The 72,089-nt window shown below is 36.9% G+C and overlaps 1 pseudogene; it reads left to right on the top strand.

The window, feature by feature from the left end:
• Positions 1-25,172: 25,172 nt before the first annotated feature.
• On the top strand, positions 25,173-32,755 carry LOC129032949 (neugrin-like; annotated as a pseudogene).
• The last annotated feature ends 39,334 nt before the right edge of the window (positions 32,756-72,089 follow it).

The following is a 72,089-nucleotide window of genomic DNA, read 5'->3' as shown; positions in this document are numbered from 1 at the left end:
ATGGATCTGGAAGAAATTTTTATTATATATTTTAAGAATTTTGTTCAATGAAAATTATACAGAATGCTTTGCCAGCTATTTTGGAAAAGGATATGTATTTATTTGTAGGGAAATTATATCTCAATAAATGATTATCTCAATAAAATTTTATTTTCTTTTTTCTTTTTATTTTTTTTTTTGAGATGCAGTCTCACTCTGTCTTCCAGGCTGGAATGTGGTGGCATCATCTTGGCTCATGCAATCTCCGCCTCCCAGGTTTAAGCGATTCTTGTGCCTAGGCCTCATGCCCGGCTAATTTTCTGTTGTTGTTGTTTTCAGTAGAGATGAGGTTTCACCATGTTGGCCAGGCTGGTCTCAAACTCCTGGCCTCAAGTGATCTACCTGCCTCAGCCTCCCAAAGTTCTGGGATTACAGTCATGAGCCACCGTGCCTTACCAAAACTTTCTGAAACTGAGTAAATGTTTTTAAATATATTTATATAATCTCTGCGTACTATTAGAAAACCAATGTATTCAGAAACCATTGATTTCTTTTTCAGAATTTAATTTAAAATTCTGTGGTTTCACAATTTTATAATTCTAATTCATGTTTAGCTGCTGTACCATGCATTTAGAAATATATTTAATGAATAAATCACTAACATCTAACATATGCTAAGAACTTGTTATGAATTTGTCATTGATTAGGGCAATTAGATTTGCATAGCTAATTTCTTTCTCATAGTCATCCTTAAAGCTATGCATCATTATTCAGATTTATTGATGTGGAAACTGACACTTGCATTGATTAAGTAAGTAACCTATAGCAAGTAATCTAGTTCCAAATAAGTTCATTGAAATCCAAGCCATCTTATCTTATGCAGGGGGAGAGGAAGTAACAAGACCTGTCCTGCAGATTTTCATAAACATGTGGTCCCTGTCTAAGTCATCTTGTGCCTAGGACAAAAGAATTATTTAATCCAATTTTAATTATTGGTTTTTGGTATATATTTAAATTCTGTCAATTCTTATTTTCCCTCCTAACTTTTTTCCATTGGCTAAGAGGAACCTTATGAAGAACACAAGCAAGCAAGACCAGCCATATGACACTGCTGTGGGCAATAAGCCTCATCAACTCAATGATTTATGACAGAAATGTCCTACCTTTTTAGCTGAGCAAGCTCTGAGTTCGTGGCTTTTTCACTCCTTCATTATAAACTAATGCAGCTATTTGAGTTCATTTTCTCTCAGCTGATTTTTTTCTGTGGATTGGATAATTTCTAATTCAAACTTTTGTCTTAATATTGCTGATCCCATCTGTGCACCTCTCTAGAATCTTATATTGGCTTGCTCTCCCTACACCCCACTCCATTCCATACTATCCAGTGCACATTTTTGCAGCATTCCCAAAAGTCTACTTCCCCAGGTTAAACTACAATCACTCTTGGTTCCATACAGTACTGATGTGAGTCACAAGGCAGTCTGCTCATTCGTCTCCTTTATAGTACTGTTTTAGGACACAAGATTTTTTTTTAAGCAAATAGGAAAGGCGAACATGTTTAATATAGAACATAGTAAATGTCTTAATTAAAAAGTGGCACTATTTCCACATCTCATTCAGGGGCACAAATATCAACTCTTACCCATTTAAAGCCTAATTCTACAGAGACTTGAATGGGGTTAATTTAGGACACACACATGTCTGGATGTGTGTATTTCTCAGAATATTTAAGCCAAGTACTTAGCAGCACAAACCACCTAGATTCACACATGGTACCCTCAAATAGGAAAGCTATTGCCCTTATCTGCCTCCCCCCATCTCCAGGGGGATTAATTTTAAATTAAGAATTATAATCTACTGCTCAGCTTTTATAATTCCCAAACTCTAAAGCATATGTACATATGACCAAATGCTTTTGATCATGACCTTTCTGGAAGCAAAGCTCGTATTTAATTATAGAGTGGGTTTAAAAGCCTCTGGGTTAACTTGTACTATTTCCTTTTGCGCTGGATTACAGATGATCTGATTTTGGGGTACATTTACTTAGAAGTTGTTTAGAGTTTTTTTTTTTTTCTCTCTCTCTTTTTTACTTGATTTATTGATTAACTTACATTCCAATTTTCTGAAAGTATTGAAGAACCCTAGGTAAAACAGTTAATAAAGTAAATAATCTAATTCAATGTTGAGTAGTTAAAACCTCAAGTCCACATTCAGAGTCTTTGAAAATTGAAAAATACCAGTAAAACCATATTATGTTAGCTTAACCATACATAAACTATTGTTGATTTTGTTATCTAAAATTTATGAAAAAGTTACGATATTTCCCAAACTTTTCACAAATATCAAATTATACAAAACAAGACTTTCAATCTAAAAAATCTTCTTTCTTACACTTTTCACTTTTCTACCAGATTTATTAAAATTTTATTTTTGAAAACTCTAAATTAGATTATTCTATTGCTTCAAATCCAGTTTTGCCATTGGTATAACATACAGACGTTGTAGCATGACATGCAATGTCTTTATATACTGATGTTTCTTAATTTTCTTACTTTTTTTATCATTTGCTACAAACAATCCGTGTCTTATTTTTCCTTTTCATAAATGTCCCTGCTAGTCTCCAAATCAATAATATTGTCCCATCCCTCCATGCCTTTTTTTTTAATACTATCTTCTTTTCATGAAAAGGACTATACTTTTTCTATAGTCAAAAGATTTTACTTTGTTAAATATTCAACTAAAAAGTCACCCCTTTGAAGCTTTCTCTATTTCTTGTCTCTAAGATTATTTATCTTCCTCTCTAGCCTCTTTATATAGATAACATTTGTTTATATAGATAACATTTGTAAATAAATCTGTATATTTATTTACAGCATTTTCTGAAAAGCATAACACTATAGCACCAGCATTAGAATCATATGATTATGGGAAAATTAATAATTTGGGGACCCTCCTCAGAAACTACCCAATCAAAAAGTGGTGACATATAGTAACTGAATTGTAAATAAGCACTCCAGGTCATTCTTATGTGAATTCAGAATTGAGAACTACTGCCCTTGATGATGAGCTTCTTAAGAACAGAGTATTTACTGGTCTTTTATTTTACTTCTAGAGATAATAGGCTAGAGAAAATAGTACTTAGGTATATAACTCTCAATATATCTTCATTAAAAGAATGGAATTACAATACCAAAATAACAATGCCACTAAACCCTTTTAGTGCTCTGCTAACAAAAATACATTCAGCAAAAAAGGTGGAATTTGTTCTTACTTATTAATTATACTATTCATCCATGATTTCCAAATCTATTTTTGGTTGTGAAAGACCTTTAAATTAAACAGTAGTACAGAGACTTGCCACTTGGCTAGAACTCTCTTCTTATTACTCCACCATTGAACCGGCAGAGCAGAACATCTTTGAACCCAGATTGAAAACATTATATAGATACAAATATTAATTTAGGACTCTTGAACGTTAGAAATTTTAATGAATCACCGAGTTTATATTTAGTTTACTGACACATTATATCTAATACAAATGTGTAAAAATAGTCGTATATTCTTAGGCCATGCATTTGAATATTTTAAAAATATATTTTAAAATTTTGTATTGAATAGGTTGGAGTGATTGTACAACTGCAAACAACTATTCTCAGCTACTTCTTTCATCCTCCTAGTCCCAGTAATTAATCCACATCATTGCAGCCAGACAACTTCCTAATGCCTGTAGAGGGAAGAATTTCTGCTAACACTATCTAAGCACAATTTGACAAAGAAGATGAACAGAGAAATAAGGAAGGACATGACCAGTTGATGGCTTCTACTGAAGTTCACTCCTTCCTACACATAATTTTTTACTTTGCAATGATTCTTCTTTTAATGTATTGTTCTAATTACTAATTAGATCTTAGCTCTAAGACAGAAATATACATTATCTTCAACATATTGAGTTTTTGAAAGTTGTAGCAGTGCTTTTGTAACTTGGCTAATAGGTATAAAAATATAGTTAGATATAAAGATTAAGTTCTAGTATTTGATAGTATAATAGGAAAATTATAGTTAACAATAATTTGAGTTGTTGGAAATCCCAATTACCCTTATTTGATCATTACACATTGCATACAGTATTAAAATATCACTTGTACCCCTAAAATATGTACGACTTTTATAAACCTATAAAAAATGGAAAAAGGTATCTCTAGTTTTGTTAATTAGAATGTAAACAAGTGTTAAAAGTTTTACCTGAAACTGCCTCCTTACATATTTTAAGTTCTGCCTAAAGATTTTTTTTCCATATACAGTGAACAACAACATAACTGAATGTATAAACAGACTGTAACCTACTCTTGTGCCAATCACTGAGTTTTGGCCAGAGGTGGCCAACTGTTCAAACTGTGTTCAAGTAAGGCAAACACTAAGCTACTGAGCTGTAACCAATTCAACTGTCTGTACCTCTTTATTTATTTTATTTTTTTTTTGAGATGGAGTCTCATGCTTGTTACCCAGGCTAAAGTGCAATGGCGCGATCTCCATCTCGGCTCACTGCAACCTCTGTCTCCCGGGTTCAAGTGATTCTCCTGCCTCAGCCTCCCAAATAGCTGGTATCACAGGCGCCCACCAGCAGGCCCAGCTAATTTCTTTGTTTTTAATTTTTAGTAAAGATGAGGTTTCACCATGTTGGCTTGGCTGTTTTCGAACTCCTGACTTCAGGTGATTCCCCTGCCTAGGCCTCCCAAATTGCTGGGATTATAGGCTGAGCCACCACACCTAGCCCTCACTACTGTTTTCTATACTTCCCTTTCCTTTTCCTGTCCATAAATCTTCAACCCAGTGGTAGCACTGTAGTCTCTATGAGTCTGCTGTGATTCTGGGGTGTGCCTGATTCAGGAATTGTTATTTACTCAGTTAATCTCTGTTAAATTTGTGTAAAGTTTTTCTTTTAAAACAAGGTAGATTTTTAAACAATTCCTTAACGTGGATCCTAAGCTCTTGCTCTTTCAGTTTCATGGACCATAGAAAATTAAGTCTAAATTTGGAAAGTATGTTAGAGTTTTAAGTTAGATTTTCAGGGAGTTGAATATTAAGTTAATAATTTCTAGCTAATATGTGTATCTTTTTTCTGCAAAAACACTTAAATACTTTATTCTACACATTAGTTTATTTTAAATATATAATTTTGCTGATCATGAGGAAACTCACATCAATTGTCACGGAACACCTCTTTCTGGCCTCATAGTTTTAGTTCCCTGATTTCCAATTTCTGATGCTTGGAATACAAGTTTGAAATTAGGGAAATGTTTTTGAAATTTTTATTGGTCTTAATGGATGCCTAAAGTGACTAAAACTGGAAAAATAATGGGGTGGATAAGGGATATTCCAAGCAAAAGGCACACTGTTGGGGAAGAATCTTTGATGGTAAAGAGTAATATCAAATGGAAGAGCGCAGATCTATCTTGTTAATCAACACAGGGCTTATGTTGAAAATTAGTGAAACATAATGTAAGAGATATGCACAAAGCAAGATCAGGTAGATTTTAAAATAGAACTTTAGATATGGTATGGAAGAAAAAAATACAGAAGCTCTGAAGCAGGTAGAATTCATTTGATGTAGGGCTGAAATTGAAAGCTCAAACTGCAAACGTTAAGTACTTGTCTAAGGTTCTGTGGTTATTTCTACCTACTCTTGTGGGGCACATCATACCCCATTGGGAAGACTAGGGGTGGAGAAAAGGTATATAGACTGTATTAGACACGTAAATGTTTGACCATTTCTTTCAACTGTAGGTGCTGAAAGTTGTGATACTTTTCCATACCCATCGTAAGTCTCACAACTGATGCTGTCATAACAACAACGACAAAAAGGTTAACAAGAGAAAAGCGTAACAATTTTATCAAATCAAATTTTTACATGATTTTGGGAGCCTTCAGAAATAAAGACCCAAAGACCCAGGGAAAATTATCCATTTTTATGCTTAGATTTGATGAAAAATTGACAGCTGAGTGGAGATGTGATTGGACAAAAGGGTATGATCTAATGGTAATGGACTGAGAAGGAGATCTAGCCAGACTTGTTTGTTCAGATTCTTGTTGGCTTCTCTACATGGTATTCCTTCCTCCTAGTGTGGGGCAGAACCCCTCTGAAACGATAGAACAAAGAAAGGAGAGAGAGACACCTTTCTAAACTTTTAAGAAAACTTCTTTTTCTATCTATAAGACAGGAGGTAAGTACAAATTAAATGTTGGTCTTCATTACTACCAGTAAAGTTCCTCAAACTGCTGCTAGCGAATGATTTAACATGCCACAAAGCTTTGTACTGTAAAGAAAGATTAAACAATGAATATTGCTAAAAGACAATCTAAATGCCAAAATAATATTCAGCACAATATATCTTATGACAATGTTTCTCAAATTGTTATCCCTATACTACCTGAATCAGGATCACCTACAGTGCTTGATAAAATATAGATATCTGGTCCTGCCACAAATTACTTGATGACACTTTTGAGGGGAGGGGAAAAATTACCATTTTTTAAGTGAAAATATCACAGGTGATTGTTATGTTTGCAATGCTTCAGAATAGAACAGTTGTTTTCAATGGTTAAGAACAGACCAATTAGGACATGCCTATGTAGCTAATTATGAAGAGCTGTTAATGAAAATTTGAATATTCAAACCTCTCACCAATTATTCCACAGAAGCATGGAAATGATATGAATTGATGAAAAAGGAAGATACTGGAGCTCCTTTAAAGAATGCTGTCACGCCATAAGTGGAAGTACTGTGGTAGAAGAGAGACTATAAAATATTGATGGACTATTGACCTGAGGTAGCAAAGGAAGATCAAAGCAAATTATCTGAGTGCACAAAGAAGCCGCCTGTCTCCATAGTGTGGAAAAGAACTTAAATATTGACAACAATAATGAGTTATCATTGTCTGAAATACATTTTTCTTGTTACCATATCAGAATTGTATTCATTTCAGTTTCAGAGAAAAAAACATATTTTTTTAAATTTCATAATTATGTTTTCTGTAGCGTAAGAACAGTTCACGTGGAGAGGTGGTTCGAAATATACATCTTATTATCATTAAAAGGCTAGCCATTGTGGCTATCTTCATAAGACAGTCTAACAGCTGAGCTGTTTGGGAGTTTATTTGTTTGGTGTCTTAATTAAGTTATTAAAAAGTTGTACCTGCCCAAATGTTGTTCATGCCTGAAAATAATGTTTATTGAACTTAAATTTTCCCATTCTAGGCTCCTGCACTTGGCAGCTTTGTGTTGCTAGAAAAAATCATATTGCCAAGAAAATTGGAGGCATTGCATATTTATGGTTTCCAACTTAAAGTAGAATCCTAGAGTGCTCAGCATTCCTTTTCATGGCATTGTACCTCAAACAATAAAAAAGAAAAAAAGAAAGAAAAAAATAAGCTTATCAGAAAGCAAACAAAAAATGTGCATTTGTATTCACATTAATTCTCTTCATGGAAACCCTTTCTCTACTTCCCTAATCCACAAAAAGATTTCTTTTTAAAATTAAGCTCTAATATTATGTGTTCAGTGAAATTTATCTTGACTCTACCATTCTTCTCTCTTCCTTGAAATCATAATTAGTTGAAGTTGTGTGTGGGTGTGTTTATAGCATATTTTATACGTTTCTATTTAAACTTTAACTTGAAATATTTGGGAGCATATAAATCTTTCTCACTGGTCTTTGTGATGTAAAAACCAGAAACATTGTATGAATCATGTTTCTGTCTTCATGGCCTTGTGGGAGCTCAGAAACCAATACACAAAACTATGACACTTTGATGTGCTAAACTGAAGAATCCTCAACATCCCTCTGATCTGAGCCTACTCTTCCTGTCTCTCAATCCTGCCTCTTTCAAAGAACAGGATGAAGTTGTTCTTGGAAGTTACCTTATCTGCCTAAAGTCTGGACATAACAAAAAAGAAAACAAGTATCTCAGGTCCCTTCTCTTGTGTTTTACTAACTGAATTCATATTGCAGGAAGACTGAAGTCTATCAACACACCTGAAGAGACTTCAGTGACAAACCAGTGTTCTGCCAACCCAGCAGACTTTGTCCCAGGTGACTGTATGTTCTTCAAGCCCATTGACTCCCCCTAAAAATTATTTACTATCCCCTAAAGTCATCCACACTTTATATTTCCCTTTCCCTAAGAGAAGGGTATATAGCCATCTGTTCCCTATCGTGTGGTGGGGTAATCACTCTGTGGTTGTCTTGTACACATCAATAAATTTGTATCCCTTTATTATACAAATCTACCTTTTGTCAGTTACTTTTCAGTGAAACTTCAGAGGGTGAAGGATAAAGTTTTCCCTTGGCCCCTATAGTCTTTTATTATCAAACCTAAGAGGTTCAGTGACTGACAACACCATAATGAAACAGAGATTCAGTAGATGCTGATTTAAAAAGTACATTAAATAATTGATGTAAATAGGCCAAGGCAAGTTTTAATAATGTTAGAATTATAAAGAAAATTAAATTACATGAGATTAAATAATTATAAAGACAGCCTAGATAGCTAATTATATTTATATCTTGTTCTCCCATCTACAGTTTTTTTAAACATTCTGATTTAAATAAAGGAGTGCTATATTTTACTTTTTAATCCAAATTTCTGATATGTGTCTCAATTTAGTAATAGAAAACTATACTGTTTTGTAAATAATTATATCTTAAAATTTATATATAGTTCAAGGTGCATCCCTGGTACATACACAAGTGTTTATAATTTTTATTTTGCAAGAGAATTTGAAATAAAATTTATAAAGTAAGTTGATCTTTACAATTGACAACTTGAATCATGTTTTGCATGTGCCTAGTTAGGGGTTAATTATGAAAATGATAAAATTAAAATAATGTATTAAAATGTCATTACTAGATAATATAAACCAACAAATTTATTTCAGGATACTCAGTGTTTAAAGAATCAAAGTTTGTAATTTGTATCATAAGCCAAATATCTAAGAACATATATTTATTTCAAAAAAGCAAATTTTCATTCTAGAATATTTGACAAATTTTTTTGACAAAAAAATGAAGTGACTGGGCATATTGTATCTAACTCCCTTTATATCAAATTAAATATATTAAAGACATGTTTTCTTAATGTGATATTTATACAATATATTCTTTAAAATGTTTGTGTTGATAAATATATAAACACACACAGGTACACACAGACTGACTTTACCACATTTAATACTACATTTTATTATTTTTTGTCATATCAACTTCCTGGTTTTTCAAAAAATGATTTTTTTCTTCAGTTACAAACTTATAAACACTTTCGTTAAGTTCCAAAAACATGTTGATTACATTTAATCTCATCTTTCATTATTTTAGAACAAAAATGCTACACTCTTATCAGTTTAAATAATTTTATTTAGCTTCATCTCGATTTGTTTCAAAATATAGTTAGTTCTTCAATGTTATGCCTTTTTTTGATACCTAAAATTAGGGCATTTTGGCTACTGAGAAAAATGAAGAGGCAAAAAGTTCACTCTGACCTTCTTCCACCTTTCTTCTAGTCTAAAGCATGGCTATAAAATAATTATTTTGCCTCCCTCACCTGAAAGTAGGTCATAAGACCCTCATTCCAAAAAGTACTGCCCTATGCCTGGAGGCAAAGAAGAATCTGAACAAAGAAGCCTTGTTAATTTCCTCCCATTTCATTCCTATTAGGTTATACTTTTTATGTCCAATTGTGTTTCTCTCCACAACTACTCACTTCTTTCTTCAGACTTAGCATAAAGACCCAGTTTTCCCTGGCCTTTGAGTTTTTGCTTTAAAAATCTATGTCATGTAAATCTTTGTTTAAATAAATTTGCTATGTTTTTCTTTTGCTGTTCTTTCTTTTGTTATAGGAGTGCCAACAACCACCCTTGCAATGAGTGAGGAAAAGGTATTACTTTTTCTCTCCTACATCTAAGAAAGATAATTATTTTTTCTGGCACTTGAGTCAGTCTCAGTTTTAGTACTATATATTTAGTTGCATTACTTATTTTCTAATGTTACAAAGTAAATGAATAATATTTTAGAAGGAAAAGTAGAAATATTAGGGAAAAGATATTTATGAATAAAATCAAATTCAGAGTAGAGTCATAATTGTCACTGGACATGAGGAAGAATTATTTTGATTTTATTGATGAATAAATGAAAGCCAGATGAGAGTGACATAATCACAATATTTAGCAAGGAATAATTTGGGAACTCTCTTCCAGATGAAAAATATGAAGAGGGACCAGGGAAGGGGATTTGCATTCTTAAGAAATAAATTGAACTAGGTGTGGATTACTTTGTGTTAGGGTCCCTCCAACTGGACTGTTTCCCCCTCCCATAGACCTAAGCCCCAAAGGCCAAAAAGTAAAACCTCCTACCCCAAACCTGCCTGTAACTGTTTGACCGGAGGCCAGCTGTCCTAGGATGCAGTTAAGACGTCTACCTTGTACCACAGAACTGGCAAGTAAAGCATCTCCAGGAAGCAGTCAGACACCTGGCACAAAGGACCCCCCCCCGTGCCCCCTTTTCTTTTTCCTTCACCCTGACCCAGTTCTACACCGGATAAAACCTTACTATAGCCTGTAAGCGGGGCTGCCTCCTCTGCTTTCGACAAGACGTAGCCTGGCAGGACTGACAATAAATCAGCTTGCCTGAACTATTGGCCTCAGTCTTTTCTCGGCTGTCCTTCCAATTATCCCTTACATCTTGGTGCCAAAACCCAGGAAAGTGGTAGAGTTCGACCTCCCTTTCTCCCTCTCTCCTTCCCTCCCCACCTCTCCCGGCTGAACTCCCCCTTCCAGAACCTTCAGGAGACCCAGAGGATTTCCTACTCCTTTCCATTGCTGGCAGACACATCCAACACCAGGGCCACCTCAGGGGTGAGTAAAGGAGACTTCTGCCTTCTGTCTGGAACGCTTGTCCGCTGTTTCCCTCCCGAAAGACCCAGCGCTGGGCCAAGGGTTTCCTCCTCCCGGCCTCCAGACCCTCGGTATCTCCCTTGTAGGGATGCCTGAAGGGGGAATTATTGCACCTCTCCGACTTGAGCTGTGGGACAGGGGACGCCTTCTCCCATCGTTCTAGTCTCCGGCCAAGTCTCCCATCACCATCTCTCCCTCACTCATTCTACCACGGGAGCCTCTGAGTCCACTCCCTCAAAGACGTCCCCCCTCGATGTCTCCTCCATAACCTTAATGCCCTTGGCCTCTGTTCCAAAATTCGGCCAAAAAGGCTCATATTTTATTGTAACACAGCCTGGCCTCAGTATAAATCGGACAACGGCGCCCAACGGCATTCGATTTTAACATCCTCAGGGATCTAGACAATTTTTGCCATCGCAATGGAAAGTGGTCTGAAATCGCTTTTGTTCAGTCCTTTTTTGTCCTCTGTAGTCGCCCCTCCCTTTGTCAGTCCTGTTGTGCTTTCCAGATCCTCTTCGCCCTCTCCAAGCCTGACTCATCCTTCCTTCTGACGATTCTTTCTGTCAGAAGAAGCTCCCCTTCCTTCTGACGATTCTTTCGCTTTTGAAACACTGCTGGCTTCCCTCTGCCCGGTCAACATAATAATCCTCCGCCTGATCATCATGACCCTCTGCCCCACGCTCCTGCTCCTGCCCTCCCTCTTTCCCCCCTCTCTCCAACCACCCAGCTTCTGACTCTGATTCATCCCCATCTCCACCTTGTACCCGCTCTCGAACTCAGCATCCCCAACAACCAGCCCCCATACTTCCCCTCTGAGAGGTGGCCAGAGACAAAGGCATCATTTGCGTCCACATTCCCTTCTCCCTCTCTGACCTCTCCCAAACTGAAAAACGTCTCGGGTCCTTTTCCTCTGATCCCGACAGTTGGAATTTGAATACCAACTTGGTGTTTAAATATCAAAGAATTTAAATACCTTACCCAATCTTAGGAACTCACTTGTCATGATTTCTACATTATTCTGTCTTCTACCCTCCTTCCAGAAGAGAAGGAAAGAGTGTGGCTCGCAGCACAGGCACATGCCGACGATCTTCATCCGCAAGACCCTACTAAGCCTGTAGGGGATGCTGCAGTTCCCCCGGAGGAACCCCCCTGCGATTACCAACCCACTGACCCTGGCCGGGCATCTCATAACCATATGATCACTTGCCTCATCGCAGGCCTTAACAAAGCAGCCCATAAGGCCATACATTTTGAAAAGCTCAAATAAATCTCCCAAAGATCCGATGAAAACCCCGCCAAATTTCTTTCCCACCTTACAGAGGCCCTCCAAAAATATACCCACGTTGACCCCACCTGCTGGGAAGGAGTTATTGTTCTTAATACCCATTTCATCTCTCAGTCTGCTCCTAACATACGGTGCAAACTTAAAAAGGCCAAAGATGTCCCTCAAACCCCACAAGACCTCCTTAACCTGGCTTTCAAAGTCTTCAATAACAGGGATGAGCAGATTAAATTAGACAAGGCCCAAAGAGATCATGCTAAATACCGGCTTCTGGCAGCAGTTATCTGTCAGCCAAGCTATAGTACCCAAGGGCACAAACAACCCAATTGCAGTAACCCCCTGGCCTTGTTTTAAGTGTGGCAAAGAAGGTCACTGGGCGCAGGCATGTCCTAACCCAAGGACACCAAAAGTTCCTTGCCCAGCCTGCCAACAGACCAGCCACTGGAAGTCTGATTGTCCTCTTAACAACCAGGCTAACAGACCAACTCCTCAAAGCCCTGGCAAGGCAGAGAGTGTAAGATTGCTCACCCTCCTGCAGCTCCTTGGCCTGGCCGCTGAAGGCTGACATTGCCCAGGGCCCCCGGCCCCATCGGCCATCACTGCATCAGAGCCCAGGGTAACTCTGCTAGTAGCAGGTAAGCTGATCTCTTTTTTGATCGATACCGGGGCCATCTACTCAGCTTTGCCTGAATTTTCAGGACCCACTCATCCCTCCCAGGTCTCTGTCGTGGGGGGTTGATGGATTCATCTCACATCCGTGTGCCACTGAGTCCCTTACTTGTTCCTTGTTTAATACTATTTTTTCACCCTCCTTCCTTATAATGCCTTGTTTTCCCACCCCCATTCTAGGCCGAGGCCTTTTAGCTAAATTCAAAGCTTCCATCACTTTTTCCTGCCACTCTCAACCAGAGTCCCTTCTGCTCCTCTCCGCTAGTCCAGCCCCTGACCCTTCTCCCCAGTACCCGCTTCCCTCTTCTCTTGTTAACCTGGTGGTGTGAGATACCACCACCCCTTCCATAGCTGCACACCATAACCCCATCAAAATCCAGTTAAAGGACCCCTCCAAATTTCCTAATGTTTCCCAATACCCCATCTCCCTAACCCACCAAAAGGGCCTCCAACCTATTACAAACAAGCTCTACTCATGCAGCCTTCTTAGACCAACACATTCTCCATATAACACCCCCATTCTCCCCATTAGAAAATCTGACAGCTCATACTGACTCATTCAGGACCTCTGAGCCATCAGTCAGGCTGTCCTCCCTATTCACACTGTGGTCCCTAACCCCTATACACTCCTCTCCCTCATCCCCTCCAACACCACCCACTATACAGCAATCGACCTAAAGGACGCTTTCTTTACCATTCCCTTACACCCTAATTCCTAAGATCTCTTTGCCTTCACCTAGACTGACTCTGACACTCTTCCGTCACAACTCACATGGACTGTCCTCCCTCAAAGCTTCAGAGACAGCCCTCACTTCTTTGGACAAGCTCTAGCCCAAGACCTCACCTCCTTAAACCTTTCCCCTAGCTGCTTCCTCCAATACATTGACAATCTCCTTCTTTCCAGCCCCTCCCTAGAGGACTCCCAAACTCACACCATCACCCTTCTAAACTTCCTTGCTAGCAAAGGATATAGGGTCTCCCCCTCCAAAGCCCAACTATGCGCCCCAACAGTAACATACTTAGGAGTCCAACTCTCCCCTGGGGCCCAAGCCATGACCTCAGCACGAGCGACCTTAACAAACAGCTTGCCTCTGCCTTCTTCAAAAAATGAAATTCTCTCTTTCTTAGGACTGGCAGGTTTCTTTAGAATATGGATTCCCAACTTTGTCCTCCTGGCCCAGACCCTCTATGAAGCAGCCAAAGGCCCCCTCAGTGAACCCCTAAGCCCCTCACACAACATATTTCCCAGTTTCTGTAAACTCCAAACTGCTCTCATCACTGAACCTGCCCCATCCTTAGCTGACATCTCCCAACCCTTCGTTCTCTATACAACTGAAAACCACGGAATACCTCTCAGGGTCTTAGGGTGACAAAAGGGAAATCTTCCTTCCTCTGCCCCTGTGGCATACCTCTCTAAACAACTAGACAACACTATCAAAGGGCGGCCAACCTGTCTTAGACCATTAGCAGTAGCGTCCATTTTAGCTCTGGAAAGCAAAAAACTAACATTCAGCCAAACCACCACTGTCCACAGCCCTCACAACTTACAGGATCTCCTCTCCTCCTGGGCGCTAAGCTCCCTCCTTCCTGAATTCTGTCACTCCATGCTCTTTTTATTGAAAATCCCAAATTCAGCCTCACCAAGAGTGCCCCACTCAACATCCCTACTCCCCATATCCTCTTCCCCTTCTACTCATTCTTGCACTGACACTCTGGAACAACTGCAGCCACACTTCCCTAACATCTCCTCCAAGCCTCTCACTAACCCAGATGACCAACTATTCATAGATGGCTCCTCTTCCAGAGCCCATGGCTCTCCCAAAATTGCTGAATATGCAGAAGTTACCTTAGACTATGTAACTGAAGCTAAACTCCGACCCCCAGGAACCTCCTCCCAGAAGGCAGAACTCATAGCTCTCACCAGAGCCCTAACCCTCTCCAAAAACAAACAGGTCAACATATACACAGACTCCAAGAATGCTTATCACATTCTTCGTTTCCATGCCGCCATCTGGCAAGAAGAGGATTCCTTTCCACCAAAGAAACCCCCATTATTAAAGGCCCCATTATTTACCAACTCCTTCAGGCCTCACAACTCCCAACTGAAGCAGGAGTCATACATGTCAAGGACATCAAACAGGATCAGACAAAATCTCAAGAGGAAATAAAGAGGCTGATGAGGCAGCAAAACAGGCCTCCCTTTCTTCTATCCCTGCCCCCATCCTCCTTGTCACCCCAGCAGTCTGACCCAGATACTCTCCCACTGAAAAAGCTTCACTACTACAGCAAGGAGACTCCCTTCAAGGGGACTGGATAATCAAAAACCAAAAGCTCGTTCTTCCCCAAGAGCAAACCAAGGAAATTCTAACATCTCTTCACCGATCCTTCCATATTGGTGGTGCCCCCTGTACCTACTCCTTCACCCTTATTTCTCCTCCCCCCTATCTATTCACCTCACTAAAGGACATAACCTCAAACCTCATTTATGCTCTGTTACTTCCTCCCAAGGGACCCTCTGCCTTCTCCTCATCCTTACACATCATCTCAGAGGAACACTTCCAGGGGAGAACTGGCAGGTAGACTTCACCCACATGCCTCCCATCAAAAAAACTAAATATCTTCTTATCCTCGTAGACACTTTTTCAGGTTGGGTAGAAGCATTTCCTACCCCTTCAGAAAAAGCTGCAGAAGGCTCTCAAATTCTCATAACAGAAATCATCCGTAGATTTGGTCTCCCTCACTCCACACAATCAGGTAATGGCGCTAGCTTCATTTCCCAAATTACGCAAAAAGTCTCTCAATCCCTTGGCGTTCAGTGGCGCCTCCATATCCCATACTGGCTCCAGTCATCCGAAAAAGTCGAGAGGACAAATGGAATTCTCAAAACCCAGTTATGCAAACTCACACTTGAGGTCAAAAAACCTTAGACCTCCCTTTTACCCATAGCACTGACACATATCAGAGCCAGTCCAAACGCCCCCTCCTTCCTCAGTCCGTTCAAGTTAATGTATGGACGCCCTTTCCTCTTACAAAACAGACCCCCTCCTGCCTCTCAATTAGGAGAGTACCTTCCAACCCTCTCCCTCATCCATCATCTCCTCCGCGAACAAGCTGACCAGGCCCTCCCAAAACCCCACCAAGGCCCCACCGACCAGACACTCCTTCCAGGAGAATATGTCTTCCTAAAAACCCTTACTTCAACGAGTTTCAAACCAAAGTGGGAAGGCCCTTTCCAAATCCTTCTCACTACTCCCACCACAGCCAAACTTTCAGGACACAACTCTTGGTACCATCTTTCCAGGCTAAAAAAGGGCCCTGCAGCTGACCCACCACCTACTAACCGACCAGCTGTTCCCTGCAAATGTACCAGCAGTCTTCTCGGACCAATTTGACTCCACCTAATGCCCATCCCAGAAGACCCCACTCTTCCCCCATGAACCATCACAGATAGGTTATCACCCCTTACCTTAAGTATCCAAACTTTTATTAATGAAAAGCTTCTATTACACTGCCCTTGCTGGAATCACCCTACTTACTCTACTCTTTGCCATAGGACTATATATGGTCTTACCTCCCAGGTGGAATTTCAGACAAAAAATCTCAATATCCGTAACCTTTTGCCTTATAGTCCTCCTTATAGCAGGTATAATAGCCACCAACAGATAGCTGCCCCTCCTAAATGTCCTGTCTTTGCCCATCCTGCCGTTTCACCCTCTTCCTTCACTGCGTCACAGAAAATATTTCATGGTCCTACCCAGAACATCCCACCCTCATGGCATTCCTTGATTGGATCACCGATCTTATATTCAAGGGGATTTACAGGAATTCACTCTAGATGAAGCCGAATTCTTCACCTTTACACTTGCTCTCTGTCTATTTACTCCTTCTTCCCTCCTCCTTCTCACTACCACTCCACCTGCAGCACACCATTCAACAGGCACATACGATACTCAAACTAACCCCTCCCTGGCCAAGGCCTGCTGGTATACCCCTCAGAAACCATATCAAAGGATGTCTTCCCAGTTCCCCTCAAAGACTGGGTTCTCACCAATATAACCCTCCACCCTCGCTACCAAAGTTTCAGAGGAGTAAATGAACTCAAAAGTTACAAACTCAATCTTACCACACATACTTCAGAACACAAGGTTGTCTTAGGAGCACTTACCTCAGTCTCAAAACTCAGCCAACAAGCATCCCTATGCATAAACGTGAACTTTCCTCTGGAGTCCCCCTAGGCACCCTCTCTTCTGGCTTATGCAACTATACTCAGACACTCATTCTCCCGACAGGCATCCAAACAGTAACAGCAACAAACCCCACACAAATTCTCAAAATCTCCAACCCCCCTCAGACCCAAGTCATGGAAAAAACATCAGGATTCTGCAATAACCAAGACAGGCCCTGAATACAAATCACAGGGTGGAACACTTGACTAAATGCCATCCCCACTTCCGAATGCATGGAAATCCCACTGCCTAACACACCCTCAAACAAACTACTTATTGATGCAAAACGCTTTTTTCTACACTCCAAAAAATCAACAGTAGGAGCTAGCCAGCTCACCTGAGCACTCCCCCTTCAACCCCTAACCAGAGCAGCTCTAGCCTCCTCCCTCCATGCCTGGTGCTCGGAGAACAACATTTTACACCCCCTTTTTGCCATACGTTTCCAATTCTACCTCCCTAGCCAAGGTATATTCTTTCTATGTGGCACCTCCACCTACTTCTCTCTACCCACCAACTGCACAGGCACGTATACACTGGTTTTCCTCAGCCCTAAAATAGACATAGCTCCAGGAGAAAACCTGCTCCTCCAAATCCTAAATACTCAAATCCCACACTGCAGGCCCAGAGCCGTACAGCTTATCCCACTACTCCTAAGCCTGAGTATCACAGCGGCCGCAGGCACAGGAGTAGCAGGAATCGCAACCTCCCCTTATTACCATAAAACCTTATCAAAAGACCTTTCAGATGGATAAACAACCTTGAAACTTCCATATCCACCTTACAAGCCCAGTTAGACTCCCAAGCAGCAGTCGTCTTAAAAAAATCGCCGAGGTCTCGACCTACTGACTGCAGACAAAGGAGGACTCTGCATTTTTCTAGACGAAAAATGCTGCTTTTATTTTAATCAGTCAGGCTTAGTTCAAGATACAGGAAAAAAAAAAAAAAAAAAAAAAAACCTCAAAGATCAGGCCCAAAAGATTAGGGAAAGCAACTCCTCTACCTGGCCCTCTTGGCCCTCTTGATCTCTCAGCACCTGGGCCCCCTGGCTACTCCCTCTCCTTGGACCCGCTATAATCCTTTTTCTTCCCCTAATCTTTGGGCCTTGCTTAATATGCCTCTTCACCCAGTTTTTACAGAATCATATCTGAGCCTTTGCCCACGGAACCATACAGGACATGATGTTACTCTGGGAGTATCAACAATTTCAAAACCAAAGCCAACTCCCACCTTCCAGCCTTGCCCTAGCCACCGCCCCCTCTCAGCTTGAAGCAGTCTGATGAAATCAATGCCCCTTCTCTATCATCTGTTAAAAGACTGGAATGTTAGGGTCCACCCAACTGGACTGTTTCCCCCTCCCATAGACCTAAACCCCAAATGCTAAAAAGTAAAACCCCTACCCCAAACCTGCTTGTAACTGTTTGATCCAGGATGTCAACCAGCTGTCCCAGGATGCAGTTAAGACATCTCCCTTGCACTACAGAGCTGGCAAGAAAAGCATCCCCAGGAAGCGGTCAGACACCTGGCACAAAGGACCACCGCCCCACCCTTTTCTTTTTCCTTCACCCGGACTCAGTTCTATGCCTTATAAAACCTTGCTATAGCCTGTAAGTGGGGCTGCCTCCTCTGCTTTTGTCAAGAGGTAGCCTGGCAGGACTGACAATAAATCAGCTTGCCTAAGCTTGGGTCTATTGGCCTCATTCCTTTCTCGGCTGTCTGTCCAATTATCCCTTATACTTTCTATAATGTAAGGAAAAAAATTGGCTAGATTTTCATTAATGAAATGAGAATATAGTATTGGCAGCATGTGAATATTTAAACGTCAAGTCTTTATTTCCCTGACTTTATGCCAGTCATTCTATGATTCTGAGTCTATGCTGGGTTGGGAAATTAGAGAACTATTGATGTAGATCTCTGAGTATAACTGTGAAACATGACAATGGTGAAGGTGCTTGGAAGGACACTTTCCAAGCATGGGGCAAAAGATAAAATAGCAACAGAACATCCTTGTGAAGTTATACTAACGGAATTTTGAACATGTAAATAGAGATATAAAGCTGTTTTTAGAAAGTTAAAAAAATTAAATGCAGAATTAAAAACAAGGGACTTTTAGGCCTTAGGCAATTTTTAGACTTTATTTTCTATATGCACAGTTCATAACAAAATGTGTCAGTTCCTAACAGACAAATTTTGACAATTTTATGCCTCCCTGTTATCACCTCTGTCAATTTTTTTATTTTCTTCTATATTCCCATTATGGAGATATTTTCTTTACCAATATAATCCAAGCATATAGGAAAGTCCTTGTAATATAATGGTTGCTTTATAAATGTTGCTCAATACATGAACAAGTTTTAACAATAACTTTGCATCAGAATTATATCTGCCAGAATATGCAGCATTTCTTGTCGCTTGTCACCATAGAAAATCCTGTCATAAAAACTGAGATTTTAACTCATCATAAAAGTTATTCTAAATTATATCTTAATGAAACAACAGATTCAATAGAAAGCAATTCAATTGTCTCTAAATTTGTATATTTTGTATTAATAACATTATTTTATTTCCCTAGGGACATCTTTTAGTTAATACTTAAAAAGGGACACTGAGCCTTTTAAGTTTCTTACCTCCTAGGTACCTAATGCACATTCTGTGTTTTTTTAAATGCCTCATCCAAGTACCTGGATCTTCCAGGTAGTTGCTGCCCTCGGAGGAGTAAATGACTGAGGAACACATTGCCCACAAAAGACAATGGCAAAAGACAATGTCCATAATAGCCAAGGAAACTGTAAAGCACAATCATGAGAAACAGTGCAGTTCTTTGTCATAAAATATTGAGATCATCAAAGATCACCAGCTTTTTGAGAAAAAAGTAAAAGAACAACAGCAAAAAGGAGAATAAACGATATTCAGAGAAAAAACAGATAATTTAGGGTTTGCCTTAAGAGACCATTAGGGAGATAAAAAAAGGAAAGCAAAACTTCTGTGTTTAGATAATTTCCAGAATACATGAAAAGGTGATCTAGAGTAGTTTAATGTGACTCTTCTTTTAGTATACTATTTTCCAATAGTTTATTCTAGTAGTTCTCTGTATGAGTTTCTAGGCTGGTTGGATCTTCTATGTCTTAAGGTGTTTTCTCTAAGTTTATCTATTTTTCAAATAATTGTGCCTTAACTTACAGATTTTTCTTAATATTTATCTTACAGTGCTCAATACATTGCATTCTCGAATATTTAAGAAATCAGATTTCTTTAAACAAAGAAGTTTTAAGAATTCTTTTTGCTTTCTGGTTGATTTTTTTCTTTTATATAATTATATTATTGGTTTATGCAGGTACCATTTATGGTGATTTTACTCTATAAATTACCTAGGTCTTCTATTTTTTATTTTTTACTTTTTTCTGCCTTGAATTAACTATATATCCCTAAGCATTATCTTTAAAATTTATCTTGGTTTTTTACTTAGTTTATTTTGTTTATTTCTCCTGTATCTAGTGACTTTTGGTGTTTTATTAATATATTAAGGGACTGCATGGACTTGCTTCAGTAGCTCTTGAAGGTTTATCCATCTACTATGGATGCTGATGTTTTGTAAATAATTTTCTCCCATGAGAAGGAAATCTGCATGTAAATTCTATGTACATAGTTGAGGAGGGTTGACTAGCAAGATTTGTTTTAGTATAGTTAAGAGGTAAGGTGGCTACTAGACTAAGAGGCCCCAAATGTGAAATTGAAAAGGAACCCTATTTTCTAGTACCAGAAACCCTTTTTCACTCACCAACTTCCACCAACCACACCCCTGCCCTGGCAACCCAAATTCACTCTCCTTGGAGTTAAGCCTTCTCTCTTCAGTCAAGGATTTGATTTATGCAGACCTTGATCCTGGAGCCTCTACAAGATTACATCTATCGCTGGACATGGTGGCTCATGCCTGTAATCCCAGCACATTGGGATTAACTACTTCTTTTTTGGTTTGTGCATAGACTTCAAATTATATTTCATATTATTTTAAGACAGATTAATTAAGTATGAAGTGTTTGATTTTGAATAAAATATTCAGTATCAGTGTATCTAGGAGTTTACTTAGTAATCAATAAAGTGTTCAGCAGGTAAGAAATCAAAGCGATAAATAAAATAATCTTTAAGAGTAGGTATAGAGTGATGCTAATATAACAATATGGCCAAAGATACAAGGCCATGAGTACTCTTCAATAATTAAGAATAGTCATTAATTTGGTGCCAGGTTTATAGAGTTCATAAAAATTTTAAATGCTTTGTACCTTATCCTTGAATTATCAAAACTGGTAACTAATTCTTTTTGATTCTACTTCTTTGACAATCAATATCCATATTTGTCTTCAAGCTTACTCTCCGTGATTCATAGTCCCTATGCAAGTTCAAATAATCACATATTTGTTAATCATCTACTATATGCAAATGAGAAAAAAGAGTATAAAAATGAACTTAGAAAGTTCGGTGTCTAGTGTTTGATAGAGAAATAAATCATGAAATTTTTGTGCAGTACCTCTACTGTCTCAATGTAAGTAAATACAGAGTGCTATAAAATCTCCTAGAAATAGCCCTTCTCAGGCTCAAAAAGTTACATAAAGCTTTGGAGCATAGGTGAGACCTGAGCTAATTTCTGCATAGGGATTAGATATTTTCCAGGTTGTGGTGTATTTTGTGGAGGCAGGAATGGGTATTCAGAGGAAGTAACTGTTAAGAAGTAGAGAGATGAGAGGAAAATGTCCCATTTAGATAAATACATTTAGATACATTTCATGATGAGCATAGACTGTTTCTGAGATTGAGATGGGAGAGAGAAAAGCAGAATCTAGAGAGGTATGTTATACCAACAAAATAATATTTGTCTTGAGAACAATTACAAGACCAATAAACATATTCTTAAAATGTAATGGTCATATTTAAATAATCTTTTAAAAGATAGTGTGCCTCTATTATCAAGAAAAGTGAAGACAAACTGTACTTGAAGGAAGAGTGCCAGCTATAAGACTCTTACCATAAGTCAAGTGAGATATAATGTTGGAATGAACAAAGTGATGGCATGAGATGGAACAAAAAGACAGACTTGGAAATATCAAAGAAGAGTCAATAAGCCCCAATAATTAATTCAGTACAGTGTAGGAGCGGAGGTGGTCATGGAGACTGGATAAAAAAAGAAGAAAAAGTCAAGGATATCTGCATTGTCAAAGCCATTTAGCAAGGCAAAAAGGAGAGAAAAAAGTTCTGTTTGAACTAGTTGAATTGGAGCTGCCTCTTGGGCGTTCAATTTGAGAGTACTCCCCAGAAAGTTAATTATATATGTCTGGAACATGAGAGTGATCAGGGATGTAAATATACATCAGAAAAAGAGCAACACATGAATGGTAATTGAAAATAATGATAATTTTACACTGGGAGAATGTGTACAATGAGAACAAAAACATGTTTGTGAAAGAGCCATGAAAAACCCCAGCCTTTGTGGGTTAGAGGAAGAAAGAGAGTCAGAAAAGGAGATGGAACAGAGGCAACCAGAAAAATAGGAGAAAACTCCAGAGGTTGCATGTCATAGAAACCAAAAATGAGAGTGGTAAACGAAATCTAAGTTAGTAGAGGTCACCTAAGTAATAATCTGATATTTTCCATGAAAGTCATAAACCCCAAGTCACTATGCCTTTGGAATTAAATGCTTAAAATAGGATGGTAAGAGGAGAAATCACATTAAAAAGTGTGGCAGAGTGGGGAAGGAGAACTAGAGTAGGCCAGTTTAAACATCTCTTTCGAGTTGCCGTTACACTGGCCTACTGCTAATTGTATAAATTCAATTACTATGTCCTTTTCTTCTTTTAGGATATTTAACACACATTTCTTCCTTTCTTTACCCATAGACATCATGTAAGAATCAGTTAAATCCCGTATCTTCCTTAGGTTTTGTGATGACTCTGCTGATACTGTTCTTTCCTTTCTGAACTGCTATAACATTTATCTCTCAATTTGAACACTGAAAGTATCAGTCAGGGTTTGTGACTTTACGTAGCACACTGCAACCCTGTCTTATTTGACCAAAAAAGGAAATTTGTTAAAAGAATATACCTAAGAAGACTGGCATATCAGGATAAGGTAAGGGGATAAAACAAAGGGATTTAAAACAAAGGGATCGAAAGAGTTGCAGCCAACTTCCATCCAGGAAAGACATCTCTCACTCACACTTACTGTCAACAGCCTCTATTACCAGCACCTCCTTGCCAGGAACCTTTGGCTGATGACACTGCTACAGGTGCCCCTAGAAACATTTCCGCTCTACCAGTTGTTCAAGCACCGCTCCAAATTTAAAACCTCCTTGGTATCCCTTCCCACCTCGGCCTCATATTATTGGTTGAACTCAGGTGTATATATATACACACGTATACGTGTGCATACACACGTATACACACATATACACATATTATATATGTGTATATACACATGTATACACATATATACACGTGTATATACACGTGTATACACATATATACACGTGTATATACACGTGTATACACATATATACACGTGTATATACACGTGTATACACATATATACACGTGTATATACACGTGTATACACATATATACACGTGTATACACATACACGTGTATATACACATGTGTATACACATACACATGTATACACACATGTATACACATATATACACATGTATACACACATGTATACACATATATACACATGTATACACACATGTATACATATATACACATGTATACACACATGTATACATATATACACATGTATACACACATGTATACACATATATAATATGTGTATATATATTATACACATATCCCTCCCCTTGTCCCCCACCTGCCAACAGGCCCCATTGTGCGATGTTCTCCTGCCTTTTCCCATGTGTTCTCATTGTTCAATTCCCACTTACGAGTGAGAACATGTGGCGTTTGGCTTTCTGTTCCTGTGTTAGTTTGCTGAGGATGATGTTTTCCAGCTTCATCCATGTCCCTGGAAAGGACATGAACTCATTCTTTTTTATGGCTGCATAGTATTCCGTGGTGTATATGTGCCACATTTTCTTTATCCAGTCTATCATTGATGGGCATTTGGGTTGGTTCCAAGTCTTTGCTATTGTAAATAGTGCTGTGATAAACATACAAGTGCACATGTCTTTATAGTGGAATGATTATAATCCTTTGGTTATATATCCAGTGATGGGATTGAAAAAGGTCTTAGGTTCTAAGGAGCTGGGAAAGAATGTCTAGCATTTTCAGCTTCTATACTGGAAGGCCTATTCCACCTCCCACATTATACATTATTATAGAAAATTCCCCAAAAGCAGGATGAGTAACCAAAACAAAAGTCACATTTTTTGCAACAATGATTTGTTATTTTTTTTTTCAAAAGCAATTTGTTATTGACTGAAGTAGACTGCAAACTCTTCGGACATACCAAATCCTGTCTTACATTTCTTATCTCTCACTGGACCAAGCACAACTCTTACTGTGGTTAATTACATTATAACCCACTTCTTTACCCCCTCATGATTTTTTTTTTTTTTTTTTTTTGAGACGGAGTCTTGGCTCTGTCACCCAGGCTAGAGTGCAGTGGCGCGATCTCGGCTCACTGCAAGCTCTGCCTCCTGGGTTTACACCATTCTCCTGCCTCAGCCTCCCGAGTAGCTGGGACTACAGGCACCCGCCACCACGCCTGGCTAATTTTTTTGTATTTTTAGTAGAGACGGGGTTTCACCATGTTAGCCAGGATGGTCTCGATCTCCTGACCTTGTGATTCGCCCGCCTCGGCCTTCCAAAGTGCTGGGATTACAGGCGTGAGCTACGGTGCCCAGCTGCCTTCATGATTTTTAATTCTTTTCTGGGTGGCTTATCAGTTTCTTCCGTTAAGGAATAGGGTATATTTTCCTAACCCTTGGCTTTGGATGCTATCACGTGACTTGTTTAGGCAATAGAATCCGGCTGAAGTAAGTGTGTGCCAGTTGGAAGTCTGGGCTTTAAGAGGGCTTGTACATTTCCCCTGGTGTCTTGTGTTCCTACCCCTTCCATGAAAGTGGTATGTTTGGACTAAGCCTTGGTTCCAGGTTGGAGAAGAAAGGTACTTGGTGCAGAGAGAAGCTGCAGCAGGTAAGCCTCACCCAGATCATCCATTAAAAGTAAATGTGAGCTAAATAAATACTTGTATGTTTGTGAGTTTTAGTGGAGCTTGTTATGTAAAAGTAACTAACTGATATACATGTTTGAGAAACATTTTTTATATTAAAACAAAGTCCAAGTAAAAATTAAAATATTTAAGGTTTTGAGTTTCTGACTGAACTGAGAGTATATTCTCTTGTGTGTGTGTCTCTGTGTGTATACATACATACATATTTATACGCACACATATATATGTGTCACATTCCAAAGTCTGTTTTTAAAAGGCATTTTATCTGTATGGAGTATCTCTGTCTAGATGTCCCTCTATATCAAAAATTTTAAAGGTTTCCTTTTTATGTGTTATCTTAATCCTACCAAGCTCAACATTCCTGTCACATACTCAGTTGTGAGGGTAACTGCTCAAGGTTATCACTGAATGAGTCAAATGAAAGTAAAAAAGTATCGAGTCTGGACTTCTAGCATTCATCCAGCTTGTGTAAAGGAATAATATTGAATTAAATCACAAGGATCTTTTGCTCAAAGTAACATGAGTAAGTCTATACACCCTGCGGAATCCTCTGGGATCCCATGTCTTGAGAACTCTTACAGAAAGTGAAAGGGCCCTTTATAAGAAAAACAATGAAGACAAAAGAAGTCTAAATTTAAATCATATTTATTTTCCTTTTATTTATAAAATCTCATATGTGGTATACTGATATGTGTTCACGTGCACATTAACTGTCAACAAATAATCACTGCATTTTTGATAACAATATCAAAAAATAGGGAGCAGTAACATCAAAGTAAAATGTGCTACAATATCACATTAAATTAAAAAAATAGTAATGGAAAAATAGAAATGTCAAAGATAAAATGGAATACAGCCATTGTTATGTGTTCAGTTTATTGTAGAAAGATAATGCATTTTATACCCTACATTATATGTAATTGGAATTGGGATAGTTATGTAATTAAGGTGGCATGCTGCCTTCCATTATAATCCCCACCCACTAAAGAAATGACAGATGGGTAATTTCAACCTTTTAGCTGCAGAGAGGGAATGGGCTTATTGCTTCATCTGTCAGGTAAGCCACTTTGCAGTCATCTCTGACTTCATTAAAGCTTTCCAATCTTAGAAGAAATATATTTCAATATGGAAAATAGGTTGTTTGGGGATATTTATGCTTCACCTCTCTCATTGCTTCAGCTGTCCTATGTCAAATTTCTGCTCAGAACTCTTCTACAAAGTCAATGATAAATTTGGCCATATTCCTGTAAATCCTCAGAAACAAGATAATTAGACCTGGAACTTCAATCATCTCTCCATATCTAAAAATTTTCCTTTCCTCTAGGATGACCCTAAACAAAGTAAAAATTAGACAAATATTTTTCAAATTCTCTCTTATTTCATTAACTTACAATAAGCCTTTCCTTTCCTAATATTATATGATTATTTGTACTGTAAGTTCAGGAATAACACACAAGACACTCATATTTATAATGTCATGGTCCTATTTTTACAAGAATGCCTATTTTATTCAAATTACAATGAAAGTATAATTAACTATAAAGCACTACATCTCATTTTTAATATTATTCACATCTAAAGCACTGGGAAAATAGCAAGTGACTTTAAGTACTTTCTTAAGGTTGAACCATACTGTATGGATATGATAATAAACAGTAGAATGATATTTAAGTAGAATAAGGAAAAGAAAACTGCAACCATCATATGGCAGCAAACCAATTTATTCAGTTAGCAAATTAAATAAACCACATAAAGATCCCCACAATAGTTTGTTTGTTTAAGGGAAATTAATTATGGGTTGTGCTTATAGCCATCAGTTGTTATTTCAGCAGTCTAGTTAGGTGAGAGAATCTTAGCAGGAACAGTTTTAAGTGTATGTAAATATAGCAAAGCATTATGCAAAACATGTCAGTGAATAATCTTTATTGGAAGTTTTCAGATACAGGTTTGCTATTTAATCTATCACAACTTTTAAACTTACTAAATGGTATTAAAATAATCTAGAGTTTAACTCTTTTTTTTTTCCTGAGACAGTCTCGCTGTATTGCCCAGGCTGGAGTGCAATGGCACAGTCTTGGCTCGCTGCAACATCCACCTCCCGGGTGCGAGTGATTCTCCTGCCTCAGCTTCCCTAGTAGCTGGGATTACAGGTGCCTGCCAAGATTCTTGGCTAATTTTTGAATTTTAATAGAGAAGGGGTTTTACCATGTTGACCAGGCTGATCTTGAACTCCTGACCTCAGGTGATCTGTCTGACACGACCTCCCAAACTGCTGGGATTACAGGTCTGATCCACCGTGATTTAACTCTTCAATCTTAAGTATAATATGAGTTTACAAGAAATCCATGGTTTTGTTTTTGTTTTTTCAGATCTCAAATATAGTATTCTTGTTAAAGTAAACTGCAAATCAAGAAAGCATCTACTTACCAGAGAATTGTCTCAAAAACATTTACATCCTGATGATCAAAAATGATTAGCTTTACTTCCCAGGTTTTATAAATCAGGTAATATCGATTTCCATATTTATTCAATAGAGTTAAACTCAATTGCTTGTATTTAAGGGTGTGTGTGTGTGTGTGTAAAATTCCATCCAATAAACACTGCATTTCTAGCTTAGAAAATTTAATAACCAGTTGTTTTTTTTCTCTCAGCGAAGACAACACATTTCCATTTAATTAAAGTCTCAAACATGGCCTGAGTTCACACTAGAATTGCGATGTTTGCTAACTAAATAAATGGATTTGCTGGCATCTAGCATCACAATAGTTTGTAGACCAACTTCTCTTTTGGCAGAAAATCCCTGGAATTTCAAAACCTTAATTCCTATGTTTAAATGCAAAAGTGCTAGCTAAAATAAAGGGTCAAAATGAGATAGATTAACCGTTTTATTTCTCCTTCATATTTTAGTTAAAAAGATATAACACACGTTTCCTGTTTTCAGCTGCATTATAGCTCCTTAAATTTGAAAATAATACAGAACTACACAAAACCAAAGCTGGAGATTTTATATTTTATAAAAATTATCTCAAACCCATATTTTTAGTTTCCAAAGTTTTTAATCTATATTCGTCATAATAACTATAATATTTCAATAGCTGCTAGAAATAAAATTTTCTTAACAAAAAAGGATCTATAACTTTGTTTTCTATTCTACTCACATTTATTGGCCAATTTCTAATTAATTATAATATTATTTATTTTTATTTTGTTTCTCCAACTTTTATTTTAAGTTTTGGTATACATATGCAGGATGTGCAGGTTTATTATATAGGTAAATGTGTGCCATGATAGTTTGCTGCACAGATTAACCCATAACCAAACTATTAGGCCCAGCATCCATTAGCCCTTCTTCTAGATGCTCTGCTTCCCCAAACCCCTCCCGACAGGCCCCACTGTGTGTTGTTCCCCTGGATGTGTCCACTTGTTCTTATCGTTCAGCTCCCACTTATAAGTGAGCACATGTGGTGTTTGATTTTTCTGTTCCTGCATTAGTTTGCTGAGAATAACAGCTTCCACCTCCATCCATGTTCCTGCAAAAGACATGATCTCATTCCTTTTTATGGCTGCATAGTATGCCATGGTGTATATGTACCACATTTTCTTTATCCAGTTTATCACTGATGGGTATTTAGGCTGGTTCCATTTCTTTGCTATTGTGAATAGTGCTGCAATGAACATACATGTAGATGTATCTATATAACAAAATGATTTATATTTCTTTGGGTATATACCCAGTGACGGGATAACTGAGTCAAATGATGTTTCTACTTCTAGATCTTTGAGGAATCACCACACTGTCTTCCACAATGGTTGAACTAATTTACATTCCCACCAACAGTGTAAAAGTGTTCCTTTTTCTCCACAACCTTGCCAGCATCTATAGTTTCTTGACATTTTAATAATGGCCATTCTGACTAGCATGTGATAGTATCTCTTTGTAGTTTTGATTTGCATTTCTCTAATGATCAGTAATGTTGAGCTTTTTTTATATGTTGGCTGCATGAACGTCTTCTTTTGAGAAGTGTCTGTTCAAGTCCTTGGTTTTTTAATGGGATTTTTTTCCTGTGAATATTATAATTTAAATATGACGAGATTAACTTTAAAAGAGAGCAAACTTGATTATGAAAAGAGGGAGTACAAATAAAAAACAGTGAGCATCAAATTTAACCATAAAACAGAAAAAAATTCCTTCTTTTCTCAAATAAATCAGAAAGTGAGGATAAAACCAGAAACATGACTTCATGTTTCTGAATTTGATTTGGCAAAGCTTCCCTGGATAATAATTCGTGAATAATCTTGAACATTTATGGGCAATTTAAAGAGATAGCATGTAAAGGGACAAATTATTAATTATGTAATATCTTTTAAAATCCTTCTGTCAAAGAATAGACCCAATTTGGCTGCTGAAGGCTGGTTTCAGTCGACATGGTGGTTACCCTGAGTCTCTAGATAGCGGGCGCGTTCGCGCTGCCATCACTCGCTGTGGGTTCAAGACCCACTGGGTGGCGGGCCCAGGCCTTATTGACCGGGAGCCAGAGGAAGGCGGGCTGCAGGAGGTGGAAAGGTACCGGCTTTTCCCTGGGCCCTCAGCTTGAAGCAAGGCCTCTCCCCACCCACCGCCCCAGGCCACGCCCCCTTGGCGCCAGGCGTCCTGCTTGGCAGCGGCCCTTGTTCCTTCTTAGGGGTGTTGTCAGGGGCGCAGCGTCAGGTGTTCGGCTCCCCTGGGACCGTTGGTCCCTTTGTGTCCAGAATTGGTAGGTTCTTGGTCTCACTGACTTCAAGAATGAAGCCGCGGACCCTCGCAGTGTTACAGCTCTTAAGGTGGCATCTCTGGAGTTTGTTCCTTCTGATGTCCGGATGTGTTCGGAGTTTCTTCCTTCTGGTGGGTTCCTGATCTAGCTGGCTCAGGAGTGAAGCTGCAGACCTTTGCGGTGAGTGTTACAGCTCTTAAGGTGGTGTGTCTGGAGTTGTTCGTTCCTCCCGGTGGGCTTCTGGTCTCGCTGGCTTCAGGAGTGAAGCTGCAGACCTTCGCGGTGAGTGTTACAGCTCTTAAGGTGGTGTGTCTGGAGTTGTTCGTTCCTCCCGGTGGGCTCCTGGTCTCGCTGGCTTCAGGAGTGAAGCTGCAGACCTTCGCGGTGAGTGTTACAGCTCATAAAAGCAGTGTGGACCCAAAGAGTGAGCAGTAGCAAGAGTTATTGCAAAGAGCGAAAAGAACAAAGTTTCCACAGTGTGGAAGGGGACCCAAGCAGGTTGCCACTGCAGGCTGGGGCAGCCTGCTTTTATTCTCTTATCTGGCCCCACCTATGTCCTGCTGATTGGTAGAGCCGAGCGGTCTGTTTTGACAGGGCGCTAATCGGTGGGTTTACAATCCCTGAGCTAGACACAAGGGTTCTCCACGTCCCCACCAGATTAGTTAGATACAGAGTATGGACACAAAGGTTCTCCAAGGCCCCACCAGAGTAGCTAGATACAGAGTGTCCATTGGTGCATTCACAAACCCTGAGCTAGACACAGGGTGCTGATTGGTGTGTTTACAAATCTTGAGCTAGATACAGAGTGCTGATTGGTGTATTTACAATCCCTGAGCTAGACATAAAGGTTCTCCACCCCCCCCACCAGACTCGGGAGCCCAGCTGGCTTCACCCAGTGGATCCCGCACTAGGGCTGCAGGTGGAGCTGCCTGCCAGTCCTGCTGGGCGCCTGCACTCCTCAGCCCTTGGGTGGTCGATGGGACTGGGTGCCGTGGAGCAGGGGATGGTGCTTGCTCATGGGGGAAGCTCCGGCCGCACAGGAACCCATGGAGGGGGTGGGAGGCTCAGGCATGGCGGGCTGCAGGTCCCCAGCACTGCCTCACGGGAAGGCAGCTAAGGCCCCGTGAGAAATCGAGCGCAGCGCCGGTGGGCTGGCACTGCTGGGGGGCCCAGTACACCCGCTGCAGCCGCTGTCCCGGGTGCTAAGCCCTTCATTGCCCAGGGCCAGCAGGGCCGGCCCACTGCTCCCAGTGCGGGGCCCGCCAAGCCCACGCCCACCCGGAACTCCAGCTGGCCCGCAAGCGCCCTGCGCAGCCCCGGTTCTGCTCCTGCCTCTCCCTCCACACCTCCCTGCAAGCTGAGGGAGCCGGCTCTGGCCTTGGCCAGCCCAGAAAGGGGCTCCCACAGTGCAGCGGTGGGCTGAAGGGCTCCTCAAGTGCCGCCAAAGTGGGAGCCAAGGCAGAGGAGGCGCCCAGAGCGAGCGAGGGCTGTGAGGACTGCCAGCACGCTGTCACCTCTCACCTTCACTAATGACGTATTTCATCACCCATTTAGAGTGTTAGGTATACTTAAGGGCAGTTATTGTTTTAGGTGTTAGCTTTCTCAGTGTACAGAGCAGCTCTAAGCCGGCAACATGGCACGGTTGCCCTTGCGATCAAAGAGAAGTGGGCTAGGAGCTCCGTGATTTAGCCTGAGGCTCTTCAAACATCCATCCTACTTCCGTGCATGGCTTCTGCCATTGGCTCTCTTCCCCCAGCACCCTGCAACGACAGAAAAAAGCAATCCGATTCCAGAAAATCCAGAGGCAAATGGAGGCGCCTGGTCCTGGTCAGTTCCCAGGTTGATGGAAGGCTTTGATGTCTGCACTGATGTGATCCGAAGTTTTTTTTTTTTTTTTTTTTTTTTTTTTTTAACGGAGTTCTGCTCTGTCGCCCAGGCTGAGTGCAATGGCGGATTTCCACTCACTGAAACCTCCGCCTCCCAGGTTCAAGCGATTCTGCTACTTCAGCCTCCCGAGTAGCTGGGATTACAGGCCCGTGCTACCACACCTGGCTAATTTTTTGTATTTTTAGTAGAGACGGGGTTTCACCATGTTGGCCAGGCTAGTCTCACACTCCTGACTTCAGGTGATCCACCCACCTCGGCCTCCCAAAGTGCTGGGATTACAGGCATGAGCCACCCCGCCCAGAAGAGTTTTAAAATGCAAGTTTGTACCCACAATGGAGCAGAAGCTGAAGCCGGATCAAAAAGTCCTTAAGAAAGCTGGGCTTGCCTACTCGCTTCAGCAGCTCCAGGGCTCTGGAAATACCTGGAAGCTGCTCCCTGCAGGCCACTCTGTATCAGGCTCTTTGCTTATGCCAGGGCATGAAGCCTCATCCAAAGACCCGAATTACAGCACAACTTTGAAAGTGATAGAGTCAAACACTCACAGGACAAATACACCAAGGAGATAGAAGGGAAGAAATAAAGGAATCCAGGACCTGGAGGAGAGCTTTGTGACTGTTGCTGCAGTCCTGGGTCATCAGAGAGAGCTGCAGAAGAACTCCAGTGATTGTGAGAGCTCCAGAAGAACTGGCTATGGTGGGTTGCCAAGTGATCAGAAGCTGGAGGAGTTAAAGGCAGGGGAGCCAGGTAACCAGCAGCAAAGTAGTATAGAGGGGGTGAAAGTTATTTGACAGCAACGGGAACTTCCTGTACAGAATTTGAGTCGGGGCTTGGCTTGTGGAGATGCCTCCAGAAAAACATCTGGGCAAGTATTAATATATATGGAGCAGCCTGAATTTCCATATATTTGGATAAGCCAGCTTGAAATGGGAAGGAGTGATGAGCCTAGAATGTGGGAGGAAAAAGCTGGGTGGATAGATTCAAACTTCCTGTAGTAGTGCTCCCAGTCTGACCTCTGTAGATCTTCAGTACTCAACACTTCTTGCTTGGGCCCGCTGCATGTTGAAAATCAGTCTGTGCTGCATCTGTTGTTTCAATTTTCTGTGGTACTTGCAATATATGTTTGAGAGGAAGTGAAAAGTTTGCCTTCTGACCTCCTTTCCTTCTTGATCAGTGAACACTAACAGTTCTGGGAAAACTTGGTCAATTGGTTTTCCTCAAAAGCAAAATAAAGTAAAATGTAGCAAAAAAAAAAAAAAGCCCAATTTTAGGATAATTCTTAGTTACAAAATATAAATTTTGTCGATTGTACAATAAAAATTATTACCGCTTATTTACTATTTTATTATTAGCATATATCATGGCATATGACCTAACATCAAATAGAAGTTTAATTTAAAGTATTTATGGGATTTTAAAAACTTATGGATACATGACAATATTTTAAAATTATTCTGTAATTATTTATATCACAAGTAACGTGAATCAAAACAAAATATTTTATGTACTGAAACTAGGAAAAGATTCATTGGATCTGATAAGTGTCAGAAGATAAGGGCTAAATGCAGTACAGTTTGGAAGATATTGTGAGAAGCAAATGGAAGAAGCTCATATCAGGCTTATCTGCTGTGTTTACAGTGAGGTGTGGTGAAGAAGGAATGAAGGCAATTTCAAAGGATCAAAACTCATTCATTTTGGAGGAGGAGTGCAGGCGTGCAGTCAGAATGCAAAAAGAATATAGAATAAGAAAACTAAACCCATTTTACTCATCAGGAATACCAATTTTTAGAAATAGCAATGGTTGATGTAGGTTAAAAAAGATGAAATATATATAAGTGCATGTGATGCATACAAAAATTATTTACACATAAATACAAATACATATAAACATAAGTTTACAGAAAATATATACATTATATATTGCATATATTTATACATAATATAATTATGGGGTGAATATATACCTATATATATTTTGTGTGCATATATATGTATGTGTACATATAAAATGTATTTTCTTTAATTTGGCATATGCATCAGAAAAACAGGCATCTGGAAAGTATTGAGACTCTGAAGTGAAGAGAGAAGATGCTCACTGAATTATACACAATTAGCCTAGATACCAATTTAGCCATCAAGAACAGAATAAATTTACCTAGAAAAATTGTACAATTTCATATATAAGTTTACCTTCTAATAGAGAAGATCATATATTTACAATCTAGTGGGCCACAAATGGGGCAAAAATTCAAATGAATTTATAGAGAAAGTTTGGAAAACATTCTTAAAATTAGATACCCATGGTTTTTCATCTATGTCTGTTCTCATAGAATCAAATAAATTAACAGAAAAGGTTCTCTACAATTTTCTAGAGAACACCTGTTCCCTACAAAAACAGGGAAATGATTTCACCAGCAATGTTTTTTAGTATATGAAAGACACAGATTGACCAAGTAAAGTAAAATCAATTCCTTATAACCCAGAAAAAATTTCAAATAAGGACAACTTCCACAGTCGTATGTAAGAACATAAGAGGGTTATATTTTTAAAATATACATTTAGATAAAATTTTAGAAAGGTAAAACTCTTGATATCATTGAACATCATACAAAGAAGCTAAATAAAACAAATTATTTATAAAATGTAAGGGATAGAATTTTAAAATGACTTGAATTGAACCAAAAAAGTACAAGAACAATTACAAAGAAAAATAGTCAATGTACAAATTAAAAGCAAATGAATGACAGAAAATATCAGTCTAGAACTTTTCTTACTTTAAATAAATATGGCATATTAAAAAATGACAGAAATTATAGATCTAATGGCTAGCTAATGAATCTAGTGGTTAGCTAATGAAGATTCCCCAAAATGGTTAGTTTGGTCCTGACAGACAAGCTAATGAAGATGCCCAGAAATATTTAGTTTGCCCATGACAGAGAATCTGTCTTACGGAAAACAGCTGTGAAATCAACATAATATGTAGAAATAGTTGTTTAAAGGGATTTATGAGAAACCAATAGTGGAAACATTTGAGGGAGTGTTAGTGATCACTGAATGGAATCACAAGCAGGTGCACATCATCTTTACCACAGCATTTTTCCTGAGATTATTTATCAATAGATCTTGGCAGAATGTTGCAGTCACACTGTCCAGAAGGAAACAAAAGCTGAAGACTGGATTAGTCAAAAGTGGCTGGAAAAGGGAGAGCATGTGAAGAAAAGAGAAAATAATGGGAATGACCACTAAAAAACTATATGCAGTCTCCATCTCCGTCAGGCAAATATCAGAATATGACTCTAATAATCCAGTGAAATGTAAAAGGAGAAAGACTAAAGAGCTGAGATAAGATTTCTGAAGGTACTCTGCTGGGAAGAGGTTGGAATTTAATGCCAATGTGGAGTGGTGAGGTAAATACCCCAAGATTTCAGTTGAGACTACAGAACTCACAAAATAGAAGGGAAAACTGAAACACAGTATATACTGACAAAGAATAAAAACTAGTCTTTTACAGGATTAAAATATTCTGCTTCTGTTTTATATTCCTGACAGAAGAAAACCTAACTCTCGCAGGAGAAGGAAGACATAGTCTAGTATTTCTACAAATTGTAACTGTGATGCTGATAGCCAATTTATACAAACAAACAAAAAAACAAAAAACAAAACAAAACCAAAAAAAAAACAAAAAACTTCACATCTAAAAAACAAAACCGTATGATTAAAAACAAGGAGATAAAAATGTACTATGGAAAAGAGGCACAGAAATGATTTGAATTTAGGTATTGTAAGATTGAGATTTTTAAAATAGATGTGCTAATTTTGTTCAAGCAAACAAAATGTGAACTAAAGAGAAAACGTGAGTCTTTCTAAAGGTATTGATCTGGTTTGGCTGTGCCCCTACCCAAATCTCACCTTGAATTGTAATAATCCCCACATGTCAGAGGCAGGGCCAGGTGGAGATAATTAAGTCATGGGGGCAGTTTCCCTCATCCTGTTCTAGTAGTAGTAAATAAGTCTCAGGAGATCTGATGGGTTTATAAATTGGAGTTCCCCGCACAAGCTCTCTTGCCTGCACCATCTAAAATGTGACTTTGCTTCTCATCCACCTTCCACGATGATTGTGAGGCCTCCCCAGCCATGTGGAACTGTGAGTCAATTAAACATCTTTCCTTTATAAATTACCAGTCTCGGGTAGGTCTTTATTAGCAGCATAAGAACAGACTAATATAGGTATAAAATAAAAATTCTAAAATGGAAAATGCTATAATTGAAATTAATAATGTAATTAATTATTAAACAAAAAGAGCAAAAATTAGTAAACTAGAAAGCAGTTGAAGCATTCAAGGAAAGTAGAGAATGTAAGAAATACAGAAATGACAATCAAGGACATGTTAACATCGTGCAAAAGTCTAATGTAATTAGAGTTTAAGAAGAAAGAAAAAAGATAAGTTAGAAAAACTAGAAGAAATACTGGCTATTTTTTTCAAAATTTACAAAAGATATTGAAGTCTAGGATTTTTTAAAAATAAAAGGCTCTACAAAATGCAAGGAAAGTTAGTATACAGAAAGCCACAACTGGCACATTATAGTAAAATTTTGAAAAGAAAAGAAAATGTTAATAAAGGCAGCCAGATAAGGAAAATGCATTATCATTAAAATAGCAACAAGATGGGTAAGCATAGGCACATAAAAAGAAAAGAAAAAGCTATAAGATATACACTATTTTTCAAGAAATTATGGAAGCCAAAGACAATGGAATAAAATTTTTTTAATTTTTAAACAAAAAAAATGCCAATCCAGAATACTATCAACAGATAAAATATTCTTCAAAAATAGAAATGAAATAAAGATTTTTTTCCAACTTTTAAGTTTAGGGGCACATGTGCAGGTTTGTTACATATGTAAATGTGTACCATGTTGGTTGTTTGCTACACCCATTAGCTATTTTTTTCTGATACCCTCCCTTCTCCCATCCCCCACCCTCCAACAGGGTACAAATACAACATGGAATACTTTGCAGCCATAAAAAGGAAGGAGATAATGTCCTTTGCAGGGACATGGATGGAGCTGGAAGTCATTATACTCAACAAACTAACACAGGAACAGAAAACCAAATATCACATGTTCTCACTTAAAAGTGGTAACTAAATGATGAGAACATATAGACACATAGAGGGGAACAACACACACTAAAAATTTTTATTAAGCTGAGGAAGTTCAGAAGCAGCAGATTTTCACTAAAAGGGGAAAAATAATAGCAAATATGCCTGAGGAAAAAGAAAAGAATGAAGAGTATCAGATAAGGTAAATAATATAATAATTTATAAATAAATGTTTGTAATTTAAATATTAAATGATGATTATAATGATATTATTCTATTAGGTTCAATATACATGTAGAAGTTAAACATATGAAAACAATAGCACAAAAGGGGTAGGGAATGGCATTAAATATATAGAGTCTCACAGTTATAGAAGTGGCAAAAGTATTAACTTTTTTTAAAAAGCAAATGTTTAGTACTTAAGCAATACACTTTTAAATAACCCTATGTCAACTATAAAGGTTCACAAGAAAAATTGGAAAAAGTTTGTTTTGAAAGTTAACGAAAATGTGACTTTCAAAACTGGTGCATTGACACTTAAGCAATAATTTAAGGAAAAATTTACCCATTTAAGTATACGTATTGTTAAAAACCAATGTAAATGAATGCTCCAGGCTTTCATTTTATGAGACTAGAAGTGATAACAACAAAGTAAAAGTAAACACTAGAAAGAATAAGAAAATAAAATTCAGGGAGATAGCCTCAAATATCAGTACAATAAATTTCTTCAAAGAAAAACATATAATCAATTAGAAATGACAAATAAGGAAAAATTAAAATATAAGACTCATATATTTAGAATAAACATTAAGATGAAAATGCATCTTCTGAGGCAAACAAGATTTTAAATAGAAGATTTGTTAAACTTGGAAAACATTCTATTTTGTAATTACATCAATTACTTCAAATTTAAGAGCAAATTGAATTATGAGCTCTTGGGGCCCTAGAATGCTTATTCTGTTGCACCTGGACTGGCTCTCCTTGCTCCTCACTTGCAGATGGCCTGTTGTTGGGCTTTGTGATCATGTGAGTTAATACTTAATAAACTCCTTTTTTTCTTTCTTTCTTTTTTTGAGAGACGGAGTTTCACTCTTGTTGCCCAGGCTGGAATGCAATGGTGTGATCTTGGCTCATCGCAACCTACGCCTCCTGGGTTCAAGCAATTCTCCTGCCTCAGCCTCCTGAGTAGCTGGGACTACGGGTGCACGCACCACGCCCAGTTAATTTTGTATTTTTAATAGAGACGGGGTTTCACCATGTTGGTCAGGCTGGTCTTGAACTCCCAACCTCAGGCAACCTGCCCACCTCAGCCTCCCAAAGTCCTAAAATTACAGGCGTGAGCCACCATGCCCAGCCTACTCCTCTTTGTATATGTATCTATCCTACTAGTTCTGTCCCTTTAGAGAATCCTGACTAATACTGGTCACTTATGAGATCTAACTGGCTCTGCCTGCTCAGGTATTCTTCAGACATGGTCTCGATTTTAATTTACTTTAACACTGTGCCTATGTCCCAACAGAACGCTGAGGAGGATGACAGATACCACTGGTGATATGCTTCTCCCAAGAGAGTCTTTAGCTCTAGCATTGGAACTGGGAAGAGAGAAAGTCTTTGTTTACTTGGCTGCATTTGCTCAAAGAAGCTAATGGAGATGAGAGGAGTAATACTATGGACTGAAAGTTTGTGTTCCTTCCAAATTCATATGTTAAAGCCTAATCCCCAAAATGATGATATTTGGAAGTGGAGCCTTTGAAAGTTAATAAGGTGATAAGGGTGGAGAATGAGAGATTAAAGCCCTGAATTAAAAGAAAGAAAAAGACACAGGATCTTGCTTTTGCTGTCTGCCATGCGAGAATACAAGACAGCCATCTGCAAACCAGACATCAGATATGCTGAAACCTTGACCTTCTACTTCCCAGGCTTCAGAAATATGAGAAATAAGTGTTTCTTGTTTAAGTGCCTCAGTCTATGATAACTTGTAGCCAGAAGTTATTTAAGATAAGTAAGGTATCAGGTTGTGACTCAAATACCACAGAATCTAGCTATTGTTAGCAATATTAAGTATATTTTCTTAAATGAAGGATTCTCCATCTATCATATGCCCCTTAGATAATTTCCAGAGAATTTAATTTTTTAAAAAGAATTTTCACCAATTAAATTATTGTTTTGATCAAAAGAGGACCTACTGAACACCTTATTCATTATTAAAATGTATCATAAAACTTAATTATGGAGCTGAGTACAGGGGCTCATGCCTGTAATCCCATTGCTTTGGGAGGCTGAGGCAGGAGGACTACTTGAGTCCAGGAGTTTGAGACCAGCCTGGGTAACATGGTGAAACCCTGTCTCTACAAAAAATACAAAAAATTAGCCAGCTGTGGTGGCACATACCTGTAGTCCCAAGTACTTGGGAAGCTGAGGTGGGAGGATCACTTGATCCTGGAGGTTGAGGCTGTGGTGAGCCATGAGCATGCCACTGCACTCCAGCCTAGGCAACAAAGTAAGACCCTGTCTCAAACACACAAATAATCAATAACTGTATTGTGACACTTGAATAGTTGAAAATAAATACTTGAAAGAACTATGAACAAAGAAAAATCAAATTAGGAAGTGGAGCCTTTAACACATAAAGTATATGATAGTGACGTGATAATGACATTTCAAGTCAATGAAAAGTTTAATTATTCAAAATTGGCTTTCACTATTTATTAAAGTAAAAACAACTCCAACATTTTTACCCCATTTACTAACACAAGTTTCAGATTTGAATCTTGGCCCTAGTGACTTAAGCCATGGCCAACACTGAATTAAAATGAAAACAAAAACAAATGAAAATATCCTTTTATGAGATTCTCCAACACTTGCTTTGTCTGTTGATTCAGTGATAGACTTTGAGCTTCTAGCTGAAGGAATAGCTTTTAAATGAAAGAAGCCTGGATTTCTGAATGCCTGCATGATGCCATCTTCCAATCAACACACAAGGATCTGTAATTTAATGGACAAATAAGCTCCTCTTGTATTAAGTCACTTGGATTAAGAGGTTACTTATGACTGTTAGCTGTTCATTAATAATACACAGTTATAAGGGAAGTTGAGTTATAATAAACAAAATCATTTTGGATTACAGTTTTTCAAATATGTAAGGATAAGACAAATTATATGTTGACAATCCAAAAACATAAAGAGGGAGACAAGTTGTATGTATATCCTGAGAAGCCAAAGTGTAGAAGGAGTAGGCATCTATACTGGACATTTTTCACTTTCAGCTATTGTGTTAGGCCATTTTTGTGTTGCTATAAATAAAGGCCAATGGGTGGGTAATTTATAAGAGGTTTAATTGGTTTAGGATTCTGTAGGCTATAAAGGAAATACAGCAACATATCCTTCTGGGAAGGTGTCAGGAGGCTTACAATCATGGTGGAAAGCATAATGGGAGCCGGTGTCCCACACAATAAGAGTAGGAGCAAGAGAGAGAGTGGGAGCAGGGGGTAAGTGCTACACACTTTTAAATGACCAGATCTCATGTAAACTCAGAGCAAGAGCTCACTTATCACCAAGGGGACGGACAACACCATTCATCAGGGATTCGCCACTGTGATCCAAACACCCCCCCACCAGGCGCCACTGCCAACAGTGATTACATTTCAACATGAGATTTGGGTGAGGACAAATATTCAAACTATGTCAACCTTTCTTTGTAAGTATAGGGACTCTGACAGTATTCATTAATTCAGAAAATATTGTGTGCTTACTTCATGACAAACATTTTTGTAGCTTTTAGATATAAAGTGGGGGGATGGTGAAGAGAAGGTTTGTATTAATGGTGGTGGAAAAGAAACTATAAATATTCAGAGAATGAATTATATAAATATGTAATACATCAGATGGTAAAGAGTAATTGAACATTTATGAAAAAAATATAAAGTAATAGAGACTAATGGGCAGGTAGGAGGCATCTAGATGCTATTTTAAGAGAGGTAAACAGGAAATATCCCTCTGATAAACTGATCTTATATAGAGGCCTGAATGAAGTAAGGAGGGAAGACACGTGCATTTAGAGAATCCTAACTCACAATATAGATGTTAAAAGTCCAGTTGGTTGCTCTTCCTGTAATCCTTTAGTTTACTCTTGGGCATTCAACTGTAGCTCAGTCAACTGGATGCTTTTACCTGAAGCTTTGAACTTGAAACAAATAACACAGAAGATAACTTTTTAAAAATAATTTCAACTTTTATTTTAGATTCAGAGGGTTCCATGGTTCTATTGCGTGGTGCTGAAGTTTAGAATACAAATGGTCCCATCACCCAGGTAGTGAGCATAGTACACAATAGGGAGTTTTTCAGTCCTTACTCTCCTCCCTCTCTGTCTCCTCTGGTAGTCCTCAGTGTTTATTTTCTCCATCTTTATTTCTATTTGTACCTATAAGTGAGAATGTATGGCATTTAGTTTTCTGTTCCTGCATTAATTAGCTTAGGATAATGACCTCCAGTTCCATTTATGTTGTTGCAAAGGAGATAATTTTATTTCTTTTAATGGCTGCATAGGATTCCATAGTGTATATGTATAACATTTTCTTTATCCAATCCACCATTAATGGATGCCTACAGCCTACATTGATCCTATGTCTTTGGTATTGTGAATTGTTCTATGGAAGTCCTAACCAGGGCAATCAGGCAAGATAAAGAAATAAAAGGGATCAAAATAGGAAAATAAATCAAATTATCTCTCTTGTCAAATGATGTTTCTATACCTGGGAAATCCTAAAGACTACCAAAAGATTCCTAGAACTGACAACTTTCATAAAGTTCCAGAATATAAAATCAATGTACAAAAATCAGTAGCATTTCTTTACATCGATAACACTCAAGCTGAGAGACAAATCAGGAATGCAGACCCATTTATGAGAACCATAAAAATACCTAGGAATATGGCTTACCAAGAAGATAAAAGATCTCTACAAGGAGAACTATAAAACACTGCTGAAAGAAATCGTAGATGACACAAATGAAAAAGCATTTTATGTTCATAGATCAGAAGAATCAATATCATGAAAATGGTCATACTGCCCAAAGCAACCTACAGAGTCAGTGCTATTTCTATCAAACTACCAGTTTCATTTTTCACAGAATTAGAAAAAAACTATTCTAAAATTAATATAGAACCAAAAAGGAGACTGAATAGCCCAAACAATGCTAAGCAAAAAGAATAAAGCCAGAGGCATAACATTATCTGACTTCAAGCTATTCTATAATGCTACAGTAACCAAAACAGCATAGTACTGGTGCAAAAAAAAAAGGCATATCAACCAATGGAATAAAATAGAGAATTATTTGATCTTCCACAAAGTCAACAAAAGTAAGCAATGTGGAAAGAACTCCTTATTCTATAAATAATGGTACTGGTATAACTGGCTAGACATATGGCAAAGAATGAAATTGTACTTCTATCTTTCACCATATACAAAAATTAATCAAGATAAAGATGTAAACGTAAGACCTAAAACTAGAAAAATCCTAGAAGAAAATCTAGGAAACACCATTCTGGATATTGGCCTTGGAAATAATTTCTGGCTAAGTCCCCAAAACCAACTGCAACAAAACCAAAATTTACAAGTGGGACCTAATTAAAGAGCTTCTGCACAGAAAAAGAAACTATCAAAAGAGTGAACAGACACCCCACAAACTGGGAGAAAATATTCATAAACTATGAATCTGATAAAGATCTAATATACAGAATCTATAAGGAACTTAAATAATTGAATTAGCAAAAAACAAATAACTTCATTATAAAGTGGGCAAAGGATATGAACCTATGCTTCTCAAAAGAAGAGCACAATGTATTAATTACTCCAAAGACAAAATTGCTGTCCAGTATCCAGAGGCAGCAGCTATGGTACCAATGATCAAGCAGCCCCTGAGGTAGGGCATTGGCTGTGATTCTGACTTCTTAGCACCCCTGTTTCTGATTTTTTTGCCATGAGATTTTTGCAATACATAACATGCTGTGAATCTTCTTCTTTTTTTTTTTTTGCTCAAGTTACTAAGAGATAACATGATTGTATATTTAGAAAACCCCATCGTCTCAGCCCAAAATCTCCTTAAGCTGATAAGCAACTTCAGCAAAGTCTCAGGACACAAAATCAATGTGCAAAAATCACAAACATTCTTATACACAAATAACAGACAAACAGAGCGCCAAATCATGAGTGAACTCCCATTCACAATTGCTTCAAAGAGAATAAAATACCTAGGAATCCATCTTACAAGGGATGTGAAGGACCTTTTCAAGGAGAACTACAAACCACTACTCAATGAAATAAAAGAGGATACAAACAAATGGAAAGAACATTCCATGCTCATGGATAGGAAGAATCAATATCATAAAAATGGCCATACTGCCCAAGGTAATTTATAGATTCAATGCCATCCCCGTCAAGTTACCAATGACTTTCTTCACAGAATTGGAAAAAACTACTTTAAAGTTCATATGGAACCAAAAAAGAGCCCGCATTTCCAAGACAATCCTAAGCTGAAAGAACAAAGCTGGAGGCATCACGCTACCTGACTTCAAACTATACTACAAGGCTACAGTAACCAAAACAGCACGGTACTGGTAACAAAACAGAGATATAGACCAAGGGAACAGAACAGAGCCCTCAGAAATAATACCACACATCTACAACCATCTGATCTTTGACAAACCTGACAAAAACAAGCAATGGGGAAAGGATTCCTATTTAATAAATGGTGCTGGGAAAACTGGCTAGTCATATGTAGAAAGCTGAAACTGGATCCCTTCCTTACACCTTATATGAAAATTAATTCAAGATGGATTGAAGACTTAAATGTTAGACTGAAAACCATAAAAACCCTAGAAGAAAACCTAGGCAATACCATTCAGGACATAGGCATGGGCAAGGACTTCATGTCTAAAACACCAAAAGCAATGGCAACAAAAGCCAAAATTGACAAGTGGGATCTAATTAAACTAAGGAGCTTCTGCACATCAACAGAAACTACTATCAGAGTGAACAGGCAACCTATAGAATGGGAGAAAATTTTTGCAATCTACTAATCTGACAAAGGGCTAATATCCAGAATCTACAAAGAACTCAAACAAATTTACAAGCAAAAAATAACCCCATCAACAATTGGGTGAAGGATATCAACAGACACTTCTCAAAAGAAGACATTTATGCAGCCAACAGACACATGAAAAAATGCTCATCATCACTGGCCATCGGAGAAATGCAAATCAAAACCACAATGAGATACCATCTCACACCAGTTAGAATGGCGATCATTAAAAAGTCAGGAAACAACAGGTGCTGGAGAGGATGTGGAGAAATAGGAACACTTTTACACTGTTGGTGGGACTGTAAACTGGTTCAACCATTGTGGAAGACAGTGTGGCGATTCCTCAAGGATCCAGAACTAGAAATACCATTTGACCCAGCCATCCCATTACTGGGTATATACCCAAAGGATTATAAATCTTGCTGCTATAAAGGCACATGCACACGTATGTTTACTGTGGCACTATTCACAATAGCAAAGACTTGGAACCAACCCAAATGTCCATCAATGATAGACTGGATTAAGAAAATGTGGCACATATACACCATGGAATACTATGCAGCCATAAAAAATGATGAGTTCCTGTCCTTTGTAGGGACATGGATGAAGCTGGAAACCATCATTCTCAGCAAACTGTCGCAAGAACAAAAAACCAAACATTGCATGTTCTCACTCATAGGTGGGAATTGAACAATGAGAACACTTGGACACAAGAAGGGGAACATCACATACCGGGGCCTGTCGTGGGGTGGGGGAAGAATGGAGGGAAAGCATTAGGAGATATACCTAATGTAAATGAGGAGTTACTGGGTGCAGCACACCAACGTGGCACATGTATACATATGTAACACACCTGCAAGTTGTGCACATGTACCCTAGAAATTAAAGTATAATAAAAAAAAGTAAAACAAAACAAAAAAAAGAACCTTAACAGGGCCGAGTGCAGTGGCTCACACCTGTAATCCCAGCATTTTGGAAGGCTGAAGCGGATGGATCATGAGGTCAGGAGTTCAAGATCCGCCTGGCCACCATGGTGAAACCCCATCTCTACTAAAAATACGCATGCCTATAATCCCAGCTTCTCGGGAGGCTGAGGCAGCAGAATTGCTTGAAACGGGACCTGGGAGGTGGAGGTGGTAGTGAGCCGAGATCGCGCCACTGTACTTCCAGCCTGGGCTACAGAGCGAGACTCTGTCTAAAAAAAAGAACTTCAACAGCTAAGTCTTTTTAATTTATATATGATCTTTATATGTCAATGAGGAAAAATAAGTGATTTGACAAAACTCATTATAGAATGCATATATTAAGTCCTTTTGATGATGAAATTCTTATAATGGAGCACAAATAAGAAGAAATGTTGTAGGAAAATCCGGGTTCTTGTCACACAACCAAGAAAGATGAGGCTCACAGACACTTTGAAGAAGGGTGAGAAAGGCAGAGTTTACGGGGGGGAAAAGGGAAACAGGGAATCCTAGCAAAGTGAGAGTCCTGCTAGCAGGCTTGTCCCCTCACAGATTGAATCCCCAGTTGCTACCCAGGAACAGGAGAGACCAGACTTCTTCCCCTTGAAAATGGCATGAATGAACTTCTGTGGTTCCACCTCGTTCTCCCAGTTCACAGACCAGTTGGAGATTCTCCAGGGATCTTCCCCTTTTTACTTAGATGTCTCAGAAACACAAAAATTATTAGAATAAACATAAAATTTAAGGAAATTTTATGTCAAAGAACTCATGAAAGAAGTGAACTTCAAGAAGAAAATTATGCTCAAACATGATAGTCACAAATACACCAAAGATAAAAATTTTTAAAGTAATAATTACTTTGGAACACAACAAGAAATCATTATTAGTAAACATCTGATTAATAGATTCTGAATCATAGCCACCTATTTAGTTACAACTTAAGTGAATAATCAATAGATACTAGATGTCTGAAAGCCACATCTGGTGTGAATCTTAAGTAATAGAGATAATTGAAATTTAGCATTCCTTTTCTTTGTATAACATCTGATGGCAGACTGCCTTTACATGTTTTAGATGTGTGTAGAACATATTTGTTAGGAACACATTTTACTTAAAATTACATTGTTTCAAAAACCTAAGTTTGAGAACAAATCTCCTACATGTTCTATAAAAGCAAATAGTTGGGGACAACAAGTATGCCTATTTAGGACCAGATTATTTATGGAGCAGTCCATTGGTAAACAAATGTTCACAGCTAAACACGAAAGGGGATAGAATGGACAATGGGATTGGTGCAAGAAGTCAAAGCTATGACCATTCCTGTGACTGAGTGAAAATCACTACAAAAAGACTAAGAATTTTACTTTGTGAGGAGACACCTTCATTTATTCAGCAAATAGCCTCACCGCTTGGTTGTTCTCTTCTTATTCAGTGTCAATTGAACTCTAGAAGCGAAAGATTTCAGAGAAAACTAATCTATGTCTGACAATTTAATGTGAGAATTGTAAGCACTTCTGGGAAAGTTAATACTACAAGAAAAAATTTAAAAAACATCTAGCCTTCCCTAGCTGGGAAACACCTCATTGTCAAAAAAAAAAAATGTTTTGAGTATGGTATGAATGAAGAAGTCACTGATTAGGAATATACACTGGGCAATATCTATAAAAAGCCGCTTAGCTCAAGGAACCACTGGCTTATTGTAGAAAAAAATTAATTTAATAATTATACTACTAGACACTAGTTTTTTCCAACTTCTTTGTTTCAAGGAGGACAGTAAGGACTAAGGAGGTAGAATGATATTATGAAGAATTTCTACCATGGTTGTTAAAGGATCTAAGTTTGTAATCAGGTAACACTGGATTTTATTATTTAGAGTTGTATACATAGATGATATTATGAAAGAAAACAAGTAAATATTATTCCAATATTTTTGGAATGGGGGTTTATTTTTTTAAAACGAACAAAACAAACAAAAAACAATCCAGGAGCTTCTTAGATTGTGGCAATTTTATGATCTTGACTTAGAGAGTGATCAGGTGGTTGCTTTTTTTTAATTGTTTATTACATTAGGTATTTATGGTTCATGTTCTTTTATTTCTATATGTTACATTGTTTGAAAACACATTGAAAAAAGATTTGGGAGACATTATTATGATGTAATTTGGTGGTCATTAAAGGTTTTTCTGCAGAGAGTAATAGTTTGCGATTTATATCTGGCTGTAGATTCCTCTGGCGGTACATGAAGAATGGCAGAAGTGGGGCCAAACAGGAAAAGAAGTAGACAATACTGTAATAATAGTGGAGATAATAGAGACAATAAGAACATTTGAAAAATATTTTAGGAATGAAATCTGTAGAAGTAATGATTGATTCATTACGTGAGTGAGGAAATGTAAAGGGTCAAGAAAATTGTGTGCCATCAGGCTTGAAGTTGTGATGCTATTCCTGAGACGAGAACAGGCTGAAAGCACCATGGCGGGGGAAGAGAGTGATGAGTTTATTGTGATGTGAACTTGATTTGAAGTATCTGTGATATTTCTTAGATACTTGGGGAAGGGGTTGATGAACAGAACAAAGATTTTGGCTAAAAGATATTTGGGAAGTGTCTGTATGGCAAAGAGAGTCAAAGACAACAGATGAGATTGCCAAGAAAGATAAAATAATAAAAATATAAAATCAAAGGACCAAGTATAAATTACCTTGTATACGGAAATTTAAAGAGTCTAGATGAAAATGAGATTGCAAAGTTCATTGATAAAATGTAGATAGAATTATAAGGGGAATATCAGAAAAGAGTGATAACAATTAGGTATCATTTCAAAGCATTGCCTAACTAAAATACAGATGCATGATAGATACATGGAAGGGTGGATAGATAGATAGATAGATAGATTGATTGATTGATATAAACTTATAATTTTTGTTAATGTTTGTTTTCAGGGTCTGTGCATGTGCTGTATCTTCAGTCTAAAATAATCTTCTTCACTTATTTTGCACTATTAAATCCTAATTACATTGTAAACTGAGGCTTAATGTTACACACACCTGGAAATATTTTCTGACCCTGCAAAGTGATATACCTGACTTTCTTGTATTTTTTAAAATTTATCCATATTTGTTATTAACTCACTATACTATATCCAACAATAACCCCATCCATTTCCTTCAATAAGGAAGCCTGCAGTATTAGAGGAGATATCTTCCTTATCTCACTTAATTCGATATGCGAGGCATACACTACACATTCAATTTGCATAATTACTACTGTTTGACATTTTTAAAGAAAAGTATTGCTTTGGTGTTAATGTTTGGGTCCCCTCAGAATTTATATGTTCATGTATTTATATTTTATCAGATCAATTTTCCATTAGAGCTCATGCTGAAAACGTTTTTATTAATAAAACATTTTTTTTTTAGTTTTTACTCATTCCGTTTTTAGATTCTTTATATTTTAGTTTTATGATTCATACATTTGAATCAACTAGAATTTGACACAAGGGTAAAATTTTACTGCTTAGTTTAATCAGTCCTTTAAGTGTTTAATAAAACATCATTTTCTTAGTGATCTGAAATGGTAACTTGGTCACGTTATCAATCTATTTGTTTCCTTATACTTCAGTCTCTTTTGATTTTTATTTTTGCCTTTCACAAATTTTACTTCCTTTTTTTACATTTTTAAAGATTATAATGTCTTTAATATAAATCAATTAAAGTCTCACAATGTCTGCTTAATCTAGTTTAAATTATGTTACATGAAACATGTCAAATAATGCTCCCCTGAATAGACTTAAAATTTTTGAGTGACAATTTGACACTGTCTATTAAAATTATTTGAAGTTTTTATTCTTTCAATTAATTCCACTTGGAGGACTTTGTTCCATTTGCAAGACTGGCCAAAATATATTCATGTTAAGTTTGGTATTCATATCAACATCAAGTGGATACGTTTTTAAATGATCCATCATATATAAATTTTAAACACTAACATTGCCCTGCACTGGAAAGACATACTGAAACTAGGATAGGTTGATAACTAAACATTTTTTTAAATCCAAATTGATAAGTTTAAAGTGACAAAAAATATCTGATTTGAATATAATTGAACTATTTATTACTAATGTTCATAATTTAAATATGGTATATCATTGTTAGTTCTTCCCAACAACCGAGGTTCAAGCTGTCTCTAGAACTGACAGCAAGGTAAGTAGGAATTAGTAGGAGCTGAAATTATAGAAATGAATGAATGTATGCATGTGTTTTTACTTATATGTCTATATTTCTATATTATATGCATATAAGCTAAATAATGAATATATTTTTAAATTGTCTTAAAAAACTAAAGCACTCAGGGAATAGATATTCACTATAGAAATAATTTATAAGTAAATATATTTGATTTATTAAAAGCAATTATTAATTTATCTTAGTTTCATCACATTTTTGTATTGTAGTTATTTTTTTGGATTCTACATAGAGTGCATTATAATTACAAGCATCTGTTTACTGTATTACTTTCAGAGAAATACAATTAATCTTTTGAATTAGCATCTTAATGGAGAGTTTCATTTTCAGTCCAAACTAGGAAATAATAATCACCTAAGAAGAATTTAAAAATTTAACCTTTTTTCTCATCAATATATGAAAACTATCTAATCATTACTTAACATAATACAAAGCAGATTAACAGATTTTATCTGTATTGGAGAAAAACAGTCACTAAAATATGCATATGTAGTGGTAGAAATGTAGTTTTAAAACATTTAAGAATTAAATGAAAACTATTTTGTACAGTATGTTTCCCTACTACAATAATGCTAAAGTTAAAATTTTTTCCAATTTGCATCAAAAATATTGTTCTTCCTTCCTATGCAAAAATTGCAACAATGCTGTAATGTTTGTTTGCTATGTACAGATGATTGTATACTTTGATTATTTTGCTCTTTGTTCCTGTGGCTACACATGAAACTAGACAAAAATGAGTCCTCATTCTTCTGCTTTCTGCATTTTTTTAATTGCCAAAAGCAAAACTCATCAATTTTAAGACGACAAGAGTTTTCTCTGAGTTTTGCAGTGATAGAAAATTGATGAATATGCAAGTTACATGCATGTTATGTCCTTGGTTACATCTACCATGTGGACAGAGTCCACAATTTCAGCTACCTGTTCTTAAGAATTATAGATCCAATAACGTTTATACTTTACCATTTTAAAATCAATGATGCTCCTGAATCTTTGAGGTCAGAAATCTTTTCCAAATTTATTCTAAAATTTTAAAATTGCTTGTATATATTACAAAGGTTTTTGTTTTCCTTTAGTAGATGTATAAGACAAAATTCTCCCTATATGTAATAGCCAAGAAATGCTTAATAATGTTTATTTGTCTTGACCAATTAATTTATACAGTCTTTTACAAAAACATAAAAGAGTTATTTAAGAATAACAAAGTTCATTTGGAGAATTACCTACAATTTTACTAAACTTATGCTAAAAAATACAGCAAACCACAAACATCGTGAGAGTCCAATGCAAATTTTGACTCTTTTCCTTAAGAAAAAAATAAAATAAAACAAAATAAGAAAATCTTCCCCTGGATAAGAAAAGTCAGTAGTATTTTGGTGGACAAATAATTTTTTTCTCCTTGCATGATCTACACAGATAGCTTTACTTTCTCCTTCTTTTCTGATAGGCTGGGATGAATAGTTGGTCTCCTCCTAACATTCAATCCCCAAAATCCAATCTTATTATTTTTTGTTTGAAGATCACATTACTTACAATTTTATTAGCTAGATAGCTAATAAAGTATTCCTTCATTCCAATGGGTTCCATATAATTTTGACTGCCAGCTCTGTTACATATAAACTGTGTATAGCTTCTCTGAAAGCCTGTAAGATGTAGTTTTGCTTTTACATGGAAATGCTGGAAAGTTTTTTACCTTAGTTCTCCACTGAGAACACATTTCTCCCATTAGAAACATACTATTATAGCATTACTCAATCCCCATCTTCAGGATCTCATCTCCCCTTCAGCCCTCAGAGCAGCTCAGGTTCTGTTCCTGTTGAGCCCCATGTCATGGGGTGTTGTGAACAAAGTTAGACAATGCTTGCACTTTAATCCTGGCGTCCTCCCTTACTTTTTTTGTCAGCCTGTGTAAATTATGTAATTTCTGTAACTCGGTACCCTCATCTCTAAAACAGAATAATTACAGTACCTACCTCATAACTTTGTTTTAAGAAGCATGTTAAATTAACGGTCTAAATAACTCAGAACTGTATTGTCACAGAATGAGGTATTATTGGACATTTTTTAAATATCTCCCCATGGCACAATGGTCAACCTAGGCAATTGTTTACATAAAAATCCCACTACAATATAAATAGATATTGTAATTACCTAAATTGCCTACATAATTCAAACATGATTTAATATGTAAACATTTGCAGTATTTTAATATGCTTTATTTAGATAATGTATGTGTAGCCTCAAATTTGTTCAAATGCAATTGGGCTGAATTTTACTTTGTAAATTTCATAAGAGAAAAAGAGACTGTCACTTCATGAAATTGTACAAATGACAAATTTCAAATCTTAATATTACCAACCTTATCAGTAAAACTCCAACTTTGACATCTTTTTAAACACTTGAAATATACACTGTATAAATCAACTCAGGACAGGCAAAGTGACAGCGCCTGTCTTCCCTTGGTAATGAGACTGACTGATAATTCTATGCTCTAAGTATCTAAACTTTACTAATGTGAACTCAAGTCTGTAAATTATATTTTATATGTTGCTGACTGGTAAGCAAATTTGATTTCATGCAAATATTTTGAAGTGGATTAGTTGATGGAGAAACGGCATCTGAATGCCAATAACATGCCTTAATATATAAACAGGATAAAAACTTCTTCAATCCATTGGAAAGTGTCAGCATTAATAAAGCAATGTCAAGCTATATCTCCCCCATAGCTGGCCTATATTGACATGAAAAATTATAATGGTAGAAATACATAACTTTTCAGATATAAATAACCTCACTGATTTATGAAATTTTTATTAAGAACTGGTAACTGAAGAGAAGGGAAAAATCACTGCAAAGAATTTTATTGCCATCTATTGACAATGGAATTTATGATAAAATGTAAAATCAATTTTCATTATATAATGTTGGATGTCCTATTTATTAAATAATAACCTATTAGTCTGAAGAAAAAGAATTCTGATTTAGAGAGTATAGATTTGGAGATAATAAATAGATGTTTATACCATCTCTTAATCATCTTAAAAGTTTTTTAGCATGTGGCACATATGCTTTGAACATTTTGTAGCACAACTGGTGAAGGCTTTTGGAAGGGGCTGACATTTCTTGTTGAGGGTTAATATTCACTAACATCTCCTGATTTACTATCCTAGTTCCTTTCTCAGAAGAGTTACTAGACAGGATGTTATAGTTTCGTACTTATTGAATTCCCAAAGAAGCCTCTATTTTATAAGCTAAATGATTCAATTTTAATTAAATGATGTGCATATGTGAGTATGTGTGTGTGTCTGTGTACAGGTAAAATACTTCTATAAAAAGGACTATAAAAGGCCAACCTAGATCGTTTCACAATGTACTTGTATATCAAAACATCGAGTTGAATTCCTTTAATATATACAATTTTTGTCAATTATACCACAATAAACATGAAAAAAGAAATAAAGAATAGTCAACCTAATAAGTGGTCTTTCAAGGAATTCAGACAATTGCAATCTTATGTGTAAATAAATCTGTTTAATGTTTTTAAATAAAAATCTGTAGCTATAAGAAATGCTTTAAATATGTCCTAAGCTACCTATCTTTGTATTGGTTTGGCCTTCATTTACCATTGTCATCTGCTCCAGTGTCTAGTCTTACATTCTATAGATGCCTATTGATATCTACATGCATTAATTTAAATAAACTTAATATCTGCCTGCAAGATATACACAGTCTTATAAAAACAAAATTACATTAGGGAATAAAAGAGAGAGTCAGTGTGGTAAATTAGCTTTAACCACAAAATCTTACTTTCACTTGGTCTGCCTGAGTGGTTTAAAATCCTGAGCATATAATTTAGGCCATATTTTCATACCTATTATAGAGGACTAAGATAGAACATGATCCTCTAGGAGCATTGCTTCTTCCAAATATGTGCAGGCATGGCCAAGGGAACAGCTTTATCGAGAAAATAATTGCAAACAATAAATAATATTAACATAAAGTGGATGCTACCAAGAACATTGGACTAAAATCCTTCCACGATACACATATGTATATTGTCTTCTGCTAATACTTCAATTTCAGAGATAATGCTAGTTTCCCATACATTGTATTGTGTTCCATTATGTTGTTTTGGGAGTTGTAATTGCTAGCTCAGGTGAAGTGATAATCATGGAAACAAATGACGATCCTAAGCCATTCTAAACCTATTACAGCAAAGTCGTTTGAAGTAAACTCTGACAATGAGATTAAATTCCTCTCAGACCTGGGTTAAGACCAAAGGCAAAGAAAGGCAATTGAAAGTGTGCCTATTTTGTCACTGGATGTGGTGGATAAACTATACCTTACAAGAAAGGCTTTCACCATGCTAGAAGAGGGTTTTGTTCTTTTGCTAACATAGCTTGTAAAGAACTCCAGTTACTATTTTTGTTTACTTAAAATTCTGGAAATTTTTCTAGCATTTGGTTAAAGCTTTAATAAAATATAATTCAATAAAAATATAAAAGTCACTTTTTTGTGGTAGCTGATTTGATCTGCATGATAATAAAGCACACAGATATATGTGTACATGCACGTGTCTATTATGTTATCAGTTTCCTTCCTATGCATTAGAAATAACATATTTTATAGGGTCCTCACCAAATTAAAAAAATATATATATAGAGAGAGATATAAATCATGCTAAATGTGCTGTATTCACAGAGTTCACAGGTACATGCCCAACCTCTGAGATTTCATCTATGCTTAAGGGCCCAAATGACCCAAAACATTCCTCCATTGGTCTGCCAAGATATCTGAAATATAAACAGGTGTTCAATTGTAGATATATTACTCCAAACAACAAAAAAATTATATATATTTTTTTCTTTATGAGGTTTTAAAACTTGGCAATGCTAAGAGTACAAAATAATATAAGTCAAGTTATTTCTTTGCTTTAATGGAGCTCAGAATTTAGTGAGAGAGTGTCTATAGGTATACATATGAATATACAATGTACAAATTTTAAAGATAACACTTACTCGAGTACCAGTAATGTGCCAGTAGCTGTGTTAAGCATCAAACATTATGACATTTTACAGGGGAAGAAAATGAAGCTCCTAAATATTGAATAATTTGATGGAAGTCAAACAGCTCTACAAGAGAAGTTCAGACTCAAAGTCAATTAAATAATTCTATGTTTCTATTTTTTTAACCAACCTTTTCTATCTATGAGATGTTTCACATAAGAAGTACATACAGAGGGTTACCAAAATCTATAAACAACATGTTATTTGTGGCAAATAGGAGCCAGTGGCAGATTCTTGGAGGGAATTACATTTCCTATGCACATTGTGAACAATGGAAGCCACAGGCCTTGGAAGGGGCAGTCCTAAACAAAGATAATTTAGTGAATGGTGACACCAATTTCAAACAATAAATGTGGGTTCAGAAAACACAGTGCCCAATTTTAGGCAGTTTGAATTAATTAATGACTACAGTCACAGACATATTTATATAAATGGCTTGGCTTAACTGTGGAAAGATTGAGTAATTTGACTAAAATATTGTACTGTATTCTGTGGATGATAAAACTGTGCTAAATATGTTTAAATTGTGCTTTTGGTAATATTAATTTTTCAGCAGTATGTGAGATGATACTTGAGAAGTTTTATTTAAAATATTTAAATTTACAGAAGACATCCCTATGCAGATGTGATTCATTAGCAAACTTAAAATAGTTTAAATTATCAAGCATAGATTTCCTAGGTCACTAAACAGTATGAGGGCAGGCTGGATGTGCTAAGATAAGCAATCTGGTGATATTTTCACTTGAGGCAATTGAAAAGCTTGAACCCAGTGATGTTGATATGATTTGTGTCCCCACCCAAATTTCATCTTGAATTGTAACTCCCACAATTCCCATGTGTCATGGGAGGAATGTGGTAGGAGGTGATTGAATTATGGGGGAGGATCTTTCCTTTGCTATTCTCGTGATAATGAATGAGTCTTATGAGATCTGATGGTTTTAAAAAGAGGAGTTTCCCTGCACAAACTCTCTCTCTCTTTGCCTGCTGCCATCCATGTAACACGTGACTTGCTCCTTATTGCCTTCCACCATGATTGGGAGGCTTCCCCAATTGTAAGTCCAATTAAGCCTCTTTCTTTTTTAAATTCCTAGTCTCTTGTGTGTCTTTATCAGCAGCATGAAAAAGGACTAATGCAGATGTTCATTATGATTTTCTCCAGACAAAGTCAGCAAACCATCATGATTCTTTGAGTTCCATTCTTTCTCCAACAATGATAAAAGCCCAGTCACTGAAATAAGCATTGTGATAGATATAAGTATAGTCATACATTGCATTGGCCAAATATTTTACTGGTATTCTTTTGAGAGACTCATGGTTTTGTTCTGATGAGCAAAAAGTAAGCAATATCTGTGGCTATTGAATCATAGTCTCTGGAATAGAAGAAGGAGAAGGGGGACTGGGAATGTTAACTTTTGGGACTTACCAACTGCCATTCCTCTTGTTCACTCTCAACTTCTTTGTTTTTCCTCAAAGACTTTAGTATTAACTATTTCCTCTGCATGTAACACTCTTCAGGTTGACCCTCTTCACTTTATCAGAGAGGGTAACCAACAATTTTGACTCCTTGTAGTAGATACAAGTGTTTTTTATTTGTCTATAGCCTGTCTTCTCTAAAAATTCCTAAAATTAGGTAACATATATTTGGGGGTTACCATGTACTGGACATTGTTCTAAGAATTTTATTTAGAATAACTAATTCAACCATATGAGGGCTGTACAATTATCCTCATATTACAAGTGATATTACTAAGCTACAAAGATATTAAGTAACTTGCTGAAAGTTACACATCTAAAATTTGTAGATGGTCTGAGACTTGAACACAGGCAAGTGGCTCCAGAATCTATGATCTCAGCCACTATGATTTGTTGTCTTATGTAAGTGCTATGAGTATAGAAATTTGGTTTATTTTATTTGATATTGTATTCTTAGCAATCAGAAAAGAGCCTGCGTATGATAAGTGACAGATATTTTCAGAATGTGTGAAGGAATTAGAGTGTTAACATGTACTAGGAAAAATGTAGAGGCAAACGCTTGTTTAGAAATGTTTATGTCACATTAGGACGTGAAAAATGAATCTGAATAAAAATGATAGCTAAGACACTAACCTATCATGAGGGGCAAAGACCTTTGCTAATTGCCCTGTGAAAAGAAAGTGGAATTTAGTACCAGAATCTTGAGACACTAAAACTATACTTATAATTTCTTATGTGTACATCTTATTAATTATGTAATTTTTGTTTATAGTTGAACAGATTGTGTGAGTTTTCTTTTAAGTATCTTTTTAATTGGAGAAATAAATATTCAGCCCTAAAAAATTGATCAGGTATTTTAAAGAGAGATATCTGAGCAAGGAGAAACCAAGAATATTTGAGATCATTGTTATAAAACTCATAAAATACATTATATTTATATACTCTGCAAAATGATATCAGTTTGTGAACCACTTTAGACCACTTATCCTCTATATGCTCATTGCATTATTCATTTTATGGTACAAAAATAATATTTCACCTCAATTGTCTGTAAGTACTTTTAAATAAAATTACATTGAAATTGTTTATAACATTTCCCAAATGATATGAATTATTTTCTATGTTTAAAGCATTCAAATTTGAAGAAAGAATAATTTTTAAAAACATTCTAATCAAATACATTAAATAATTTTTGTTAAATATTATGAAAGTTATTAGCAAGAAAATAATATTTTTAAAAGACAAATGATGTATAGAAGTAAATTCATTGAGCCTTATTTCAATTAAGTAAATTGCTATTAAATGGGATCTACAGAGTTCACTGAGAATGAAAAAATATTTTAAAGGCTTACAGAGCTCGTGTCCCCAGACCTGGGAATTTTATCTAAAGCTGAAAGTTACCAGATTTTTTTGCAACTAAGAGGTAAGGTATTCTCAAAAAATAATAGCACTCTCTAGGAAATATGTTTACACATTTTATTTTCTATTAACATAAAACTTTCAGATCACTGTACAATCATCGGTTACTTCCTTCACAAGGACTAGTTTCTGCAGGGAACTCTCTTTGGTCATAGGATTTCTGAGAGTCTTAAGTTTTGAAATTTACAGTAGACCTTAAAGATAAAGCATGACTTTTTCAATATAGAGAGGAAATTTTACTGTTTGGAGGCTAGGTTTAAGAGGAAAGTATATTATTTAGGGATTGTGGTAATAGGAACATATGACTGGAGTCACCAAGATCAATATAAGTTGGTAAGTAAAATAATGCTGTAAAAACTAATGTAGAGACATCATTTCTGAAAAGATATTGTCAGCCACAGAGCTAATGTACTAAAGCTGTGTGACTATGGCTGGCATTTGGGAATTGGGGTGAAGATAACAAACTGTAGCTAGAGTAGGTTCTTTGTTTTAAGAATAACATTTTCCAAACTGCTCATTTTGATATATGTCATCTTTTCTTCCATAGGGAAAACAAGAGCTCTTTGAAAATTCAGGCTATATACCATGCTCCCAGTGAAACACCTAATTTACTAGAACAAAGACAAAATAGGTTTAAACACTTCTCTTTTGAGCTATTCTTGTTTTACTGGATGTTCCTACTATTAAAAATTATAGCAGTTTCTGATATTAGTAACTCTGATATTAGTAACTGCAACTTTGCAAGTAGGGTTTAAGAATATACTGAAATAATTCATAAATAAATTGCTCTTCTATTTTGTTCACCCAACAATAACAAGATATTTGATAGAAAATACAAGTTGTGATAGTGAAAATGTATGAAAGGATTAGAAGAGATGGGGGATCTTATGTTCTTGCTCTGGATCTAAACTAACTTGCTTGATTTTATATAAATAATTTTGTTATTTTTGGACCAAAGTTGTATTTTTAAAATCTCTTAAATAGACATACATTTAAAAAAATCTCAAGGGGATGTTGTAGAAATTAAAATTATATTAAAAATTAAAGAAGATACAAATGTTGATCCATATTTTGTTGAATATATTTATACATTTTCAAGTATTACCTGGAATCAATCTATACCTCTTTAAATAATATCTCTCAAATATCTTTCCCTATAATTCAATTAGAATAGCACCTCCATCACACATTTGTCAGCCCTGCTTCCCAATAATTTTCTGGTGAACACATTCCCCATTTCAGTTTGTTTTATGCGTTATTTATAAGTTTATCTGTTCTAACAAGTAATCGAAACTGCTCTGAATATGTCCATTATTCCTTTCATAAAATGAATCGTGAATCTTTTACTACAGCATTCAGATGGCTCAACATTTAATTCCAGTTTTTATGTTAGTGCATCTCATTTTTGTCCTTACCAGGTTGTGGAAGGAAGCTAATTGTAAGGGCATGCACACTTGGGTAAGCAAGGAGGTGGCTTGCCTGCAAGAGCGGACTAACCAGTCTAAACTCTGAAGTTTCCCTGAAGCCTAATGGTTTCAACATCTTTGTGTGCTTGAAACCCAGTGAGTACCTCCTCCCCACCGCTTGGGGAGCTTTTTCTACTCCCCACAGTCTGATGGGACTATCAGTCCTTTCGAGCTTTGAAATTTCCAGCTCAATTCTTCCATCCAACTATACTCTCTAGTAGGAATGCCCTTTGACTTCCCCCTTATCAAGAGCGATGAGGGAAGGGAAGATAAAACATTATTTCTCCATGAATCATTTCAAAATCTCCCATTTGGAATTAATCTTCTCTGTATTTCCTTACTACTTTTATATAAAACTTACTATTATCATATATTTTGACTATCCAGTGACTTTCATATCTGTCTTTTTCTTATCATATTGAGATAAATCCAAGGAAGGCTCATGTTTTCCCTATTCTTTGATCTCACACAGTGCCTGGAATTGGGTTATTTTGTGGCACACACAATATGTATTTTGTCCAATTATCTGGAAAGCAGACTAAACAAACATCTATACAGAACTGTTGTGGAGACAGGGTGCGGTGGCTCACGCCTGTAATCTCAGCACTTTGGGAGGCCAAGGCAGGCAGAGATCACCTGAGGTCGGGAGTTCAAGACCAGCCTAACCAACATGAAGAAACCCCCTTTCTACTAAAAATACGAAAAAAAAATTAGCGAGGTGTGGTGGCATATGCCTGTAATCCCAACTACTCAGGAGGCTGAGGCAGGAGAATTGCTTGGACCTGGGAGGCAGAGATTGTGGTGAGCTGAGATTGCACTATTGCTCTCCAGCCTGGGCAACAAGAGTGAAACTCTGTCTAAAAACAAAAAAAGAACTGTTGTGGAGAAGTCTGAGGTCAACAGAACTTGTATACCTTTGTAGAAAATTGTGCTTTCCACTTTGGTTTTTGAACTATTATTTATTTTCCATTTCTGTTCAGAAGTTTCACGGTAATGAGTATCTTTGTTACTTTTTGTTAATTTTGACTGAAATCTAGAGATAATTATTTATCTACACATATCAGCCACTTTTAGCTTATGAATGTTTACTTCCAACAAACTTTGAATTTATTTCTGTTACAAATGCTCTGAACTTCTGTTGAATATTAATTATTTACATATGTCTGGTATCTCATTTCCATATCTTTCATATCAAAATTCTCCAATGCCACCACCACTCCCTATCACGATCAGTGCTCAAATAGTAAAATGACTGAAAGAACTGTACAATTAAGACAGTCTAATTTTTTTCAAGAAATAAAATAAATTGAAGTCAATAAACGTTATTCCTGTAAATATTTAAACTTAGAATAGCTCCATCGATTCATCTTTCTCAGAAAAAGTCAGGAAACATTAATTTTACATGATTCACCTTTCAAATTATTTAAAACAATAAAATATGCATATTTCTAAAATGCCCAACATTAGTCAAGTGAAAACACTTAATGTTTCTAAAATTGTTCAGTTTACATTACCACAATTTGGCAAAGGGAGTTATTGGAAAACAGAGCAACTTAGAGCTCTTAGTACTATTAATAAGTTTCGCTAATAAGAGCCTCATTCCAGTCTAAATTATTAAGGTATTTATCACTCTTACCATCTAGAAGCTGTTGTAGCAGCTAACTTGAAACGTATTGGCTTGTCTCTACTTTGTTGCTAGTAGCTAGAAATGCATATTATCATGAATATTATCATTATTAAAACTCTTACAGTTGCTGTCAGCAGGGAGAATTTGAAATGGTCACGGGACAATAAAATAACTGTCACTCTAACAGAAACTGCCCCTTGATCATATAAGCCTGCAGACAAATACTAAGTCCAGATGCTGCTGTGGTCCACAGCAAAAGCTGATATATTTGTCAGTTTGGCAGGATATATCAATAATACCTTCTTAAAAATAATTGAAAACAATATAGGGCATATTGGTTATTTAGTTCTGCATAACAAATCACTCCAAAACTTAGTGGATTAAAACAAGAACATTTAACTTGTTTGTGATGTTGTGACGTTGTGGACCAGAAATTTGGACTGGACTCAGCTGAGAAGTTCCATTGGTAACAGGTATGGTCTATTGGTTGGAGGATCATTGGTATTGCTGACCTTAGCTGAGACTGATTCTGCATGATCCATGGTCCTATATTGCATTAGTTAGTGAAAGCTTTCTCAGCAGGAGGTCTTAGGAAACAACAAAGGATAAATCTCAACACACAAATGATACTGTTCCATTAGTCAAAGCAAGTAATGTGACTAAGCTGGAGTCAATGAGGCTATACAATGGTGTTGACACAAAGAGATATGATTCACTGCCCAATATTGTAACAATCTATCACCTATGGTAAGTCATAACTGAATGTTGGGCATATTCTACATTCTAATTGTTTTAGAGAGCACCTTCTTTTAAAAAAATTACCCTGACATTATTACAGGTTATTTTTCAGAAGAGAAAACATTATTTAAAAGTATTTATATGTACATTTATAAAAAAAATTTTCTGTAGATTTTATAGCAAAAATGGTCTTTAAGTAGATAAGGTTATTACATCATATACCATAATTTAATAACAATGTTTTGCATTATTTGCAGAACACAGAAGAGGCCAAATACATATACGTACAAATAACTCTGTCTCAAAAATTAATGCCTCAATTTTGGTTTACTTTTGTCAAATTTGTTTAGAAGGTCATTAATTTTTAAAATAAATAACTTTAATTATAAATTCAGAATGAATTCTTCTTTGAGGCTAAACAGTAGTTTGGTGGTTTTGTAAACTAGTTAGAAAAATGTTAGCTTAATTTCTCCACATCCTTGCCAACGACTGCCATCTTTTGTTTTTTGGTAATAGTCATCCTACCAGGTATGAGATGATAAAGCATTGTGATTTTGATTTGCATTTCCAGATGATTAGTGATGTGGAGCACCATTTCATATATCTGGTTGTCATTTGCTATGATATGAGTGTGTGTCTTCCTCCACCTTAGAATCCAAGGTGATGGTTTGAAGAGGTGGGGTCTTACAGAAAGACAAACATCCCATGTTCTTACTTATTTGTGGGATCTAAAAATCAAAACAATTTAACTCATGGAGATAGAGAGTAAAAGCATGGTTATCAGAGGCTGGAAAGGTAGTGGGAGGGTGGGGATGGTTAATGGGTACCGAAAAACAGTTAGAAAGGGATACAATAGTCACTGAGTGGGATTTGGGTTTGGGAGAGTGGTCCAGTGGCCCGTGAGGTATGCAGTGCATAGCCGAAGATCCCTCTTGGTGGGCAGGAAGACTGTGCAAGGGGGCCTACACATAAGCCTAAGCTCCATGACCCTGCTCCCTTGGCCCATGCTCTCTTGTCCTATCATATCTTCCTTATAATATACAAATTCAAAATAAAATTAAGAGCTTCAAAATGGTAGCCACTGAATGTCAAACCTCAAGTGTGGGGCCTTTCTACACATGGGGCCTTGAGGATTGCACTGGTTACACACCCATGAAGCTATTAAAGTAAATAAGAAGGTGGCCATTAGCCTGAGATTGTCTTTGTAGCCAGAGCTCCTATGTAAGTAAATAGAAACTTAAGGTGGAAACATTTCTTGTAACTGATTTAGGTGAATAAATAAATAAATACCTCAACTAATCACAAACAGCCAAACAGCTGATTAAGTATAAAACTAGGAACCACCCATCAGACTATGACCAAATAAGGCAAATGCCTCATCACGCTATGCCCAATTAAGACAAAATCCTAGTTGTAGCCAATCAGGTGATTTCTCTACTTGCTTCTGTATTTGGCTTATAACAACTTCCTGTTCATAACATTGGGTAGATTCCTCAAAATCTCTTCTATTTCTTAAAGCTGTCTAACTTATAAATTTTTCTTTGCTCAAATAAATTCTGTTTAATAGAAGAGTTCTTGTTACATAAGAATTTTTAATAATGCTTAAACAAAATGTTATTCATTGTTATTATATTATGAATAAATTGAAAACCTTTATAATTGGTTAAATTCACTTTTGGGTTTTTGTTTTGCTTTCCTTTTTATGGGCTCTAAAATTTTAGCATAAAGTGTAACTTTCTCAACTTTTCAAGAATATTTTCTCTCAGCTTCAAGTAAAATAAAAGTAATATTTTCAAAATGTATCAGAACTGTGAAAACAACTGAATTGCCTACGAGTTGTTTCTCTAAATTTAATTTTTACAGTTTAATCTGACCACCATATAAGAATGGATTAATATTTCTAAAACAAAATTAGTGGCATGTCTTTGTCTTGGTCAAGAAACCAGAGATGATCCATATAGCCTATGAGATTAAGTCTAATAATCAAAATGTCTAATGATAATTGACCTATCTTAACCATCTTTTCCTTCTTTTATTTTTTATTCAATATTACTGGGCTTACTAAGTTAGGCATTATGAATACAAAGATACATAAAACAGTTATCTGACTTTAAAACGTTGCAATAAAATAGGCAACACAACAAGTAAATAAAAGATAACAATGACATACTAATTCCCAAGAGACAGATACCCAATAAAACATACAAGGAACTTGACACCTATTGAGGTAAGAAAGCTTATGATTAAGTGAAGTCTTTTAGTAGCAAGTTGAAGAAGAGAAATAAAAAAAATATCAAACAGAGGATGATGGCATCAGACCAAAAGCCAAAAGTTATAGTTGTGACAAATAATGTGAAGTCTAATTTTTTTTGTAATAATTTTTATTTTTAACATTTTTTCCTTTATCAAAAGGAAATGGTATTCTACGTATTTGTGGGATACATGTGAGTATTTTTATATGCACAGAATGTGTAATGATGAAGTCAGGGTATTTGGGATATCCATCACCATGAGTATTATGTAACTGCATGTTTCTACCCATTCCCCAATCTCTTTAGTTCCCTTTCCTACTTTCATACCCTTCCCAGCTTCTGGTACCTATTGTTCTATTTTTTTACCTCCATGAGATCAAGTTTTAACTCTCATATACAAGTGAGAATATGTGGTATTTGCCCTTCTGTGCCTGACTTCTTTCACTTAACAGTGTTTTCCAAGTTCATCCGTGTTGTTGCAAATGACACGGGTTCCTTATTTTCTATGGCTGAATAGTATTTCATTGTGTATATAAACCACATTTTCTTTGTTTTCTTTGTTCACGTTTCTTTGTTTTCTTTGTTCACATTTGTTTGTTGAATGACAGACACTTAAATTGATTCCATATCTTTGTTATTGTAAATAATGCTGTGACAAACACATGAGTGCAGGTATCCCTTTAATATCCTGAATTCTTTTCCTTTCGGTAGATACCTAGTACTGGGATTACTGGATTGTACAGTGGTTCTATTTTTAGTTTTTGGAGAAATTTCCGTACTCTTTTCCCTAATGGTTGCACTAATTTACATTTCTGCCAAAATGTATAATAGTTTCCTTTTCTTTACATACTCACAAACATCTGTTATTTTTGTCTTTTTAATAATAGCTGTTATAACTTGGGTAAGATGATATGTTATTGTGGTTTTGATAGCATTATCATGATGGTTAGTGATGTTGAACATTTTTTCACATACCTGTGGGTCATTTATATGACTTTTTTTGAGAAATGTCTATTAATGTTTTTTTGCTCACTTTTTAATGGGATTATATGTAGTTTTAATTGTTGAGTTTTTTGAACTCCTTGTATATTCTGAATATCAGTCCTCTATTGAAGAAATCATTTGCAAATATATTCTTCCATTCAACAGGTTGTTTCTTTATGCTTTTGAATGTTTTCTTTGCTGTGAGGAAGCTTTTACATTTAATATAGTATCATTTGTTTATTTTTGTTTTTGTTGTCTGTGCTTTTGAGAACTTAGATACAAAAACTTATACTAGATCAATGTATTAAAGAGTTTTCCGTTTTCTTCCACCTGTTTTATATGTTCAGGTCTTACATATGTTTCTAATTCATCTTGAGTTGATTTTTGTTATGTGGTGAGACATAGAGGTCTAGTTTTATTCTTCTGCATTTGGATGTCTAGTTTTCCCAGTACCATTTATTGAAAAAAACACCCTTCCTTCACTGAAATTTCTTGGTACCTTGTTGAAAATGACTTGGCTGTTAATGTATGAATTCATTTCTGGGTTCTCTCTTTAGTTCCATTGGTCAGTGTCTGTTTTTATACCAGTGCCATGCTATTATGGTTACTCTAGCCTCATAATATATTTTGAGGCCAGAGAGTGTGATGCCTCCAGCTTTGTTCTTATTGTTCAGGATTGCTTTGGCTAATTGGTTTTTTTTTTTTCTTTTTGGTTTCGTGTAAATTTTAGAATCATTTTTACTATATTTGTGAATAATGACATTCATATTTTGATAGGGATTGCACTGAATCTGTAGTTTGCTTTGTGCAGTATGGTCATTTTAACAATATTAATTCTTCTTTTTAAAAATCTATTAATAAAAAATTTTATTAACATATTTTAATCATTGGATATTTTTTCACTTTTTATTTTAGGTTTTGGGGATACATGTGCAGGTTTGTTACATGGTTAGATTGTATGTCGATGGGATTTGGTATACAAATGATTTTGCCACCAATGAGCACAGTACCTGATAGGTAGCTATCGATCCTCATCCTCCTCTCACCATCCTCTCTCCAGTAGGCATCAGTGTCTATTGTTCCCATCTTTGTGTCTATGTGTACTCAATGTTTATCTCCCACTTATAAGTGAGAATATGAGTCAGTCATGAGTGCATGCATGCCAGAGGAGCAGCAGGTCCCCAAGTGCATATGTGAAGGGGAGTCTGTGGGGAAATGCCCACTGGTAGGAGATCCTCTGCAAAAGCACTCTGATGGAAAGGTGGGGGCTGCTGACAAAAGAGTTATGGTGGTGGCCACTGGCAAATGCTTCAGAGGATGCAGCCAGGCAGGAATTGCGGGAGAGACCAGCAGACAGGGGGCATTCGGATCAGTCTGGCTCTGTCCCATGGTCAAAACAGCCTGGCATGCTCCATGCTGGCAGCTAACAAAGACTAAAGCCACCTAGAAGAGTATGGCAAGCTGTGGCTGATGGAAGTCCATGGCTGTGCTCCACTGTAGCTATCCCCATGACAAACCTTCTAGGCACTATGCAGTCTCCAGTTCTGTCTCTGCCAACACTCTGTGCAGTTCTCCCTGTTAATTCAAATGTCCGTGGGGATTGTGGGGGTCTCTGCAGCTAGGATACCAGAGATGGGTGATGAGAGCGGCCCACTCCATGTATATTTCACTGACCCCTCCCCTAGAAGTTGCTGGGTGCCAGGAATGAATCCTGGTGCTCAGCAAACTTGTACAGGGTTCCTAGCCTTCTTCTGATTTAGCCCCAGGGCCTGTGTCCTCCTTCTATCCACTCTCAATGCCTTCTTTCCTAAGATCTGATTGCAGTTTGCCAGTCAATTTTATGTTCTGGTATCAGTGGAAGAAGCTCTTCCTGGTTTCTTCTAGTCAGCCATCTTGGCTCTTCTATTAATTCTTCTGATTCGTAAACATGTGATGTCTTTCCATTTGTATGTCTCCTCTACAATTTCTTTCATCAGTGTTTTGTAGTTTTTCTTGCAGAGATCTTTTACCTCCTTGGTTAAATTAATTTCTATTTATTTTATTGTATTTTACAATTTTTGTGGGTATTGCGAGTGAGATTGCCTTATGTATTTCTTATTGGTGTGTAGAAATGCTACTGATTTTTTTTTATTGTTTTTCATCCTGCAAATTGACTGAATTTGTTTATCAGTTCTGAGAGTTTTTGGTGGAGTGTTTAGGTTTCCCAAATGTAAGGTTGTGGAATCTACAAAGAGGGACAATTTGACTTACTTCTTTCCAATTTGGATGTTTTTTATTTCTTTCTCTTGCCTGGTTGTTCTGGTTAGGATCTCCAACACTATTTTGGTTAAAGGTGGTGAAAGTGGTTATTCTTGTCTTATTCCAGGTCTTAGAGAAAATGCTTTCAACTTTTCCTTGTTCAGTATGATGTTAGCTGTGGGTATGCCATATATGACCTTCAGTATTTTGAAATATGTTCCTTCAACACCTAGTTTGAGTTTTTAATCATGAAGTGACATTGATTTATCAAATGATTTTTCCATGTCTATTGAGATGATCCTATTGTTATTGTCCTTCATTCTGTTGGCATGATATATCACATTTACTGATTTTCATATCTTAAACCATCCTAATACCTCTAGTATAAATCTCACTTGATCATGGTGTATTAGATTTTTTATGTGATGTTGAATTCAATTTCCTAGTATTCTGTTGACTTTTGTGTCCATGTTCATCAGGGATATTGACCTGTCGTTTTCTCTTCTTGTGTCTTTTTCTGGTTTTGATGTCAGGGTAATGCTGGCCTCACAGAACCAGTCAAAGAGAGTTCTCTCTTCTTCAATATTTTGGAATAGTTTGAGGAAGACTTGTATTAGTTCTTTATATATTTGGTAGAATTTGGCATTTAATGCATCTGATCCTAGGCCTTTTTTTGATAGGAGACTTTTTCGTGTATTTTATTTTCTTTTGAGATAGAATCTTACTCTGTCATCTAGGCTGGAATACAGTAGCACAATCATGGCTCCCTGCAATCTCTACCTCCTGGGCTCAAGGCATACTCCCACCTTTGCCTCCCCAGTAGCTGGGACTATAAGTATGCACCACCATGCCTGGCTAATTTTTGTATTTTTTTGTGGAGATGGGGTTTTGCCATCCAGGCTGGTCTTGACTGGACTCAAGCTACCAACCTGCCTTAGCCTCCCAAAGTGCTGGGATTGTAGACATGAGCACCACGCCTGGCTGATGCAAAACTTTATTTCAGATTTAATCTTACTACTTGTTATTGGCCTGTTCAGGTTTTTATTTCTTTTTAATTCAATCTCGGTACTTTGTATGTTTTTAGGAATTTTCTCATTTCCTCTAGGTTTTCCAATTTGTTAGTGAATAGTTATATACAGTATTCTCTAATTACTTTTGGTAATTCTGTTGTATCAGTTATATTGTCTACTTGTAAAAAATTCAGCTATACTTTTAGATGGAAGGGATACATGTGCAATTTATTACATGGGTATATTGCATGATGCTGAGGTTTGGGGTGTGAATGATCTGGCCATTCAGGTAGTGAGTACAGTAACCAACAGGTAGTTTTTTAGCCTTATCTCCCTCCTTCCCCTCTTTTTGGAGTCTCCAGTGCCTGTTGTTCCCATCTTTGGGTCTTTGTGTGCCCAATGCTTAGCTCCCACTTATAAATGAGAATATGTGGTATTTGGTATTCTGTTCCTGCATTAATTCATTTAGGGTAACAGCCTCTAGCTACATCCATGTTGATGCAAATAACACAATTTCATTCATTTTTTTTCTGGTTGTGTAGCATTCCATGATGTATTTTTACCACATCTTCTTTATGTAATCCATCATTGATGGGAATCTAGGTGGATTCCCTGTCTTTGCTATTGTGAATAATGCTGCAATAAACATATGAGTGTATGTGTCTTTTTTTTTTTGTAGAATGATTTATTTTCCTATGGATATATACCCAGTAATTGGGGGGTCAAATGGTAGTTCTGTTGGTGGCTCCTGCCTGTAATCCCAGCACTTTGGGAGGCTGAAGCAGGTGGATCACCTGAGGTCGGGAGTTCAAGACGAGCCTGACCAACAGGGAGGAACCCTGTCTCCACTAAAAATACAAAATTAGCCAGGCATGGTGGTGCATGCCTGTAATACCAGCTACTCAGGAGGCTGAGGCAGGAGAATTGCTTGAACCTGGGAGGCAGAGGTTGCGGTGAGTCGATTGCACCATTGCACTCCAGCCAAGAGCAAAACTGTCTCAAAAAGAAGAGCAAAACTCCGTCTCAAATAAATAAATAAATAAAAATTAAAAAATGAATTCCTTGAGATATCCTCAAACTGCTTTCCACAGTGGATCAACTAATTTACATTCCCACCAACAGTATATAAGCATTCTCTTTTCTCTGCAGCCTCTTCAGCATCTGTTATATTTTGATTGTTTCCTTTTTAATTTCTAATTTTGTTTATTCAGGCCTCCTCTCTTCCTTTCTTGGTTAATCCCACTAGTGGCTTATCAATTTTTAAAATCTTTTCAATAAACTAATTTTTCATTTTGTTATTTTTTTAGTCTCTATTACTTTTAGTTTTGCTCTGATTTTTATTGTTTTTTTCTGCAGATAGTGGGTTTCACCTGTTTCTGCTTTGTTAATTCCTTAAAATGCATCATTAGATGTTTTATTTAAAACATTTCTACTTCTTTGATGTAGGTGTTTATTACTATAAACTTTCCTTTTAGTACTGATTTTGCTGTATCCCACAGGTTTTGCTATATTATGTACCCATATACATTTGTTTCCAAAAATTTTATGACTTCCATCTGTATTAGTCTGTTCTCACATTGCTACAAAAAATACCTGAGAATGGGCAATTTAAAAAGAAAAATTGTTTAGTAGACTCACAGTTCTTCAGGCTGTACAGGAAGCATAGGGGCATCTGCTTGGCTTCTGGAGAGGCCACAGAAAATTTACAATCATGGTGGAATGTGAAGAAGTAGCAGACGTGTCACATGGCCAGAGTAGAAGGAAGATAGATAGAAAAGGGGGAGATACCACATACTTTTAGACAACCAGATCTTATGAGAACTCACTGTTACAAGAACGGCACTAAGAGGATGATGCTAAACTATTCATGAGAAACTGTCCCTATGATCCAGTCACCTCTTACCAGGCCCCACCTCCAACACTTGGGATTACAATTTGACATGAGTTTTGGGTGGGGAAACACATTTAAACCAAATCATTTTGTCCCTGGTCCCTCCAAAATCTCATGTCCCTCTCACATTGCAAAATACAATCATGGCCTCCCAACAGTCCCCAAAGTCTTAACTTACTCCAGCATTGATTCAGAAGTCCAAAATGCAAAGTCTCACCTGAGACAAGGCTAGCACACTCCTCCTATGAGCTTGTAAAATTAAAAACAAGTTGGTTACTTCCAATATATGATGAGGCTATATAGATAATGGGTAATTGCTTCCATTCCAAAAGGGAGAAATTTGCCAAAAGAAAGAGTTTACAAGGCCTATACAAGCCTAAAACCCACCAGAGCTGTTTAAATCTTAAAGCAACAAAATAATCTTTGACCTTTGACAACATATCCCACATCCAAGACACACTGGTACGAGGGGTATGCTCTCAAGGCCATGGGCAGCTCTGCCCTTTTGGCTTTTGAGGGCTCCACCCCTGCAGCTGCTTTCATAAGCTAGCATTGTTTGCAGCTTTTCCAGGTGTGGGGTGCAAACTGCCAGTGGATTTACCATTCTGGGGTCTAGAGGATGGTGGCCCACTTCTCACAGCTCCAATAGGCAGTGTCCCAGTGGAGACTTTGTGGGGTGCTCTAACCCCATGTTTCCCTTCCATGCATCCCTAGTAGAGGGCTCTACCCCTACAGCAAGCTTCCACTTGGACACCAGACTTTTCTATAAATCCCCTGAAATCTAAGTGGAGGCTCCTGAGCCTCAACTGTTGCACTCTGAGCACCCACAGGCTTAACACAACTTAAAAGCTACTGAGTATTAGTGCTTGCACCCTCTGAAGCAGTGGCCCAAGCTGTACCTGGGCCCTTTTGTACCACAGCTGGAGTTGAAACAGCCAGGGTGCAGGAAGCAGTTTCCAGAGGCTGCATAGGGCAGCGGGGCCCTGGCCCTGGTGCAGGAAATCATTCAGTTTTAGGCTTCCAAGCCTGTGATGGGAGGGGCTGCTGAAAAGGTCTATGAAATGCCTTCAAGGCCTTTTCCCCATTTCCTGGCTATTACCACTTGGTTCCTGATTACATACACAAGTTTATGTAGTCTGATTAAATGCTCCTGAATATGTGATTTTCTTTATCATATGGTCAGGATGCAAATTTTATAAACTTTTATACTCTATGTCCCCTTTAAATATAAGTTCCAACTTTACGTCATTTCTTTGCTCGTGCTTATGAGCACAGGATATTAGAAGCAGGCTAATTCTTGAACACTTTGGGGCTTAGAAATTTCTGCCACCAGAAATCCTAAATCATCATTTTCAAGTTCATAGTTCCACAGATCCCTGGGGCAGGGGAACAATGCATCCAAGTTGTTTGCTAAGGCAAAAGCTAAAATTGTTTTTAGCTCTAGTTCTCAATAAGTTACTCATTTTCATCTGAGACCTCATCAGCCTGGCCATATCACTATCAGCATTTTGGTTACTACTATTCAACCAGTCTCTAGGAAGTTACAAACTTTTCCTAATCTTCCTGTCTTCTGAACCCTCCAAACTATCTCAACTTCTGCCTTTTTACCCAATTCCAAGACTACTTCCACATTTTCAGGTATCTGTATCACAATGCCATATGCCGTTTTACCAATTTTTTGTATTAATTTGTTCTCACATTGCTACAAAGAAAAACCTGAGACTGGCAATTTATAGAGAAAAGAGGTTTAATTGGCTCACAGTTTTGCAGGCTCTATAGGAAATATATCAGCATCTGCTTAGCTTATGGAGAGGCCTTAGAAAACTTACAATCATGGCAGAAGGTGAAGGGGGACCAGACATGTCACATGCCAGAACAGAAGGAAGAGAGAGGGAGGGAGGGAGATATCACACACTTTTAAACAACCAGATCTCATGAGAACTCACTTCCATGAGAACTGCAACAAAGGGATGGTACCAAACCATTCATATAAAACCACTCCTATAATCCAGTCACCTCCCAGCAGGCCCCACCTTCAACATTTGGGATTACACTTTGACATGACATTTGGGGGGAGACAAAGATCCAAACCATATTACAATTTTATGTTTTCGTTGACCCAATCATCATTGAGGAACAAGTTGTTTAAATTCTATGTATTTATATAATTTTTAAAGTTCCTCTTGATATTGTTTTCTAGTTTCATTCCACTGTGATCTGAGAAGATATTTGATACGATTTCATTTAAGGAAACATTGAGACTTGTTTGTAATGTAACATATAGTCTTTCCTGGAGAATGTTGCATGTGCTGAGAAGAATATATATTCAGCAGTTGTCAGGTAGAGTGTTCTACGAATGTCTGTTAGGTCAACTTGGTTTAAAATCAAGTTTAAAACCAATGTTTCTTTGTATATTTTCTGTCTTGATAATGGGTCTAATGCTGAGAGTGGGTTGTTGAAGTCAATCATTATTATTGTAGTGGAATCTATCTCTCTTTCTTTAGATCTAGCAGTATTTGCTTTATGAATCTGTGTGCTCACAATAGTGCTCACATATGTTGAGTGCATATATATTTAGAATTGTCATGTCTTGCTGGATTGATCTCTTTTTCATTATATAATGACTTTCTTTGTC

The sequence above is a fragment of the Pongo pygmaeus genome, chromosome 2 (genome assembly GCF_028885625.2).
Source record: "Pongo pygmaeus isolate AG05252 chromosome 2, NHGRI_mPonPyg2-v2.0_pri, whole genome shotgun sequence".
NCBI lineage: Eukaryota > Metazoa > Chordata > Mammalia > Primates > Hominidae > Pongo > Pongo pygmaeus.
Note: the sequence above shows the minus strand (reverse complement) of the source record. Positions and strands in the feature narration are given on the sequence as shown.